Consider the following 53,515-nt stretch of genomic DNA (forward strand, 5'->3'; position numbering starts at 1 on the left):
TGTACCGGGCTTCGTCGGCTTGTGGGTTCGGCCGTGCAGACAGCCACCTGGAGCATGCATCGCTGTTCCCCATCATTGTGTGCACTTGTACTTTGTGTTGACGGTCGCGACTGTGCCGAGCCATGCCGTGCCAAAACCCGCTGTCTCCACTGTTGCCATGGCCGACGAGACCGTTTCCTTCGATTCGCCGTGGTGATAGTACCATGATTCAATTGGTCATGTCCTCAGCTCCGCTAGGTAGCCGGCCACCCAACCGACCCCATCGTGCTGCATGTACCTCCTCACAGTGCCTCAATATGAAATCGCCGCTCCGTCGGGTCCTTAAGACCAGACGGGTGCGCGCCGACGGCAAGCCACCTATTCAAAGCACCCCGTGGTGATTCCTTGCACCACCGGCCTCATCTCCCCCTCCTAAGTACCCTGCGCACCTCGGCCGTAATGCTACCGCAACCCCACTTTCCCTGATGCGGTTGTGCCATCGCCGTGCGCCGCCGTACCACCCCGCGTGCACGTGGCCAGCTCGGCTCAGGCCATCTCCAAATGAATCACCACCTCAAAGGGTTCCGTGGTGAGTCACTAGAGCTCACTAGCTACCTATTTTGCCTCGGCCTTGCTGACATTCACCGAAACGGCACGGCCGTGACTGCAGGACCTCCGCCGCCGTGGTCAGACCGCGCTACTACATCTCGACTAGCGCTTTCTTCGCCCGGCACATTGCGTTCGCTCCTAGGTAAGGGTCAGCTCGGTTGTTGGGAACGAGAAGACCTGATGTGGCCGGCGTATGCCGCCGGTGCCAGCGCCACCGCGTCGGAGCGCGCACGGGTGTCGGGGATGTAGTTGTTGTGAAGATAGAATATTCCAAGGGCATAACCATAAAATCATAGACTAGCGGAATAGTGCCTTAGAGCTCATGGGGAATACAGAGTAGTCCGGGGGCACTTCTACAATTTTATCGACGCGCGTGGATCCTTCCCCACCGCGAGCCGTTGTCCGACTGGGTTGCGCCCGCACGTGGGCCGCGCTGCACGCGCGCGCACATTGCGCCGCTGTGGGCCGAGCCGCGCGAGTTGGGCCATGAGTTAGAAATTGGTTTCTTCAATTTCCAGTAAAGTAGAAATGCTTATTTAATTTAGTTATGAGCTGAACTTTGATAAATTGTAGTAAATTCTGTAGATGTCCAAAAATAGTAAAACCAAGTTTGTTAAGTTCACAAAATTACCATCTACCTGTTAATGCAGTTAGATTACAGTTAGCAGTGATAATGGTAGGTTCATAAATTCAAACTAGATGGCTTAGTATTATGTAGATTAATATTTTTAGGAATATTTGTGGAAGATTGGTGATAGCTATAGATATAAAATTTTACAGTAGGCTCACTAGGTTGGTAGGTACTTGCTATAAATTTTGTAGCCCTAGGGTAGATTAATAAGTAGAGTAGCTATTATCCTTGCTTTATTGTATATAGCGTAAATCAGCATTAGAAGTAAGGATTGTTGTAGTTGCTATAATGATGAATGACATACTTCATACTTGTTGTTGATAGCAATAGATAACTTAATATTGTGGTCGGTAGCACTAGCGTAGTAGTTAGATAGAGGCACTTTATTTTAAGAGCTATTGTTGCTAGATTACTAAGTATTGCATCATCATTTCATACATGTAGATCACAAGCTGGTAGAATTCGTGCCCGTCGACGAACCGAAGTACAACGAGGTCATCGAGGAGTATGAGGAAGAGATCCTCATATAGGAGGGAGCCTCGGAGCCTGTTGGTGCTGACCTTACTGACCCGCCGCCTACCCAAGGCAAGCCCGGTGCATAACCCCTATTTTAATGATCACTGAATATATATATGTGATGTGCATTTAAGTTATAGGTATTTTATGAAAACTACATGCATAAATATATCTACCTAAGAGTCCTACTAGTATAGGTCGAGTAGCTGCTATGCTCAGGATATCGGTAGCGTGAGTAACATGTCGTTACTCGTAAGTAGGTGATAAATATGATCACTCATGATAAAATGGTAAAGGTAAATGGTGACCGAGCAGGGATATGTTTGGGTATTGGTGGGTGTAAGGGGTTGTATCCTACGGCCAACAGGGCATAGCTCGGTTACACTTTTTTCCTGTTTGTGTCGATTAAGGACCAATCATTGCATATGACTCTAGGCAAGTCACAGATTTATTGTCCCAAGTGCATACTTAGGTATGGGTGCATAGAAGACTTGTTGCTCTCTTATTGCGGATCCGGCTCTTTCTGGACCGATTGATTGGAGGTAGAGATGGTGGAGGTCCTTGCACCACACTGAGTCTAGGACTCAAGAGTGGGGGCTTAGGTCCAAGTTTAAATAGGACCTGAACACCCAGGATAGGAGAGTGATGGGTTAGTCCTGCTTGTGCCTAGGGTACACGTGGGGCATGTGTTTTTGGGGCACCCAGCTGGGCACATTGATTCGTGAATCACCGAGAAATCCGGTGTGGCTTATCTGCGGTTTAGCATCGTAGTAAGAACTGAAAGTTGAAAGGAGAAGAAATGGAACTAATTGCTCAACTCTTGCTTGAAAGTAGAACAAGTGCTTATATAGACTAGCTAGATGATAACTTAATCTGGCTAATAATAATACATAAATAAGGACTCACTATTAGTATTGCTTTCTGCCAAATGAAACCAGCAAAACTATAAAGCTTATCATATTCCTTGGAGCTGGGAAATTATTCCCACTAACCGGATAAGTCTTGCGAGTGCATTGTGTACTCAGGGTTTATTTACCCCTGTTGCAGGTGATGCTTGAGAAGTACCTTTGTGTGGAGGATTCTTCTGGTGGGCTCAGACGGAATCCTCGCTCCTATCGCTAGATGTTTATTTAAATTCCGCTGTTTATCATTCCGCACTCTGACATTTGGTAATGTAATAATGTACTTTTAAGAATCTCTGATGTATGAAATAGACTTGTATTATAACTTGTTCTTATTAATGGATCCTTGGGGAAAATGTGGATCTTTCGGGTTCTCCCTTGGGGTGTGCCCGACGGATACCGCTCGCGGTAGCCTGTTTTTAGGGTGCTTAGTGCCTAGTGGGAGACAAGCACCTCCATAAGCGTGCTATTTTGGGTGGTTCTACCACACAGGTATGGCCGCTGCGAGCAACTGTGTGGGAGCCATGAGCCCCACTAGGAACATGGATGCATAGCCACCCCTGACCGCCATGGGAGCGGATGAGCAGGCCCAACGGGTCGTCGCCGTAGGCATGGACGAGCAGCCCTAATAGGCCACTGCCACAGCCACCTCGGCCATCAACGGGGATGCGAGCGTGAGGTGAGCTAGCCCTATAGGCCAGCCGTCACCGTAGTCATCTAGCTACCACCGCCGCAGGCGAGAACGCCTGGTCGCTGCAGCTGGCCGTGGCCATCCTATCGTCCGCTAGAAGCGTGAGTGCGTGGGCACTGGCTCTAAGCCAGCCAGCCACAGCAGGGCGGGCTGGCCTAGATCTAGCCGCCCGGCAGCCGCTGCAGGTGCTTGGGAAGGCATGCATGAGCTAGCCCTGTAGGCCACAACCCGACCGGCCGCTAGCCTTGGCCTTTGGTCATGCGCAAGGCGTGGCTTATGTCAGCAGCCTACTCCATAGGAATGCGAGCGCGTAGATGTCTGACCTTCCTAGCTCACCACCACGGCCATAGAGCGTGAGCGACGTGAGAGGGGCACAAGTGTGGGCCTGCCCCACGGGCGTGAGCGCATGTGGGCGCCTCTGGCCCCGCCGCCATCACTACCGGCCCCGACCACGGGTGTGCGTGAGCCTAGCCAGCCGCCGTAGATGACGCCCCGCCGCCGGCCAGGCGTCGCTGTAGCCATAGGCGCGGCCCTCGCAGGGCACCGCCAGGCGTGAGTGTAGGCGAGCACGAGCCACCCACCAGCCTAGCTGGTCACCCACCGTAGGTGAGGGGCGTCGAAGGCGCGAGCCCACCTAGCTACCTACCTGCCTCTTCCTACTCTTTTCCCTTCTGTGTTTCCTGAAGAAAAGAGCAGGGGAGAGGTAGGAGAGGATAAAGATGCCCGGTCAAATCCCATGTGCTGGCTAGGCAGCTCTCGTATGAAAAAGGCTGTTGTGCTCTCCCAAAGGAGATAAGGATGAGTGCTAGTTGGCCTGAAGCCATTGCCCGTTCAAAGGTGTGCATGCATGCACTGCTACTGCCGTTGGCCCACTTTTGACCGTATTCTCATAGAGAAAGGTCAGGCCAAAAATTTTACCTTCTCACAAGGAGATAAGAACAGGTACAGCTGGGGCTAGAGCGAATGACAACTTTTTTTGTCGTGCGAAAGAAAAATGTGACCTGCAGTCACATACACACGCACGCAAAATAATGGCCTGAAGCTCACTACGTTATGCGGCCCGAAGTCCGTGTAAATAATGGTGGCCCGAAGTTCCACTATATTAAGGAGGACATATGGAGACACTGGGAGGGCTAGGAGGGGTGCGATGAAGCAATGGATGTCACATGCTTATATAGGCAAGAGTTGGAGGAGGAACGGGTGCCTCTACATGCATGGATGCATATGCAAGTATGGTAGCCGTATTAATGGCGACCAACCCCAACCACTGACTACCTCGGTAGCAACGTGCACACAACCCAAGCCATCTCTTAGATGCATGGATGCATGTGTAAGTACAAATATTCCTGCATGGTCGGTGAATTATTTTTATCTGATGGTAAGGAGAGGCATTAAATATGTCCACTTGCCCGACTTGTTTTTATCTGATGGTGGCATGGAGGGGAGGCATTAAATGTGTCCACCTGCTTTCGGCCCACCCTGCGTAGGTGAAGATATTGAGTGCTTTCAAATTTACTGAGTGAATTTTTTGATAGCTTAGGGAGGCACTTGTGCATGCATGAAAATTTACTGTCTATTATCTATTGATAGTAAATTCATTAATGTAAAGGGAGAAGGCACATGTGATGTAAATTCCTCATGTCATAGTAATTTTTTTAATGTAAAGGACACATGAAAGCACAGTGATATAAATTCCCCTATCATAATAACTTTTTGCATGCGAAGTACACCTACAGTATATTGTCCTTGCATGCATGGTCATTCTATTTTTAATCTACTTCATTGAATGCGTCTACTTGCTTCATCTATCCATTGCCGAATGTATGGAGGAAGGCTGGTTGTGACACGCTTCGTCTGAGTCGTAGAATTTCTATCTAACGCATTAACTAAATAGAATATACGTGGACACCTTGGGAGGCCACCTAGACGACGTGCCTTCATATCTCTAATGTCGCCTCTGGCTGCGTCTGGCCAGTGCCTAGCTATGAGAGTACTCTGTGTGTACGTGACACAACTTGCAGAATACTCACTCCGTCCATAAAAAAATGCAATTATGGAATCTATGCCGGTCAAGTTTACTCAAGTTTGACCAAGTGTATAGTAAATATTATTGTCATTTATGTCTCCAAATAAATTTATTATAAAAATATATTCTAATGATACTAATTTTATATCATTAATGCTAATATTTTTTTATATAATCTTAGTCAAAGTACAAACTATTTGATTTCTCAAAAAACAATTTTTTTTATGGAGGGAGTATTACACTAGCACACGCGTAGCCTAGATGCATGGTTGTTTGTCACGTGGCATGCATGTACGGTCTACGGAGCGTTTTTATGGCAGAAGGAAGCAGTAGTAGTTGAAGTCTAGTAAAATCTAAAACACCAAACTACCTAAGGAGCATCACGTTAAGATTTCGATGGGGAGCTAACAATAATCACTTCTCTATTTAGATTATGAGCTGGGAGCTAAAAAAAACCTCGCTCTCTATCGCTTCCCATTACTCCACGTTCAATCAACACTACAATCACTTCAGAATTGATTCTCACTAGCTCCACAATTTGCTCCCCATCAGAATCAGTCCACCGGAGAATCAAGAAGTGAAGTTTAAGAATTAGGAAAGATAGCTCTACCAAACTGACCCTTAATACTTCTGTGCTTAAGAGTTATTGTAGCTGCTGCAAGCAGACCTTAACTTCTATTAGTACAACAAAGAAGAAAGTATTGATTTGACTCAAAAGAAGATTGAATTGGATATGCACGCATGATGATATTTTGCACCAAATTCTACCGAGGATTTGAAACCCTAGTTGCTGCAGCATCTCACCTGGCTCCATTCTGGTAGCCACCGGCCCACAGGCCACAGCCAACCATGTTGTCATCCTTCTCGACGTTGATGCCAATGTATGGCATGGGGGAAGTCATTGATGGAGTCATTTCGGTGCCCGTGGAAATTTTGTACCAACTACCATAGTACTGTATTACTAGTGCAGATCAACATGAGTTCGCCGAGTGAGTCTCATGTGCAGTGAGGAACATGAGTTTGTTGAGTGAGCCGAATGTGCAGTTCGTCACTGTAGCGAGTCACTGGCATAACCAGGCCCACATGCCAATGACTCAACTACAGAGAGGTATACCAGAGAGGAACTGGTTGCGAGTTCGCTATTGTCATCCACTTGTCAGTCAAGTTTGTGTTTATAAATTCGAGGAGCAATAAAGTTTATGCGTAACAATCAAATCATAGAGAACTTTAGTCGTTTATGAATTTGTGACCTATAATATGAATGCGCAGTCGTATCTCGTATTTCCTCCGTCGCAGAATAGCAGGGGTGTTTGGTTGCTCTTCTAAATTTTAGTCGATGTTCCATCAAATGTTTAGACATATGTATGGAATATTAAATATAGATTAATTATGAAACTAATTGCATAATTTATGACTAATTTACGAAATGAATCTTTTAAGCCTAATCAGGCTATGATTTGATAATGGTTGCTACAGTAAATATGTGCTAATGACGGATTAATTAGACTTAAAAAATTTATCTCGTTATTGCTTTTTATTAGTATCTAAATACCTTATACAACATCTTCCCAACGTATCTCCTAAATTTTAGTAGCAGGATCAAAACAACTCCTTAGACGTCCTGTCGCTCAAAATTTGTCCCAGAATGCTTGACGTTATAGCCTAAAACGTAGGCCCCACGCTAGCCCATCAATCATCTGTCGACCATCACTCTACGTCCACAAGCCTGAATGTTAGCCAGTGTTTAGTTGGTGGAAAGTTAGAAATTTGGCTACGGTAGCATTTTCGTTTTTATTTGGTAATTAGTGTTCAATCATGAACTAATTAGGCTTAAAATGTTCGTCTCGCAATTTTCAACCAAACTGTGCAATTAGTTTTTTTCGTCTACATTTAATGCTCCATACACGTATCGTAAGATTTGATAGGATGGATACTGTAGCATTTTTTTGGGAAAACTTTTCGCGAACTAAGGAAAGGCAGCCTGTTCGCTTGCTCGTAAATGATCGTAAATTTCCAGCTGAGAACAGTGTTTTTCTCTCACACCAAACCAGCCAGCAGTAAATAATCCACGATATGATACGGCCTCCCGAACAGCCTGTTAAGCTGGAAAACTTTTCGCGAAAAGGAGCTGTGGCCTGCAACGGAAGCAGAACAATAAATGTGCATGTCATTTCAAATTATCAACGGCTGTGATGATTGTTTTATAGGGATATAAGAGTTTTTTTACCTCCTTGGTAACCGGTTCTAGTCCTTCAAGCATTCTGGACGGAGGGAGTACGTCATCAGTCATCACGACCAAAATCAGCGGCATATAGCAACATACTACTCACTAACCTCTTTTGCAGGCATAGCAAGGCTGGTACGAAAACCAGCTGGATTTCACTGTTTTCGGATGAAAAATACTGTTTACGTTCTCACGCATTCTTTCAGATTTATTTAGATTTTTTCAAGCGAATAGGTCTACTGTTCGTTGGCTAAAAAAGTATAGTTTATAAGCCAAGCGAACATGGTGAAATAATATAGCTTCGGGCAAAGATAAGCCCACTTAGGACCTTTTTAGATGAGCTAATAATTAGCTCGAATTTGCACCATTGCCCAGATAATAGGCTAATGTCTAAAATGTGTGTCGATAAAAAAATTGCCCTGCAATTAGCGCCTCTTTGTAGCCATCCAAACTGGTCTTTATTTTTTTTAGAGAAAAAAAAAAGACAAGCCGAGTTGCCTAGATCCATCGACTCGACCATGATAAGGTCCAACCAAGAGATCAAACACTCCAGAGGTATCATATATAATCATATCGATGTACGTGTACCCCAGCGCGTACCGCTCCATCCATGAGACCATACACACGAGCACGTCCTATAATTGACTTCCCAATTCCCATGCCAAGACTTGCTACATACAGGCATGAGATCACAAGCCATGCACATAAAGTACAAACGGAAGTACTTTTTGCTCTTTTGTCAAATCAGCACAAGTTACTGACTAATTGGAGATGATATGCACATTGGAATAGAAACCTTAAGTTTTCCATTAAACAGTAACATTGGTATCAGGTAGACAGTTTTAGAATACAAGTTACAAGATATGTGCATCCCGTGAGCTCCACAAGTGCCATATTATTGCCACCGTCATCTTTTACAACCAGAAAACTTCCACTTGGAACAAAAGAAAAAGGGATATTTCATAGCTGGAATGAAAATAGTGCAGCTTCTGATGGAGTCCAAGAAAAGGATGCCTGACAAATTAACGAGCATCAAATCAGCAAGCTTTCCTGCAATGTAACCACATACATGGGGGGCAATAATTAGATATGACTTCCACTTCAAGTCTGGAGCTAGTTATAGTTGAAGGCCCAAATCTAAAATGACGAGCATTGAAAAAAATCACAATATATTGCATGAAAGCAAATGAGATAATGCAGTGGCATGAAAAGCATGGCAAACGCCAGAGACCCAAACATTTTGAAAGTGAGGCAGCAAAATCACCAAACAACAGACATAAACATAAAGGCAAAATGCAAACCCACCCATATGTTACTTGGATTTTGAGATACCACCGCATAAAAATATTTATTGTAAATGCCCACCCCAGTACTCTACTCCGTTCAAAACCACCCCACTACACATGGAGCCACCACAAGTCATGCACCAAGTCAAGTTTGTTCCAATACTTGGATTAGGCTTACTTATGATATTGCGGCGGAGAAATTTTGCATATAGCAAAAAATCAGTTTGGCCAGGCTTAAGTTTTTCATGTGTGATTCATTTGGTCTAAGTTTAAAAAATGTTAGGTTTGTACTTTTATAAGTACTCAACTTTCATAGAGACTACATTAATGGCTCCATGTTGAGGATTCAGCATAGAGCATGTGTGGTGGGCTGATTTTTGCAGCAAAACATAGAGGTGGTGGTCGGATCCCAAAACCAAAGTGACTTATGGGGTGTTTTTTTTTTTTTTTTTGTAAAATAATCTGTTAGCTAATGTGAAATGTACAATTTCCAAGCAGAGTGAAACACGGCTATCCACCTAAGCTTCATTGATCTCACTAAACAGCATAAATTCAGTAGCCTCCCTGCAAGCAGCAGGATTCCAGATGGGAGGATTGTGTAAAGTTCATATCCCATTTTTGTCATGCCCACTTCTTGTGCCCACAATCTGCATGGATTCCAAATCCACTTTATCCCATTCCAGTTTACTTAATTTGAAAGATAAATTGCTAAAGTTCTAACATTTGAAACCTGTTATCTAGCTTGTGTATATTAACCAGTCTCAAATCTCAAACCCAAATATAAGTCACAATAATAGAGTTTCTCAGAGAATGACACAGTAAAGTGAAACATTTATGAACAAAATGCCTACTCTATAGTGAAACCCTACACCTGCAGAAATTACATTTTAAGCATTAACCAACTGACATAAAGTCATCACCTAGGCGTCCAGTATAGTTTCGAGGTTGGGCATCGGCCTCGCCACGACCAATCGGGGTATGGCCTCCGCCTTGCGACAAAAGCCATCACCTAGGCTCAATTTGGTGCTGTTTAAGGCACAAGCGGCCTGATGCGGACGCTGCACGAGCTTGGGCGCAGGGGATTAGGTGCGGGCACGAGAGAGGAACTGCGCACACGAAAAAATGGGCGCAGACATGGGAGATTTGCGTGCAAAGGAGACCAACTGGAGTCGTGCGCCCACAGGTTCCACAAGGCCATAACCCATCTTCTCTCCACACGCCAATTGACAGGGACGGGGAAACGGAAGAGGGCGCACACCTGGTTCTTGGCGGTGCGCCACTAGAATCTTGCCGCTCCACCTCTTCTGCTCCATCTTAACGCCTCTCTCTGACAATTCGAGCCTCCCTTCCTCTACTCCACTGATTTGCGACCCTGATTGGTGCCTCCTCTGGTCCTCCCTCTTCTCTGCTGATTGATTCATGGCTCCTTCCCCTTCTCTGCTGGTTCCCGTCTTCTTCAGCCCAGCGTCACAAGGTCGCGAGACAGGTACATATGCATCTCTTCCTCTCTCTTGGGCTTCCCTCCTCTTGGATGTGCGCCTCTGCTCTTTACTTGGATATGCTCTGCCGTCTGCAGTCTGCACTGCTGCTTTTGTTTCTGGGTGGATGCAAACTGCTCTGCCTTCATGTGTTTGACTGCTAGGTGCTCAGAGCTTGTGATTGTGGTCTGTTTTGCACTAGTAGCACTACTCATTAAGTTATATTATGTCATTAGAGACTAATCTATTGCTATTGAGAGATTTCAGATTTGCTATTTTGCTACTTTGTGTTGGGCGCTAGCACTATAGTAGCACTACTTATTATGGTATTATGCTAAGAATTGGCAATATTAAGGTATGATTTGCTTCTCAATTTTAATGGCATTATATATTAAGATGTCTCTATGGCGTTGCCTCACCACGCGCCCTAAACGCCTAGTGTACTCAAATGGGCACGTTGCCGCGGCTTGACTTACCGCCTTAATAAACATGGACATATACCAAATCGCAAACAAGAACACAGAAACATCCCTCCATGAGACAATAATGCAGACTATAAAGATATGATCATCTAATTACTAATGCCTTGGGTATCAGACCTTTAAATGCTTTCTATAAAAGCAGGGTATTACCTCTGTCAAAGAAAAATACTACTGCCTTCGTCATGTCAAATTATGTGGTGTGTTTGATTCTGATGAAATGATATCTTGTCTTACATTGCAAGCCTACTCAATTAGCTAATGCACGTAACATACACGACATAGGCATCAAGCACAGTCAAATTCAACCATGTCCGGATAACTGCTTCAAGTTTTGTGGCAAGCCAGCAATACCTCGTTTTTCAGCCCGAATATATCAAATCGCAAAGTATGAAACCCTAGCTGCGACCTCAGATCTAAGAGGAGAAACCACATCTCACCTGAGCCAATTCTGGTAGCCACCGCCGACCGTGTTGTCGTCCTCCTCGACGGTGGTGTTGACGTATGGCACGGGGAAATCCTTGGTGGGGTCGAACTGCTTGGTGGCCATGTAGCGCTCGAGTTCGGGCTTGCGGAGCAGGGTGCGCCGCACGGGCGGGCGGTTCCGGCGGCGGTCGCGGGTGAAGTACTTGATGTCGTAGACTGTCTCTGGATCGGATGTGGGCACGATGGCCTTGTCGCGGTCGTCGCGCACGGTGGCCGGGCACTTGACGCGGTACTCGAGCGCGTCAGGCAGCGCGCTGCGGTACTCGGGCGAGGCGCAGGGGCCCGTGATCTCCCACGGCTTCTTGAGGAACCTGCGGAGCCCCTGGAACAGCGATTTGCCAGCGCCGGCGGCCGACGAGGCGGCGGAGGCCATCGGGGTCGGTGCGGTGGTGGGGTCCACGAAGAGGGGAGAGGGATGGGGAGATCGGCCGATACAGCGAGACAAGACAAGACGCTGGAAATGGCGATGGGCTCGGGTTTCTGCTGGACGGGCGATGGGCTCGGGTTTCTGTTGGGCGAGAACGTGGGCCGCACCAAACGGCAAAAGCTACGCGACCATTGCCGGGTCGGGGCGTGTCGAGCTGGCCCAGCCCATGCCGATCAAATTCCAGCAGAGAGGCAGGCCGGCACGGGAGCCCAGGAGCCGTCCCCACGCTCGGCAGCGATATACTCCGTAGAGTATTTATTCCCAGAATATTCCGTCAACGGCGCCGGAAACGTCTAAACGTACGCGTCTGCTCCACCTTCGAGGAGTGGCAGACGGGTGGGCCCTATCGGAGCAGCGTGATGTTGTAGCCAGGGTAGGGTGGTTGTAGCTCGTAACCGTACGTCAATCTCATTGGTTGGGGCGGCCATTGATTTGGTTGGATTGTGTCTTCCGTTCCGTCAAGGGGAACGATGATGAAGAAGCGATGGCGTGACCGAAAGAAAAAGCGGGGTTGTGGGAGCGAGGAGAGAGCAGAGGCGCTCAGCACGGAGCCACGGAGCGAGGTGCCGCGCGCCGTTTCGTCTTCTGACCCGCTGAAACCGGAGCATAGCAAGCTCGCTCGCTCGCTCCCATATACAGTGGGGAGACGGGAGGGGGACTCCAGGAGAGTGGAGCAAGAAGAGCGTGGGCGACAGGGGTAAAGACCGAGGGAGCACCGCTGCACCATGCGCCCTTCTCTCTGTAAGTGACCCTCTTCCCCTCGATTCGTCGGCCATCCTGATTTCTGAATGCTCGCTCGGCGCAGTGCCCACCGATCTGATAAACCTAGCGTGTGTATGCAAATTTCAGCAGTTCATTCCGCGTGCTTGTTTTTATCCTTGCGCGATCGCCTTATAATTGTAAGGCGGGGGCTGCATCTGCATTTGCGCTGAGCTAACTGTGGAATGGCCATTTTGTGAATGATCTGGCATGGTTTTTGTTGGTTCGTGATACCGAATAAGGCAGTGAAGGGTACTTTTGCAGGGTGCGAGTGTGATGTGGAATGAGCTTGCTCTGAGTTGCCTATCTGTTGCTATTCCGGTCTGTATCTGGTATGCCTTTCTGAGGTGGATATGTCTGGATGAATTGGGTAAAGCGTGAATTTAGCACCTTCTAGGTTGTTTAATAACGAAATTGCTGGGTTGGTTGTGCTAATTAGATAATGATACTACCTAGTTTCACACTACTGATGAACATATACTCTGATGTGTTCAGACTTGTTCAGTTGTTCTGATTTCATATCCTGCCTATGTAGAAATCCTAGATGAGTTGGCATGTTCCATTTTGAATCAATACTCCAACGATATTTGAAGACTTGATCTTGAGAGTTGTAACTTGTGACCCCTAGTAAACTGTGGATGGAGGAGCATGACAGATACAAAAAGAAAGAAAACTCCAAAATTAATGGAGGGGAGAGGATTTTCTTTCTTTCTTTTTGAACTGCAAAGGAATCTGACATTGACTAAGGTTCCAAAGCACAAACATGCGTATCCTTACATGCACGTGCAGAAGAAGTACAAAACAAAGGCAGTGGCAGCTAGATTTATTCTTTCTTCTGTATTTTATATCGTGGTTCTCTCCATATAATTGACATTCTTGCATATTCTATCCATGTTGCTGCAACATGAATATCTTAAAAGATCTCTATGATAGAATCTTAATGTGCACCTGATGCCACATTTGTCTTAATGTATCTTCATTTGACAGCCTTGATCATATGTTCTAGGGTGGAAATCCTACAACAACAAAAAAAACTAATCCCAAGCCATGGAGATGGCATGTAATCGGGCTGTTTTAATTATTAATACAATGGCATGCAGTTCTACTGCATGTTTGAGAAAAGAAATTGACATCCCTGATGCAATGCGTATTTGAACCATGACTAATGTTTCTGGATTGCATATGGCCTTAATCTATGTTGTAGCTAATAGTATACTTATCTCTAATTTATCTGCATTGATGTCCCTGGCAGATTGTGCACCTCTTTTTCTTCTGCTACTATTACATTTGGCATTTGCTAGGCCTCTCTTTCCTCTACCGAGTAAGACGAAGAATGAAGAGAAGAAACCCATACAGACGTTTCGACCATATAACATTGCTCATCGTGGCTCAAATGGGGAAATTCCCGAGGAAACAGCTGCTGCATACCTGGTACTGCTCAGAAAATTGCGAGCACTATTGATCTGTAGCAGAATTCTATATTTCTATCTTGCCAAGGGAATAAGATGTTTTTGTGAAGCTGATGCACCTAAATGCTAGCTTTCAGATTATCAGATATCGATTAATGCAAAGGACTATTGAATTCACATATCACAAGTTTATAATTTTTCTAGCATGTGGACAATAAGGTATTCTAAATTGGAAAATCACATTTAACCAAAAGAAATCCTATTGTAGAGAGCTATTGAAGAAGGGGCAGATTTTATAGAGTCTGACATCCTTGCTAGCAAAGATGGGGCCTTGATTTGTTTTCATGACGTAACACTGGACGATACAACTGATGTTGCCAGGCGTAAGGAATTTGCAAATCGAAGAAGAACCTATGAAGTGGAGTGGTTTAATGTTACTGGATGGTTTGTAGGTTTGTATCTTACAACCAACCCTGATTTCTTCACTCCTTTTGTTATTACCGTTAATTTACATATCTGCTACATGAAATATAGTTAAGCAACAAGTAAATAACAATGCATCCCTGCTGCGTTTTCTTGACTCTAATTCAGGAATTTATTACATGCTCATGTATACTGGAACACTATTTACATATAATATATTGACAGTTTCAACTTCATGTTATGTGGAGGGGCAAAATGAGAATGACAAACTTGTAAGCTTTTGGAAAGGAAAAAAAAAACTAGATCTCTGGGGAAAGACCGCCCAACAGCTTTGATGTTAGGTAGATGCAAACCACTCCTGCGTCTAGAAAAGATCCTGAAGAGTGAAGGCTGCCTGCCCAGGAGGCACATCCTGCGCCTGCTGCTAAAAATAGTTTGCACAACTAGGGACCTTTTTTTAATGCAGAACCACGGGGAGCGCCCATGGGGGCTCAAACCCGGATCTGTGTGTCCCAAGGGATGCCCCCAGGCACCGCTCTAAGCTTATGTGTTCTTGATTATTTAAACTAATGTCAAAGTGTTGGTTTGCAGTGGACTTCACACTGGAGGAACTTAAAACACTTAAAGTGAAGCAGAGATACTTGTTCAGAGATCAACAATACAATGGTATGGATATCCTTCGCATGGATTTTGTTGTCAACTTGTCATAATTGTTTCATGCCATACTTCCTCTTCTATGACCATGCTGATGTGCTCCAACTCTAAAGAGCCTTGAATTGATTCTTGTCACATGCATGTGCATTTGCTGAAATGACCTGCTGCTGCCAGTTTATTTGCTTCTTACTGTAACTGCTATAAACTTGGCGATTAGCTGGAAATAATTAGTTTCATCACTCGCCAGCCAAAATATTCGGATTTTTCTCCTGAGGGAATATTCTGATAAGTTTCCATGCACTGTAAACAACATACCCTTTGCAGTTATTTATTAGTGCAGCAATATTCTAGGAAATCATAGGAATTTTGTTGTTTTAATTACTCAGAAATGTATAGGATGTGGTTCATTGGTTCTTTTCTCAATAACATTTCTTCCCATTATCTGATACAATCTAGGATTCTTATTTGTTGATTTAACATAGTTATTTCTCTTCACCAAAGCAGGTATTCCGTTTCCTTTACGAAACCTTTGTTTATTTAGAACTAGTACAGCTATATTATTTTGTTTTTTACTTTACTTGGCCTAAGAACACATTTGCATTAACTCGCATGGAAGATTGTGATTGGGGATTAATGATAGCAATCTATTATTTTCTTGTGATCTTGTCATTCAGGTATGTTTTCAATCATCACATTTGAAGAATTCATTTCAATTGCCCTAGATGCAGACAGAACTGTCGGCATATATCCAGAGATTAAAGATCCAGTTTTTATCAACAAGCATGTAGGTCCCCCAGTTCTCCAGACGAAATATGCACTTTATTTTGATTCGTGGTATTCTATAGTTATGTCACTGCCACCAAAAAAACAATCTATTTAGATAGTATATATAAACTTTCTGTACAATGATGATATCAGCAGCTGGCTGCTGAGCTTATGAAAGTAACTGTTGTCTACCAAACGAACAGGACTGAAGATGGTAGTTTATAAAGTTTTCTTTTTGTCACAAATGTAATTAAATTGCTACTATGTTTCCTTCTTCTGGCACATGGGTTGTGACATCAATGCTGCAGATGATATGCTTTTCCTAAAAGTAGTTAGCATTGATACCCTTGACTACGATGAGCTGGATAGTGCCAAACTGTCATTTTTTTTGACAATGTAAGGGGCTAATTTCTCATTTATGATGTGTCAAATGAGTTTGTATTACTTTCACCAGGTCAAGTGGGCTGATGGAAAGAAGTTTGAGGACAAATTTGTGGATACCTTGCTTAAATATGGATACAAAGGTCAATATATGTCAGAGAATTGGCTGAAGCAGCCATTGTTTATACAATCCTTTGCTCCCACCTCCATTGTACATGTATCAGATTTGATTGACTCTCCGAAGGTATTTTTGATTGATGGTATCACAGTGAGAACACAAGACACGAACCAGGTACTAATGTTTTGTAACAATCTGTCACCCATTTGTTCCAATGCTATGAAAGAAAAACAGTCTGGATAACAGAAATCAACCCCTGAGATTTTAGGGCTTGTTTAGTGCAACTCAGTGGAACATGCCTTTGGATATTACTTATTTCATTTCGCATTTGCAGTCATACTGGGAAATCACTTCAGATGATTACCTTGCATACATTAGTAAATATGTTGTCGGCCTTGGTCCGTGGAAAGATACTATTGTTCCAGCTTCAGGAAACTACTTGATGCCACCTAGTGATCTTGTTGCACGGGCACATGCTTATAATCTCCAGGTATGGCATTTGTTTGTATTCATTGTAATTATCTCAATTGTTTGTATTTATTGTAATTATCTAAAGTTCATACTTTACATGGATTATTGTAAAGTAACCTATACTAATTGGACCACCTTCCCTATGTTAACTGCTATCTTCAATGTTTTTTCTGTCTAAATGCATCTGGACACTTCGGATAACCAGAACTCCAGAAGGATCCTATAAAACATCATGGCTCTCTTGTAATTTTGGTGTCACGTGCATAAGTGCATCGACTAAAACTATGGCCAATCACTGAGTGCATTGGGTTGGAACTCTACCACCTAGCTGACAACACCTGCATTGACAACTCACATCTCTACTTTCTTTTGGGGAGACTACTTACAGCTGTGTCCTGATCCTCACCGTGTCCTATGCGTTGAACTGGAAGGGCCTTCCTTTCTTCAAAAAATGGATAAGAGCTCCCTGATAATAAGCAGTCTGCTTCAGTAACACTTTGGTTGAATTACTCAAATTAGCTCATTAAGCTTGTGTTTGGTTATGCATTATGGTGCAAACTTTTTGTTGCAAAAAGAACATGTGGATCAAATTGTCACACTGCTACAGGCCACATTTTTTACGCTTGTTTTATCTCACTGTTCACTTGTTCCACCGAAGCATGTTAAACTGCATTCTGTTGTTGTGCAGGTACATCCATACACGTACAGGAATGAGAACCAGTTCCTGCACTTCAACTTTCATCAAGATCCCTACAGTGAATACGATTTTTGGATAAACACTGTAGGGGTTGACGGACTGTTTACAGATTTCACTGGAACCCTTCACCGGTACCAAGAATTGACGTCCCCGCACCCAAAGGATGAAACTGCAAATAGCCTCCTAGTAAAAATTAGTCAAATGATCTCAGCATATGAAGCTCTCTGACCACTACAATGTTGCTGAAAATGGTTTGTACTTTTGTTAATGCAAGACTAAACGATCCATTCATCTCGGTGCACCGTGACTGTGACCTTGCAAGGTTGAATAAACGAGTTGTTTTTGGTAGCGATTTGTTAGCACGAGTCATACTCTCCATTAAAGCCCCTAATCCATGGGACAAATTTCTAGAGTGGGAATAATAGTTTTTGGGAAGGTATTGTGATGGCTAGCTCACGATAGAAACCTTAGCATGGTTCCCAGGATGGGCAAGCTGGTGTGTGCTCGTATCATATCATTATATTTGATACAAGTTGAAATGTTGAATTGGTCTTGGAACTGGATATTAGTGATTGCACAGTTGACCTACAATTGTACTTGCCATTGCCAGAGTGTTGAAATGCGACTGGAAATTAGTGGTTCGACCTTCAGCGGTACCGTGGCAATTCGGCAACGTGGCATGTCCCTATCTGTCCTCACTGAGAAGGAACCAGTCGTCCCTCTAGATAAACGCTCTTGTCACCAATCGCAGTGTAGAGGAGGATATAACCCACAGGAGGGCTCTGAAAAGCTTCAGGTGTGGGAGCCATTGAAGGGATAACGAAGATTTTAAGGCCACACAACGCCATTGAAGGGATAAGAAGAATTTTAAGGCGACACAACCTAGAGAAGGCAGAATGGAAACGGCGGCGGCGGCTGTAGCCCGGGAGTGCGGCTCCACCGGTGGACTGCTCATCAGTGGTAATGTCAGTTTTCCGATCACTCTTATCCTCTGTTATGGTGCACACCATGGCTCTGTTTGTTGGTTCATCAGTCCCAGGGCCAAGTGCCCAACATGCCAATTGCCATAGCACACTAGTTTAACTAACAGACTGGAGACAGCAATGAAGGATTCTCAAAGGAATTTTAGAGGAATACAGTATATGATTCCAGCGTTTCGATGACGTCACTTGTCGTTTGACTTACCGTTCCTTCGGACTTTCTGGCTCATCGTGATACAGTGTTTTTCTCTCGTAACAAGTTAGCGAACAGTACTCGTCAGCCTGGCTTTTCAGCCAAGCGAACAGGCCGTGTTGCTTCACAAAATGCAGCAACCAGAACATTTTCGCAGAAGCTCGAGTAACGTGTGTGCGAGAGAGATAAAATGGTGGTGAGATCAAGGCACGATAGGCTGGAAGATACAATTGGAACTAACCCGTCGGCACTCAAGCCCCCATGCTCTCGATATACACCGCCGCTGCTGAGACGACTCACCCTCTCGTCGCCTTCTGGCCGAAGACCTGTCACCTGTGGTCTGTGGAGGAGAACATGATGCCGTGCAGCACCTTGATGCAGAAAGAAGAACATGTGCTGAAGGAAGACACCGGCCACGACAGAGTCCTCCAAGAACGGCGGAGAGGGTGTGCCGCGATGGAGTTTTGGAAGAACGAGAGAGGGAAGGGTGAGCAGTGAATGGATAACAATAGGAGAGAAGGCAGAGGTGCGGATAAGAAGAAACGGATGGGTTGAATTTGTTTTTTTGTTTGATTGATATTAGGTAACCATAGTTCCGAACACCACTCTCTCTGGCTTTCCTATATTTTTCATTTTCTCCGCCCATCCCTGTTTTATTCATGGTTTCATATCATTCCCTTGTTTTCTATTCTTTCGTTCTAAATATGGCCTAAGATTGTGACGGCTTTGGTAAGAGATTTTGCAGAGTTTTTTTAACCGGCATCTTGAACAAGTCATATAGTCAGCGTGATCATAATTATTCATATTTGCGTAACTAAACACACTGCTAGAAGTCTTAGATGATTTTCAAGGAATATGTATATTGTAGCATGGCAAGAGCCGGCTACGATTTCATCATCATCGAATAGTTTCTTTCGAATTTGACTGAATGACTGATTGCGTGCGCAACCTTTTTGACAAGGACTTACAAACTTGGCAAGAAAGAACCCCAGTCTCGCCCTGCAGTTGTTAACCGGAGTAGGTAATCTATGACTTGCATTCACTAGACGCGGACTGCAGCTTAAGTCCCATGATCCCACAATGGAAAAGGGGTTTTGCCATGATCCCCAACGAAATCCACACCTGGCACTCCAAACGGATTTCCACTTTTGAATTGGACAAACCCTTGATGAGGGAGAAAAAACCGAGCAACTTTCTAGATCACATGGTGGGAAAGTCCTGCATATGGAAGGAACGCTTTTCCACCAGTAGTCAAACAGTGCTTACCGCTTCAACGTTTCTCAGTAACCGCACCTGACTTGTCTCCTCAAATGCAGGCAGGAGGGCGTCAGTGCTGCTGCCCCGCCGCCGGCGCTCGCAGAAGAAGGCGTTCGTGGGTGGTGCCGCGAGCTTTTACGCGGCCTCGTTGAAGCGACCACCGAGAATTCAAGGCCACGGAAACCAGGTCCAAGTCTTGCCACGGAAATAGAAAGGAAGGCGTTTAGTTCGCGGTTTGGAATCAAGATTTGGCACTATTTTCGTTTGTATTTGATAATTATTGTCCAATCATGGCTTAACTAGGCTCAAAAGATTCGTCTCGTAATTTATAATCAAACTGTGTAATTAGTTATTTATTTTTATCTACATTTAATACTTCATGCATGTGTCCAAAGATTTGATATGATGGAGAGAGAGTGAAAAAACTTGCAATCTAAACGAGGCCGAAGTATTTTGTCATACTCCCGTGTTACTTCTGTACCTAATAATAACCAACCGGACACGATCATCATTTTGTTGGGAAGGTCTGTGCTGCACGGAGGAGACGAGCGGACATCCAGTCGGACACGTACGTGCTGATGGAGCCCGGCATGGACGAGGAGTTCGTGTCCAGGGAGGAGCTGGAGGAAAGGCTCAAGGCCTGGCTGGAGAACTGGCCTGGGGACGCTCTGCCCCCGGACCTCGCCAAGTTCGACACGGTCGACGCCGCCGTCTCGTACCTCGTTAGGTCCGTGTGCGTGCTCGAGATCGACGGAGAGGTTGGATCCGTGGAGTGGTACCAGGTCGAGCTGGACTAGTTGGCGCCCCTGGATAATGCATGGCTTATCACCCAAAATTTTACCGAACAACAAAATCAACCTTGGCATAGAGGCTTATTTGAAATGACTTATTTGCTGATTTTGCATTGACTAGCAAAACATCTCTTACAACAGGAGAATAATTTATTGCGTTGTCGGTGGCATGAGTGTGGCTGCACGGGTGAAGCTATGTGTGGGCACAATGACCACAACAACACGTGCGCTAGTGTCGCAAACCTAGGGCCACGGTGCGCCAGCCACCGACATGACATGGGCAAGCACTGTGCAACGAGGTGTGGCTCCGGTGGTGGCTAAGTGGACACGGGTGCCTACGATGGCAACATAGGCATGGCATGGCGGCCGTGGTTGAGCGAGTGCGCAACTCTTAGAGTGCCCTTAACGATCGAGAAGAATAATGTGCATGGGAGACCTATATGTGGCATCGGTGCATGCAAGGATGCAACAGTTGATGAAGGTCAGCCTGGAAAGAATCAGAGTAGTTGGATCACGTGAGGGTCAGACGATTGCTCCATTATCAGTCTTCCCAACAGTAAGTCCTCGTAATTTCAATATAATTTATCTATCTTCTACCTTCCCTCATCGTTATTGTTGTCCTGCGCCCTCTCGAGGACTCATTCTTATAGGGCCATAGATCTATGACAATCCATTAGGCACATGCTGTATACAAATTCTTTAATTGGTATAGAGTATAATTCAGTTTTTTTTTATAATTAAAAGGACAACTCATAAATGATACGAAGTAATTTTTTTTCTATAACCAAACAATGATAAAATTACATACCAAACAACAACAGAAAAAATCAGACACTTGAGATATAGAAAAAATGGTTATTTAGGTTAGGACTAAGTCAAACTTTTTAGATTTTGACTCGATTTATAAAAAAATATTATCATCATTTGTATTTCTAGATGAGGTATTATGAAGATATATTTTGTGATTCGTTCTATACATTATATAAGTATTAAAATATTTTTATATGTATCTAGTTATTTGAGATTTATAATGACACCTAAAAGGAAATTTTTTTTTTTGAACCGAGTGAGTAATTTGCTCACCACATTGGAGAGCTGGTGGCGGGTAGTCGAGTCGACTAGTCAGTCGGCCGTACGGTCACACAGCTGCGCAAGCCAACTCCCCCAAGTGCGAAAGTCGCCCTTCTCTCCGTTCCCGCGGAACGGTCGCGTTTCCCGTTGGATCGGAATGCCGCGGCCTGTCGTCCTTGACTCCTTCCGTCCTCAGACGAGAGGGAGGGAGGGAGGGAGGGACGGACGGACGGCAACAGGGACGAGCGAGCGAGAGGCCCGGCACCACGGCATCCCGTTCCAATTGCGTCCGCTGACCATCCCCATCCTCCCCTCCGCAGTCCGCAGAGCCCCCATCCCTCCCGTCGCCGTCGCTTCCCTCGGGTAGATTTGACTCGTACTGTTCCACATAGCTCCACTGACCTGACCACCACACCCCAAATCGTACTCCGTTCTCTTTCTCTCTCTCTTTTGTACTTTGCGCCTCTCTTTCTCTCTTCGCCCGCGAGCCTCTCTTCCTCGCTCTCGCCTCCTGGACGAGTTCTGAATCTGGGATTGCGGCGGTCCCGTGGGCGAAGAGCAGCAGCTCTTCGGTGCCGGTGGTGAGTCTCATCTTCCTGCTCTGTAAAGGTTTCTTGCTTTTCAGTGCCATTTAGCTTTGGCCTCCAGTTTGGTTTCGCTTTAATGAAGATATTTATGGTGAAATTATTTGAGTTTTTTTTCCTTGTTCGTGGGAACTCCCCCCCCGCCCCCCCCCCCCCCCCCCCCCCCAACAAGTGTTTTTAGACTCTAGCTAGTAGCTACTATGACAATTTTCTCCTAATAATTGACTAATATAAGAACCAATAAGTTCATCTGCTAGTATAACCCACATATCGAGATCATCAGCTGTTTTTAGAAATAAGAGGACCTGCCCTGTTCCTGCTGCTCAATAAGAGCAAATTAGATTATTAAGCCATCGGGCTGGTCGAATCTTATATGATCAAGTTTCTCCACTGTTTTTTCTTAAGGGAAAAAAAGGAAGGGAGGTAACTAGTCTGTATTTGCTATAACTGTGATGTTACCGTTATCTAGTTTTTTTTTTTCTTTCCAATTTCTGTTTACCTTTGCTATTTATATGGCTGTGCTTACAAGTTTCAAAGGTTTGCTGCTTGAGCATCATATGCTTGATTTTCGCAAATCAATGCTTAATTGTCTATTTCCATCTATTTGGCATGATAGGATTTTCATTATCTTTACTTCTTTGTGTCACTAGCTTTCCCAAATTCAAGTCTCCACTTTGAAATATTGGAGTTAGACCTGATATTTGTGTTAAACATATGATGCAGGGAAGGTTCATAATATGATGGCTGCAGAGATAGTTAAGCAGTTCTCAAACATTACTCTGGGAGAAGATAATGAGACATGCGATGTTAAACAAGCGCTTAAGGTCTTGAGAAAGAAGATTCTTAGTTTGGATTTTGACAACTCCATGCATGTCCATGATCCACAGGACTCATTTGAGTACTTGGAAGTGCTGCGCAAAATCAAACAACTCTCTGAAAAGTTAAGGACCTTAGACCCTGGTGGAGAAGCCAAACAGCTGGATGAACTCACTGTGTATGCATATGACCTTTCTGAAATGGCAATGGCAAGACTCGAAGAGGAATTTGTTTATCTTCTTGCAAATTACAAACAGCCATTAGAACAGGAGGTTCTCTCTTTTCGCTCTACAGAGGATGGTAGTGTGGAAGACTTTTCAAGCAGCTCATTTAGTGAGGAACAATCGGAAGGGAAGGAAACACCAAATGATATCAGTGGAGGAACAGAATATTTTGTGCCTGATTTAATTCAACCTGGTGCACTCTCTGCTGTCAAGTCCATTGCTAAATTCATGTTCCTGAATGGCTATGATAAGGAGTGTTGCCAGGCTTATATAAACTCACGGCAGAGTGCGATAGATGAGTACTTTGGGTCTCTTCGTCTGGAAAAGCTCAGTATAGAGGACCTTATGAACACTAGTTGGAACAAGTTGAATTCATTAATAAAGAGATGGAACCGGGCAATGAGGGTTTTTATTCAAGTATATCTTGTTAGTGAGAAACGTCTTAGCAAACATGTCTTTGGTGAACTTACAGATTCAACTGCAGACTTGTGCTTCTCTGAGATTTCATTTAACTCAGTTATACAACTTCTGAGCTTTTATGTATCTGTAGCAATTGGTCCCCCAAAAACAGAAAAGCTTTTTCGATTGCTTGATATGTATGATGTCCTGGAAGATCTTCTCCCTGAAGCTGAATCCTTGTTTGAATCAGGATACGATGATATGATCCTGAATGAGTATCATGAAGCACTACTGCAACTGGGAGAATCTGCAAGGAAGACATTCGCAGAATTCAAGTATGCCATCCAATCATACACTTCATCCAGTGCAGTAGCTCGTGGAGAAGTGCATCCACTTACAAAGTATGTTATGAACTACATAAGAGCTCTCACAGCATACAGCAAAACTCTTGATTCACTTCTCAAGGACACGGATCAAAGATGCCTGGCTTCTGACATTCAGTCGATGGCAAACTCATATCCTAATTTCATGGCAACAGCTTTGCATCTACAGTCTGTTACTGCAGTTTTGGAGGCAAATCTTGAAGCTGGGTCTAGATTGTACAGAGATGATCGATTGCAGAACATCTTCATGATGAACAACATCCACTACATGGTTCAGAAAGTGAAGAACTCAGATCTCAAAAGCTTTCTTGGTGATAACTGGATCCGGATTCATAACAGGAAATTTCAGCAGCAAGCTATGAGATATGAGAGGGCATCATGGAATAATGTTCTCTCTTACCTCAGTGATGATGGCTTGTGTGCTGCTGGTGATGCTGCTTCTCGCAAAACCATCAGGGAGAAGATAAAGAATTTCAATCTGTCCTTTGAAGAGGTTTACCGAGTTCAGACAGCATGGTCTGTCCCAGATGACCAACTCCGTGATGATGTCCGGATATCAATATCACTGAAAGTTATACAGGCCTATAGGACGTTCGTGGGAAGATATTCAGGCTTTCTTGATGGCACAAGGCATCGAGATCGTTACATAAAGTACAGGCCAGAGGATTTGGAGACACTTTTGCTAGATCTTTTTGAAGGAACTCAAAAGACACTGCAGTATTCTCTTCGAGTGTAAAGCTTGAACCAATTCTTGAAGAAGAGATGCCTCAGTCCCCTCCACCTGATTTTTGGTTTCCTTCTTTGGTTTGTAATGGTACTGTTGAATGAGTATATAGTGATGTCCTGTTGTGCCAAACTAGCATGATTTTGCCTTTTCTTGTGGCCTGTCTTGCTGCCTAGCATTCCTTTCCTCATGACATTGTAGAAGTACATATGATGTTAGAGATAGCATTCTACTGTTCCCGAAACTTTGGTGACGGAGTGTAAAGTTTCTGAATGTTTTGGTAGTGATACAGTAATTCTTCATTCCTGATCCATTTAATAATTTGCCTCCATTAAAATGAAGGATATGTGTTGGTCTGAAAGGAGCTCTTCACAGCTGAAGGGTTCGGTGAAGAATGAACCCTTTTTTTTTTTTGAAAGGTCAGAATGAAACCAATTTGTCACACTATAGATGTTTGATAGAAAGTCTCAACCAAAATTAAAGAAATTAATCAAGCTCCCCATTCCCCATATCTATTGTACTCTCTACATGAGTTAACCATGTAGTCCCCTGCAGTTTAAATCAGAAAAAGAAAACGAGAGAAATGAAAGAACACATAGAACTGCCGCCACCCCTATAATTAAAAAAAAACGTCCCTGGATGAATGAATTTCTATGTCCTCCAATTAATAAGTGGAATCAAACGCTAGCCCATCACTTATTCTGATCTTCGACGTCCTTCTTGAGGTCGGCCGGCGGCAGGAAGTAGTCCGTGGTGAGGCCGTGCACATTGAAATCGGCCTCCTCCACCGTCCACGTCTCCTCCAGCTTCCGCTTGTGGTTGACGGATCCCTCGCCGTAACGGAAAAGCGTGACGTTGGTGTGGCCGCCGTGCGCGATGTTGATGCCGTCGATGTAGCGGTAGTCGGAGATGACGGACTCCATGCTGGTCTCCCAGAAGATGTTCTCGCTGCGGCGGTGGCCCTTGCCGGACTTCATGCGGAGCAGGTGCGAGTCCTCGAGCTGGATGAGCAGCCCCGTGCGCTGGCTGAAGTAGCCCCACACCGTGTGGTGGATGATATCGAACGCCGGAGCGCTCCGCGCCCGCAGCGTCGCGGCGCCAGCCTCCAGCTTCAGGATGAAGCACTCCTCGTTGTTGAGGACCTTCTCGCCTATGCACACCGCGTCCGAGAAGAGGTTCGCAATGGAGCGTGGATCCAGCCCCTGCAAATAAAAGGAGCACGATCGAAGATGCATCTGGCTGAACGCTATCCGATCCTCTGCATGCCATCCCGTGCCGCCTTTGGTGCTTAATTTACCTGGAGAGAGCGGCGGAGGGGCCGGGGCGGGCCGCGCGAGACGTGGGAGTGCTCGGCGGCGGACTGCCGCCACGCGATCTTGCCGTCGCTGCCGGCGCTCATCTTGTGGCCGGCCATTATAAGCTCGAAGAACCAGACCTCGGGTGTCTTCTGCCAGAGCACGAAGCCGCCGACCTCGGCGCGGCCCTGCGCGGCGGCGGTGGTGACCGTCTGGTCGCCGAGGTGGAACTCGGACGCGCACATCCGCACCTTCCCCACGGCGTACATGCTCCGCACCCCCTGCAGCGCAGCCTGCCCGCCCGTCGCCGCGATGTACTGCTGGATTATGTACTTGGCCGTCGACGCTTGCTTCAATCGATCATTCATCAAGCAACCGAGTCACGATTTCCGTGCGCGCGTAAAAAACGTAGCATGCATGCCAGGGACGCGCGATCATTCATTCCGCTCCCGTGCATGGCAAGACGATGATGGGTGGGTGGCTTACGATAGAGGAGTCGCGGATGGAGCGGCTGAAAGCGCGATCGTGCGGGACGGGGCAGGGGATGAGCGGCGACCCGACGACGTTGAGGAACAGCTGGAGCTCCGCGGTGGCGGAGGCAGCTCCGTCGACGGTGGCGCGATCGAAGGCCTGGTTCTTGAGCCAGGCGCGCATGTTGGCGCCCCCGGCGCCGCGGCGCTTGTCGGCGCCGGGGGCGTTGATGAGCATCTCATCGGGGATGGGCACCTCCAGCACGGTGTCCAGGGAGTCGTCGCGGTCCAGGTTCGGGCACAGCTTCCTCATGACACGGCCGCTGCGTCGTCGCGCCGCGCATCAATGCCGCCGATCCGTGGAGAATAAGCTGACGGAGAAGCGCCTGGGTGCAGCAGGGCGCTAAGCTAGCGCCGCGTGCTTGCCGGAGACACGGACACGGGATTGATGAGAAGACAGAGAGAGAAACAGGTTGGAGAAGGAACCGGCCGGAACATGTAGATGGTGGCAAGGCATGCATTGGAAGCGAGGAATAAGTGGATCGCGCAACCGACGGGGGCGCGGTATTGTGAGGAGCTAGTGCTCGAGCCTAGAGGTGCGTGGGAACTACAGCTTTGGTGCTGGACGCGTTGACACTTACCACTACTACACTAAGCATTTGTAGGGACAGCTAACCATAATTTGATAGATGATTTTGTTGGTCGTCCCTACCACATCGTCTTTATAAGGATTTATAGGAGCGGTTCTCAAGCCACCTATACAAACAGCAGCCACCCCTATAATTTTATTTATAAGGACGGTTAGTAACACCAGCCATCTCTACAAAAATAATTTATAGGGACGGCTGTAACACCATTTGCTCCTATAATTTTCATTTGTAGGGGCGGTCCTCTCTAGAACCGCCCCTACAGTATATTTTTTCTAAAAAAATTGAAATTCAAAAATTAAAATCTGACTAGAATATATATATATATATATATATATATATATATATATATATATATATATAAAATTCAGAAGGACATTATATTAACAACCAATTGACAAGAAGATATATACATTATAGACCCAAAATAATTTAGATTACTTCATTACAAACCCATTCATTACAAACACATAATAATTTAAATTTGCTCATTACAAACCATAATAATTTAGATCAGTTTATTATTACAACCAACAAGAATTTAAATTCCTAGAACTTCCCGACGTTGTGCCACGTACTTGGAGAAGTGAAGATCATTGATTTTATATGCCAAAATATCACTAATGTAGCGCAATGTATTTACTAGTGCACTCTCCCTTGCTTCACAATATTGTTCACAAGGTCTACTGACGACGATTAGAATTGATGGAGAACTTTCTCTCCTCGTCACAAGAATTTTTTTTCTGGATTCCCTCTGAAGTGAGAACAGGGCCACCATATTCCCATCTATAACGACCCAATTAATGCATGGCTTGGTTTATAATGGTTTCAAAGCTACAACTTGCGTATGTTACACCATTCTCCTCAATCTGCCTCTGTTGGAAAAAATATGGTTATCAGAACCATGCATATATATAGACATAACAATTAATCTGGTTATAAGTTATGAGACTGACCACATCATTTATGTTGTTCTCAGCAAGCTGTGCACAATAATGCCCAATATCGTGGTGGAGGCCCATATCCAAAGCTCCAATCTTCATGGAGGAGTATGTAGGAATATTATACCCAATTCTTTGAAGTACCCTTAAATATTCTTGCACAACATATTTTTGCACACTAATATCGTGATATTGTGCGCTGCTCGTCCTCTCGATGTATAAAACTAGAACTTGTTGGTTACCCGCCCTAGTTAGAATAGAAAACCCAATTCGACATTGCTTGAGTCCACCATCTACAAGGAATGTACCAACATTGAGGTGATCAACCCTGAAATTTGAGAGTGTCTGTCTGAGCCATGGTATAGGTTGAATTGCCTATATTTAAGAATTATATGTATCAGAACAAAATATCTATAGAGGTGTCTTTAAAACATGTTACTTACTATGTTTGATATGGGTGTTTGCCCTCCCCAATGTTGGTTGGAAGCCCAGATCAAATACACAATTATCTGGCAGATCCGGTGAAGGGAGTTCGACCATGTCTTATCCTAAATTTATGTCAAGGAAAACAATTATAGTAGAGGAGGACAGGAGAGGAGAGGAGTAGAAGAAGTAGGAGCAGAGGATAGGATAGGAGAGGAGTTGAAGTTGTATGGCAGGAGAGGAGGGTCTACAAAGCATCAGTTGCCTACCAATAGAGAGGTGGTAGTAGTAGTAGGACAACAACAATAGTATTAATAATACGATAGCTGGAGCATTAGTATTAATAGATGGAGTTGCATTACAACCAAAATATAGCTGTCAACATACAATTAGTGTTATCCAAACTAAACCATAATAAAATCATCATACAATTGTGTTTTCCAGCTACATCGACCATCTAATTGTGTCATCACAGGCCTAAGTATTGCAGTTGCATTGGCAGCTCATGGAAAGCCTCATCCAAAGTCCAAACATCATCACCAACAGACTGATAATCACCATATTCTTACAAAAACCACTCTTACCACCCTGGGGGGGGATGATTTACCACAATCAACTGGGGCCAGTTTAGGGGAGGTAGTTGCTGCTCTAATATAGGCATTGAAATCTCTAAGTGCATGGTCATAGTTGTTGTACTTCTTGTGTATAGCATTTTTGAACCCAAGCACATATTTACTAGCCTCATGTCAAGACATATAAATCACAGGTTTCTTCCCGTAGAAAACAACATAGTAAGAGCCAATTTTTTAGTGGAAGTGAAGAAAATAGCCATTAATTAGGTTCAAACTAACTCACAAAACGAGTAGTAATAGTAGTAGTAGAGATAGAGGCCTCAGAAACATGTCAATCATCATTTGATCAAGAACTTAGAGCATAAAGGCATCATAAACACAGTGAACATATATAAAAATAGTGAGCATATAGAAAAAGACAGTAGGGACAGCTGGTAATAATGCCAAGTTCCTCACAAGTTCATGATCATCAGCTCATATTCCAGATAATTTCTAGAGTTGGACAATTTCATCATTGGCAAAAGAGAGAGTAGAGGAGGGGAGAGTTGGCAAAAAAATAGCTGCTGCTTCCCAAACATAGAGTAGAGGAAGAGGTGACCAAAAAAGCAGTTGTTGCTTCTGAAACATAGAGGATAGGAAAGGTGGTCAAGAAAAGCATATATATGCTCACTGTTTTTATATATGCAGACAGTAGCTGCTGCCATATATCACAAAATGAGTACTAAGAGTAGTAGTAGTGGTAGAGGCCTCAGAAACATGTCAAACATCATTTGATCAAGAACATAGAGCATAAGGGTAGCATAAATACAGTGAGCATTTAGAAAAAGACAGTAGGGGCGGCCGGTAATGATGCCAAGTTTCTCACAAGTTCATGATCATTAGCTCATAATTTAGATAATATTTGGAGTTAGACAATTTCATCATAGGCCAAAGAGGAGAGAGGAGATGAGAGTTTGCCCAAAAAAATAGTTGCTGGTTCCCAAAAAGAAATAGCAGCTGCTACCAAACATAAAGGAGTAGGAGAACTAGAAGTTATAATAGAGGAGAGGAGAGGAGAGGAGAGGGGTAGTAGAAGTAGGAGAGGAGGCTCTACAAAGCAGTTGCTTCCTATCAAAAGAAGCATATATAAACACAGTGGGCATATATAATCTCAGTGAGCATATATAATCACAGAGATCATATATAAAACAATGAGCATATCTAAAAAACAGTGAGCATATATAAACACAGTGGGCATATCGACAAAAGATGCTCGGTAGTCCACCGAGGGGTATCCCATGATGGTAGATTTGTCGTAGAGGTGAGCGAGATCAGGAGCGAGATGGTAATACAAGACACAAGATTTAGACAGGTTCAGCCGTCAGTATGACATAATACCTACATCATGTGTTCTAATGTATTGCATTGAGATGTATGGATCATGGTGTAGATGTATGTATCGATATGTCCACTAGGGGATCCCTGCCTCTCCTTATATACTCTGGAGGGGCATGTTACAAGGAAAGTATCCTATTTGGTACTATACAATAGCTTGCGGTGCACGCCGAGCAGCGCCGTACATGCCTTGATCTTGTGGGCTAGGCCACCTCCGATGGTGTGGCCCATGTTTTGTCTTGTGGATACCAAGGGCTATACCCCCACAGCTAGTCCCCGAGCCTAATAGTAGGTGACGTAGTCATATGGTGCCAGGGTCAGAAAGTAGAAGACCAGCCGAGCAGGCAGCCAGTCCTCAAGCATAGCCTCGAGATGAGAACAAGCACATTCACCGCAAGGTGAAGTGTGCCCACTTAGTCCCCGAGCCCGCTGGAAGATGAAGAATGAATCTTGTAGCAGGCTCGAAGAAAAAGAAGTCTGAAAGCTTTGTCGACGTCATCCGACATGCGCGTATCAAGACCCAGATGTGCTGCCCAAGATCAGCACCCTGATCCGAACAACATGGAGCAGCTTGATAGCACATCGATGAGACGTAGCAAGATTTGACCAGCAAGGGAGTCCTCGGTGTCACTAGCGTTGTCCGAGCACCGATGAGTGAGGAGTCCCCAGCGTCGCTGGCGATGACCGAGCACCAAAGAGCGAGCAGTCCTCGGCATCGCTGGTGATGACCGAACACCAAGGAGTGAGGAGTCCTGATGTCGCTAGCGATGACCGTGCATCGAGGAGCGAGGAGTCCCTGGCGTCACTGGCGACGACCGAGCATCGAGGAGCGAGGAGTCCCTGGCGATGACCGAGCACCGAGGAGCGAGGAGTCCCCGACGTCGCTAGCGATGTTCAAGCACCGAGGAGCGAGGAGTCCCCGGCATCGCTGGCGATGATCGAGCACCGAGGAGTCCCTGATGTAGCTAGCGATGTCCGAGCACCGAGGAGTTCCTAGCGAAGCTGGCGAGGTCCAAGCACCAAAAAGTGAGGAGCCCCCCAGCATCGCTGGCGATGACCGAGCACCGAGGAGCGAGGAGTCCCGACGTCGCTGGTGATGACCGAGCATCGAAGAGCGAGGAGTCCCTGCCATCGCTAGCGATGACCAAGCACCGAGGAGTAAGGAGTTCCTGACATCGCTGGTGATGTCCTTGCACCGAGGAGAGAGGAGTCCCGATGTTGCTTGCGATGACTAAGTACCGAGGAGCGAGGAGTCCCCGGCGTCGCTGGCGATGACCGAGCACCGAGGAGTCAACTGTGGATTGAACCAAGCCCTACTTAGCGTGCCAACTGTCGACAAAAGATACTCGGCAGTCCACCGAGGGGTATCCCACGATGGTAGATTTGTCATAGAGGTGAGTGAGATCAGGAGCGAGATGATAATACAAGCACCAAGACACAAGATTTAGACAGGTTCGGCCGTTAGTATGACGTAATACCTACATCCTGTGTTCTGATGTATTGCATTGAGATGTATGGATCGTGGTGTAGATGTATGTATCGATCTGTCCACTAGGGGACCCCTGCCTCTCCTTATATACTCTGAAGGGGCAGGGTTACAAGGAAAGTATCATATTTGGTACTATATAATAGCTTGCGGTGCACACCGAGCAGCGTCGTGCATGCCTTGATCTTGTGGGCTAGGCCACCTCTGATGGTGTGGCCCATGTCTTGTCTTGTGGATACCGTGGGCTATACCCCCACAGGGCATATATAAAAACAGAGAGCATATATAAACATAGTGGGCATACACAATCACAGTGAGCATATATAAAAACATTAGGCATATATAAAAATAGTGACATATATATAAATACAGTGAGTATATATAAATATAGTGGACATATATAAAAATAGAGAGTATATATAAAGACAGTGGGCATATCTAAAAATAGTGAGCATATATAATCAGAGTGAGCATATATAAACATAGTTTTAGTAGCTCAAGACTAATAATACCATGATGACAACATTGTTTAGCTCAAGACTAATACCATGATGACAACACAAAAAGGTATTTCAAATAGAAATGCTAGAGAAGAGGTCATTTTCAGCACACATTAGGACAACATGGTACTCTAATCTAAATTGAGCACGACATATTCAAGTCTCACAACCCATTTCAGCAACATATCCAAGTCTCAATGAAATAGAGCATGGCGTGAACTCAGCGCAACAGGAATGGAGGAAAAGGGGTCGAGGGAAGGGGTTGGGGCATACCTGCAGAAGGACGCTGGGGAGGGGGCGTGGATGTCAAAGGACATGACAATAGGTGCAGCCTCACCAGGGGAGCATGCGTAGACACCAGGGCCACCAGGGGAGCGCGCGTGGACGCCAAACACATGGGGCGGGGGAGAGCGCGTGCGGACGCTGAACGCACGACCACCGGGGCAATCCCACTAGAGGAGGGGGCATGGACGCCAGAGCTACAAGGGATGGTGGTGGTGGCGCAATGGGCTAGGGTCCTAAAACCTTAGCCATAGGGGGGCGGTGGAGCTCAAGGTCAGAGACGAGCCGACGACGGAGGAATGCCCAGATCTCGTTCTTGGGGACGATGGCCATAGCTTGCGCTCCGCTGGAGCTCAAGGTTGGAGATAGGGAGGTCGAGGCCTGGATCTCGCGGTTGGGGATGATGGCCATAGCGGGGGAGGTCGAGGTTGGAGATGGGGCGGCGGTGGTCGTCGAGGTCGGTGGCAGAAACCCTAGCCGCCATGTGCACGGGGAACGGTGGCGCGTGTAGGGCAGGAAGGTAGACCAGGGAAAGTTGGGAACGGCGGTGGTCGTCCAGGTCGCTGGTGGAAACCCTAGCCGCCGCGTGTGCACGGGGAACGGCGTGTGGCGCATGCACAGGCCACTAAGCAGACCTTGGGGGTTGGAGGCAGACCGGGAGAGGTAGGGCACAGAGGTGGTGCCCGTGGCGGCACCAAGTTTTGGTAGCCTGTCGGCGTCAAAGAGGGAGCGAGCGACCAAGACTTTAGCCAAATCGAAGCCCCCGTGTCCTCCTGCTTATATATCGAAGAGCATTTGTTGGAGTGGCTTAAAACACCAGCCTCGAAGAGCATTTGTTGGGGTGGCTTAAAACACCAGCCGCCCCTACAAATGGATTTTTAGGGGCGGTTCCTGAGGAAGCCGTCCCTATAAATATTTTCATAATTTTTAATTAATAATTATGTATTCTATATAATAATTTTATAATTATTCTATATATGTATATATATATTAACAATCTGTTGATATATATATATATGTATATATATATAATTTCATATTTTCTTCTTTACATAAAATTAAAAACATATTTTGAAATTTCAAATACAACTTTAGGACACTAAATGACCTCAAATAAACTCATCAAGATTTATAACTTTTATTTTGGTCATCTTGTCATGTGATTTTTTTTTGAATGATTCAAAATTTGAATTTTTAAAATTGACAACTTAAAACAATATTTTGGAATAGTATATGATTTCAAATGTAAAAGTCATGAATATAAAAGTTTTTGAACTCATCAAGATCTATAACTTTTATTTTTGTCATTTCTTCATTTAACAAAGTGTTTGCAAACATTGTTCACAAATTGACATATCTCTCATCTAGTTTCATAAACTTTGTGTGACATTCATGAACTTGTGACCAATGTTTTCTAAAACTTTGTCAAATGAAGAATTGATCAAAATAAAAGTTGTAGATCTTGATGAATTCTACAACTTTTATATTGATGACTTTTTTAGGTGAGAAAATTTAGTGTTTCAAAATCTAGTTTGAAGTTATAGTTATTTGAAATTCAAAATTTGAATTGTTCAAACAAAATCACATGAAAATATGAACAAACTAATAGCAGTAAGAACACAACAAATGGTTAGAGCATGATTTTAGAAAATTTTAGGAAAAACCCCACCCCATTTAGAGTTAGTATGAGGGAGAAAGACCGGTTACAAGTTTTAGCCAGGGATTAAAAAGAGAAACCTTCTTTTTTTAATCTTAGCTAAAACTTGTAACCAGTCTTTCTCCCTTGTACTAACTCTAAATGGGGTGTTTTTTTCTAAAATTTTCTAAAATTATGCTCTATCATTTTAGTTTGGTCTTATATTCATGTGACACATTTTGGAGTATTCAAATTTTGAATTTCAAAAAACTGCAACTTAAAACTATATTTTGATACCCTAAATGATTTAAACTGAATAAGTCATGAATATAAAAGTTGTAGAAATCATCAATATCTAGAACTTTTATTTTGGTCAATTCTTCATTTGACAAAGTGGTAGTCACACACATACATAAATATAGTCTCACACATATATATAAATATAGTCTCACACACATACATAAATGTAGTCTCATAGATATACACACTTACACAAACAAGCACCCAAGGGTCATCTTGGTAGCCTAGATTCTTGAGGTCCACGACCGTCAACCCAATCTCATTCACTTAGTGTTGTTTGATCTAGCGGCATTGAAATAGGGCCACCATTATATTCATTCCATAGTCAAGTTCTCATATATCTTCAAGGGTGCCAAAGAATTGGATCTTTTGTCCCACTCCGTCGAGAGCTTCTATTCGAGCGATGTTGTTTTGGTTCACACATGTACTATCCTTTGTGTGGGTATAGTATGTGTACCCATTGATCTCGTTAGCTTTCCAAGATGTCACTTGTCTTGATGGCCCTATCGCCAACCTACTGATTGTAATATCATCAGTGGTTTCTCCAGTCGGTATGTTTTGGTCCTTCAACCATGTTGTTAATCATTGCTTGTGTTGTTTCATAACCCACTCATCTGTATGGCCATTTCTCTTCTCATTAATGATAGCCAAGTGTTCATAAATGTATGGTTGCATTAGTTCTATACTCTGCAAGACACTATAATATGCCTGATTCACTTCTTTGTAATCATTGTCAATGAATACTTTTCTCCCATTGGTGTCCTTCCTAGCCAACCTACCCTTGTGATGAGAATCAAGTTTACCAATCTCTCTCTATACTTTTAGGTACTCTTGACAACACTCGATGACTTCTTTAGTACTGTAACCCTCTATCATGGAACCCTCTAGGTATGCTCGATTATGCACGTATCATCTTAGAACCGACATGAACCGCTCATAGGACCACATTTCATATAAGTAGCAAGGGCCTAAGGCCTCTATCTGATGAACCATGTAAATCATGAGATGTGGCATTATATAAAAACAGGAGGTAAACACATCTCTAGTTGGTTTTGGGTTTCCACCACAAAATCATGTAGGTCACTCAGCTCTTTCTTGCCAATCGTCTTCTATGAGATCTTCGTAAAAAAGTAGCACATGCAGGTGATGGCCAATTTCAAGAACTCTGGCTTTATAGCCCTGATTGCAATGGGTAGAAATACTATTAGCATCACATGACAATCGTGAGCCTTGAAGTTTTTTTATTAACAGGTCCTTCATCGACACTAGCCTCTTTACGTTTGATGAAAATCTAGTTGGAACTTTGATCCCTCTAAGGAAAGTGCATATCATCCTCCTCTCTTCTAGGGTTAGGTTGTAGCTAGCCATGGGCAGAGTGTATTTTCCATTACCCTCAGATACCGAGTGAAGCTCTACCTTCACATTTAGTTGCACCATGTCTTTTTGTGATTTTAGACCATTCTTTGTTTTTCCTGTGTCCATCAAGGTAGCAATGAGACTCTCAAAGACATTCTTCTACACGTGCATAGCATCAATGGCATGGGGGACCTCCAAGTCTGGCCAATAAGACAGATACTGAAAGAAGATCGACTGTTTTTTGAAAGGTACATCGACGACAGGAGGTGTGCTTCTATCTTTCTTCGTCCCATCTAGATTCTTCTTTCCAAGGATGACACATACATTTTTCACCATTTTGAACGTGTGTTGCCCGTTTTTTTGTCTCTTCGGAGGGGGTTCATTCTCTGGCTTGTTGTCATAATATCTTAAGTTTATCTTGGTGTGGTATTTGTGATTTGTCTTTAAGAAGCGTCGGTACCTTAGGTACACTGTCTTCTTGGATGCATCTAGGTACACCCATGTAGTACCATCCAAGCAGAATAAACATCCCGTCTTCCCTTTGATCTATCCAGACAAAACAAATAGCGTGGGGTAATCATTAGTAGTAACAAAGATTACGACTCTACATATGAAGTCATCCTTTTAGAATGCATCATACATCAGCTCCCCATACCTCCATAGCCTCTCCATTTCTTGCATCAAAGGCTAGAGGAACACATCTATATCAATGCCTGCTTGTTTCAGACCCAAAATGAGAATAGTGAGGAGAAGGTACTTTCTCTTCTAACATAGCCATGTTGGGATGTTGTACATGGTCAAGATCACTGGCCATGTGCTATGGTCATTGGTCCTCTCATTGAAGGTCATTCCATCGGTGCTCAAGCCAAACCGTACATTCCTTGGGTCAGCGCTGAAATCTTTATGCTTGTCATCGAAGCGTTGCCACTGAGTACCTGGAAGGTCCTTGTTTGGTATTGGTAATTGAGTGACAACCTAAGTGGACTAATTGTGTTTATGTGAGATACACAGATGATTAGTCCATATGTATATGTGTGTGAGCAACATATGCCATGGAGGTAAAAATGGCTTGAAGATGTTGCAAAGCTCACACATGTGATGATAAAGGAGCTCATTACACATGAGACATGACATTGAGTCATGTGATCAAGGTGGAGAAGATCAAGATATGACTTGGCTAGATGGACCATTTGCAAGTGTGAAGGGAAAGTTGAGTGATGACTTGGCGCTGATGGACCGAAGTAACAGTGAAAAGCAAGTGAAGTCAAGATCGATGAACCAATACAATCACGTGATGATATGAAGTGGATCATATCATTGTTGATCATGTTGGTGCATGTGTTGCATCAACATTGGAGGAGGTGGAATGGAATACGCAAGGCAAAGGTATAACCTAGGGCATTTCATTTCATCGGTCATAGCGTGTAGAGAACTTGATGACTAGGTTTAGGATAGATGGCCGTACTATTAAGAGGGGCAAATTTGTTTGCATATCGGTCATCTAGTGCCACTTGAGTGATCTAACTTTGCATACATGTTAGCATCGAATGGCATGGTTAATTGAGTGTTAATCCTTTGGAAAATGTTTGTGAAAAGCTAACATACGTGCACAAGGTGGTGATCATGTCGACATAGAATTTCGTCCCGTGCCGAGGGCACATGAGCAAGCCGAAAGGGTTCGCTCGATGGAGCTAGAGATCTGCCTAGCTTCAGCGTAGGGGTGATTGATCCTGCGCACTCCTCCCAAGACATGCTAGTCAATTTGACCCTGCAATTGACAAGAAGAGAAAGTTTATCAGTAATTAAGGACGGAACATGTCGGTGTTGCCAGATAGTCCCGAATGTGTGGCTCTGAGAGCCGATGTGAAATGAGATCGACTAAATAGTCAATTTTAGCATATTCATAAGAATAAATCGGTTAAAGCTCATGGGGTTGTGTAAGAAGAATCGGTTATCATTCAGAATGAATATCATTCTTTAAACAAATATTGATCAATGGCAATAAGATATTAACAATAACTAGTTCATGCTAAGCCAATGACTGCAAGTAACCAAACTCCTTTATAAAAGAAACATTTCATCATCATTCAACCATTTAATAGAGATAAATATAATGAACATATTAGATCTCATCTATCGCTATAACCAGTGGGGCATGAGGCAGAATCATGCAGTCCGTAGAAACAACAATAGACTTGACGACCCTAACTTATTACTAATATCAGTGGGGCATGAGGTAGAATCATGCAGGCTGTAATAAAATAATAAGATCATGGGGCTAACACATCTTTCAACCTATCGCTACTTCAATGATCTCGTGATACGAACTATTCATGAAAGTGCTTGATATCGGCTAAAACAGCCGATTCAGGCATAGTGCATAGTTAAGGTCATATCCTATTAGGAACAGATCTACCAAATAACGATCCCCACTCTATGATGTTAACAATGGGGTGTGAGGCAAAATCACACAGGCTGTGATAACGGGCCATGGAATAGTTTTCGCTAGTCAATAGACCTACTCAAGATCAAACATGCCTTAACCGCATGCTATGCATGATCAAGATTGATGTAAAACAGCCGATAAAACATAACTCATCATTTAAAGTGTAGATTAGATCTGTTTAGATTAACAAATGATGGGTTAAAAAAGATATAAGGTTGATCTAGATCAATCCCAATCGGACAAAGTGATATTGCTGTAATTAAATAAATAATGGAAGCAACAAGCAATATTGGTAACTTAATGAATCTAACTGAAGGAACACCACCCTTAGATAGAGCCGATAACTTGACCTTAATCTAGTTTGAGCAGTGGAGGTCAACTAGATTGATGCAGCCATACTTGAACTAGACAAGAGTCGATAACTAACTTATACCAGAGTCACAATGGAGGTCGACCGAATCGATGTAATCGTACGAACTGAGGTATAAGCCATGACGGTACTTAGAGACAAGCAGTGGATGTCGACCGGATCAATGCAGTCATACTTGCTGAAGAACTCACCGAGATCTACTCTACTCCTACTCCTAAGGGGTGGCCAGAGCTAAAAAAAGTAAATAACTTGTATTGGATTGATTATGTGTTTTTTTATAATAGCCTGGGTTTGATATTTATACCCGGAGTCTAAATATGAATCCTACTCGATCACGATTCGTTACAATCTTTGGCATAAAGGAAAACATTCATAATTTAAGATAACTTGGACCATAATCTTTCCTTTTTTGTAGAGTCCGCTATGTAGTTTTCTAGCACCAACCGTAGCTCCTCATCGCTATCCGCTGACGTCATCCAAGAGATCCGATTCTAGAGTCATATCCGAATCACCTGATATCGATCTTCATGCAATCGATTCCTTGTTTGGCACAACTTTGGAAGCCTGTGAGTTTCCACGTTCTTCTCCCAAATTTTGGTGTAAACACATGCCCCCCAATTTTGGGATAATGATTTTATTCCAAAATTTTAGTTTATTGGTTTACCACGCCGCAACCGTTCTATTCCGAGATATACGTGTAACTTCTGACTTCTCGGTCCGAGTCTCATATAACATCCCAATAGTATTTCTTCTAATTCACTCAGCCCTTTCGGTTTCTCCTCCTTTCTTGAGCCAACTCCAACAGCTGATGCCGTCATCACCATGGCCCCAAACCCTAGCAAATCCTCTGTTCTATCGAGCTATCATCCAAGCTATCTTCGTCAGATCCGAACCTATTCCAACTGTAATGGCGACCAATGACCATGTTCCTAAGGTATGCTCCCAAGTTTCTATTCTCCAAGTATTGGCCGCTACCCCATATTTTTCTTCTTGAATTAATTTCACCCGATTTCTAGGAAATGAGGAACGAAATCTTGATTCCATCAGCTGTTGTTCCTAATGTCTATTTCCTTAGGCCTATGAGTGATCCTGATCCATCCAATTTTATCCATCAAGAAACCAACTAGATCCCCTTCAAACAGTCTGCAGTGGATTCATCTTTCTAGAATAAAACTTCCTTCAGAAACTGGCCTAAAGCGCCTAAGGGATGGAGAAATTGGTTTCATAGAATCTTTGAGAAAAAGGGTGGAGATTGGGAGCTTTATGATTTGAATCAATGCTTGTCGCTCTCGTTGTCCGAAATGGAGAGTAACGATTCACTCCTAATCTCTGCTTCTTATATTTGGTCCAATGCTCTGAATGCTTTTATTTTTGGTCATGGTCCAATGACTATCACCCTGGCCGACGTTTACATGTTGACCAGTCTCAGAATCATCGGATCATCGGATCAGTGCAGCCATATGAGTATTTGAGTGCTAGTTCTAAGAGATTAGCCAAAATATCAGATGGTACAGGATGGGCCAGCTATATTCTGAACCACATTGGAGATGGTTCAGTTGTCAGCGAAAGGGAATACGTGGCCTTCCTGAACATGTGGCTGGAAAGATTCATTTTCTACAGGTCATCTTGTGGTCCAACCTATAATCATAAACTCATGGCGGAGCACCTAGCATTAGGCAAGGATATCTCTCTTGGAAAGTATCTGCTAGGAGCTACTTAGCATCTGATGTACTAGGTGGTTGCCCAACTACTAAAGAATAAACCAGTGCATACTATCAGCGGCCCTTGGTGGCTGATACAACTATGGCTCAATTTGTATATGCACAAGCTAGTAAGGCCTGATCTTAGAGACCTGAGCTTTCCTTCCTCTAATTTTGATGAGGAATATAAGGGCGAAGGAGGAAGAACCCGTTAGTGCATGAGCTATGGTGAAGCTGCATCGGCCATAATAATTAACGTCGATGTTGGCCATCTCTTCAAAAGGTTTTACAAAGGGCTTGATGCAGACGTCTTGACTTGGCTACCTTATGATGAAGATGAAAATAGTGAACTATCTTTCCCATTCAAATTTTGATTTGAATCCGGCTATTTGGACGAGACAGCAGCTGTGATATTCAATTCTTTTATCAAGCCCTGTATTCTTCCAGCCGAATTTTGCCACGGTCGTGGCAAAATGGTTACAGGTTCCTTCATTCTAGGCAATCTCCCAACTTATGAGTTTTACAACCCTTCGTTTGTAGCTCATCAGTTTGGTCTCGGCCAATTGCCCCCCAACTTTTCTTCAAGGATATACTGAGGCCAAGAGAAGATATCAGTGAAATATTGGAAGCCTCTAGAGTTTTTCGACTAGGATCAGATCTCCCTTCCCTTTTCTTGCATGACTGGGCCAAAGTTAGCTTTTCTTCTAATCTCTTTGACTCCTGGTGGCAAGAATGGCACTCTCACCTCTTCTACGGGTTGGTTCATCCTATGTGCATGGCTCTGGATGGGGAATTTGCCTCTAATAGAGAGGTAACTTGCCATTTCTTTTAGGAACATTGTTCAAAGAATTCTTCTGCATCCGTTCTAACCGATCCTTTTTTTAGGACATTGAATTTGATCCCCTGAGCTTGGATAGGAAGGGGCGTCTATAGACTATCGACCATCATGTTCGGTTGCAAGATTAGGATCGGCTACACCTTCGTTGAAGAAATTGGTGCAAACTCATGCTTCTCCCATGATTGTGACATGTCAATCTCCAAAGTGCAAGGAAGTTCAAGGGGCAACTCAGAAAGCCACTACTAGAAAAAAGACATCATGGGACAAGACCATCAACTGCTCAGGTGAATGATTCATATTTTCCTCGAACTGATGTTCAACTTTCTGATCCCATTTTTTCACAGTTATCGAGCATTATGTTCCAGTCTGCTTTGGGTGTGGGACTGCTATCCCAGGCGCTTGATTCAACACCAACTGAACCCCCATCGACTGTTCCACGAAAGGAGCCGATCTTGGTTGAAATAACTGATACTTTCACAACAGTAGAAAATGTGAGTTTCCACCCTTGATATTTCGTTAGAGTATTTTCTTTAACTTTTTGATTCACTCAGCTTTCCACCCTTTATTTGATTATTTATCATGACAGATACCCTCTGAGGAAACACCCATGCAAGAACAAGAGTCTAGCAGTTTACCTATTAACAACGATCATGTTGACATTGGGAATAATCCTGTTGTTGATACTCATACTGCCGATTCCCCAATCTAGCACACACCTGATGGTAAGGAAGCCATATGCCCCTTGTTATTGCAATAATCATGAATTAAAATTTTCCTTGCCATTGCAGATACCAACATTGGAAGCTTAGAGCTGATTCAACCAGATGTTATGGGTGCATTATCAGTTGTTCCTCCTCTTCAGATAGAGGCTACAACAGAGAAGATATTATATCCTCTTTGCCATCCGCTTTGTGATAAACTGATTCAAACCCCTTAATTAAGATTTCCCTTATGCATAGGCACTCGATCTTCTAGCTCGGAGTTACTCTTTCAACCTTGAGGAATATGTTGGTGAAGATGAAATCAGATCATCAGCTATTTCCTCTAGTGAAGCTCTGTCGGAGGAGACCAGAAATCAGCTGAGAAATACACTATCAATATTCGAGAAGAATATAGCCGATCTAGTCCAAGATACTGATTCAATGCAGAGAGTCTTCTTGGCCATTAAGGGCAATCCATCTCTAGCTCTCTCTAGAGTCTTGTCATCTTTGTCCACTCTCGAAGATCAGGCTTTGAAGGTGAAAAAGACTCAGAGAAATTTGTCCAATCATGAAGCCCTGCTGGCTAGGGGGAGCTCCAATAGGCAAGAGGCTAAAGAGCTGGCGCAGTTGATTGATGACTTGAAGAACTCCTCCCTCAAGACCGATCCAGAGTTGTCCCAATTGGAAATCAAGCGTGCAAAACTTGAGAAGGAGCTAGAAAATGTGAAGGCTGCCATTGATCATCGCAAGTCTACTCTGGCCCAAATACCTGATGCTATCAAATAGAAGAAACAAGAATTGTTGGCCAAGGTGAAAGAAGGCTGAGCCATCCAAAGCAGCCTTGAGAACACTCCTGGGATAGCCGAAGAATACGAGCAAAAGATTATAGAAGCTGATGCTATCTGGCTAGAAGTACTAAAAGTCATCCAAGATGTCCTAAACTTGTAATCTGTATGTTAACACGTGTCTTATGTAGGATCAATGATAACCATGTTTCCGTTGTCTTGTTGTTTTTCTCATTTCGGCTAAAGAGCCGACTTGAAAATAGCCGACTCCATACTTCCAATCTTAATCTAATTAAGTCTAAAAACATGGCTTTTATTAAGAAAACTCTTTGATTTCCTGCCCTTAGTTGCCCAATGCCGTATTTTCATCGGCATTAGTGAAGTGGCGCTTCGCCTTCCATTAATTGCGGTTGCCTTTTGCGCGCCCCGATGCATCCACCTCTTCGCTTCATGTCTTCAAATACTAGTCGATGGCTCTGGCCTCGAACACATCTCCACTCGCAACTATTCCTTTGCTCTTCTTCGCCTGCCAAAACCTGGTAGCGATTTTCTTTCTACCTTTCGTAGATCCTATCATTTTTCATGGTCGACGAGGACAACCGAGGCAAGCATGCAGCGGAGGAAATCCCAGAGGAGAACATGCCGATGAACCAGCATCTCCGATGCATGAGGTGAGATTGACATTTTCTATTTATGATGATGAACTGTTCTGACTCGCCTATAGGTTTGTTGTGAATGACAGTCTTCATCCTCTCCCTAGAGATAGTGGGCCCTCTGACGCTACATCTTCTATGCCGACCTTGTCATCGGATTCTTCTGACTCCTACAATGGCAATGACACCTGACGCTACCTTCTTGAGTGGAGGATGGCTTAGAATTGTTATTCCGAGGTGACTGGGAAGAATGACCAACTTGAGATTCATCTCAGGGTCTCTCAGGCTGCCCTTCACGCAGCTGAGGAGGAGGCCAGCTTTGTCCGAGCATGGCTGGCTGAGTCTGACACCATGGTGGCGGGTAAGATGAATTCTAGGAACATTTCATTCTGATTTCTATTGTCTTTTTATGTTGACAACTCTCCTGTCTCTACGATTGTTAGCCCTAACAGCATAGTTGGAGTCTCTCCAACTGGTGGTGAACACGGCTGTAGACATCATCAATGCCTAGGGCTCCCTCATCAATGTTCATCTTCACGATGTTCTGGCCCACATTCAGGGGATTGCCCTTCACGGCATTTGTCATGGTGCAGTAGTGGCACTGACCACGATGGAAGTTCAGACTGGGTATGATCTCCATGCTATGGAGACGGGTTTCCCAATGGGCAATGGCCCCAAGGACCATGAGGATCTGCTCAAAGAGTTTGTCGTCGCGGCCGAGGCCATTGTGGACAACACACCTGCTCAGGATGTGGTGAACAAGGTCTTTGATTAGTTTGTACTAAGGGCAAATAAAAGAACAAAGTCTCTTGCTTTTCCATGAATGTATCTTCGTGTAATGTCCTTGTGTATGACTACCTTTGTTTTTGTTTTTGCTCTAGAGACGATACGTATCGTATTGGCTTCTATGTCTTTGAAGATCTTTCATTTTTTGAACTAGAGGCGATACCTTTCTGGTACCAGCTATTAGAGCCGATGGTTAATCAGCTATCAAGTGTTAATCAAATGCTAGGATGACATTCCCCTAAATATTTTGCTATAAGACTTTTCATACCAAAGGTCAATTGATTAATCAACCCTGGTCAAGCATTTCATTAAGTGCAACAAAACTTTGTTTAAGAAATCCATCAATTCTGATCCGCGCTTAGGATTCCATTTAGCATTCATACGCTGGCCTAAACCCATCTCTAGGACTAATGCTTATTTTTCCTTAATCTAATGGCTGACGTGAATCTGTGACTATTCACTAAAACAAACTCTCAAAGTCGATCGCTTGCATCGGCTGTTGGCTTTCATTACTAATTTTAATGAAGCCTCCTTCCCATAACTTGCCAGAAAAGCATTCGAAGTCTCCTAGTTCCGAAAAGACTGGATCAGCTATTGCGTTGCTTATAGATTCATCAACGTGAACCACCTCAACATCATCTGTCCTAGCCGCACCTTCCTAAGGGGCCGTGGGCCAGGCCTAGCAGGCCACCCAGAAGGAGGCGGTAGACGCCCGGAAGAAGAAAAGAACCAAGGAGATTCAATGGAGGGAAGAGAAGAAGAAGAAGGTCGCCCGACGCGTGAAGGCCGGGGAATGTAGGAGCGACGTCGAGTTGGAACTCGCGTCGGATGATCCTACGAATTTGGACGACATGGTCTTCTCCGACGAGAAGGAGAGTCGGGAGGTCATTGCGACCTCAGCGGTGCATCACGACCCTGGGGCGACGTCCGCTGGTGAGGAGCAGGAGGCCACACGGCGTGTGGAGGTTCCTGCGTTGAGGAAGCATGCGGCGAGCATGGACGCTGTTGGCGAGCGAGCGGTGAAGCAGACGTGGTCACCGCACCCCTCGGCGGTGTCACTGGTCCCATTGTCACATATGGCAGACGTGATTGGGGGAGCCAGGAGGTCCGAGGAGCGGGCCAGCACTTGTGCAGTGATAGAGCCGGTGCCAGTGCTGGACTTGCGGCCGAAGGAGGCCCCACCTACCGTGGGTGAGCAGTCTAGGTGGTCTAAGGGGTAGACTGGCACCCGGTCGACGCATGACTCACAGTCGGGGGATGTCCCGCCCACTGCTCCGGTCAGGGAGCCCCGAGTCGGAGGTCGTAGCGACCCGATGGCCAGGCAGGAGCCGGTTGGGATGACTTCGACCCCGTCTGAAGTGAGGGGGCGTGGGTCGCAGTCCGGGAGCGGTCCTCGTCCTATGGGCCGGTTGTCATCGGAGCCTGCCTTCAGAGTAGTGCCGCTCGCCACCTGGTATGTTTCCTTTTGTTGCTTCTTTGACTTTCGATGGTTGAGTCTTTTTTGGAGTGTGGCTTACCCATGATTTTTGTCAGTGGCCGGGGGATGCCGGGGTTGAGCATCGCCCCAACCCTAGTGCGGGAGGTTTGGAGGCCACTCTACAGCGTGTTTCGGCAAGCAAAGGGGGCAGCAGGGTGGCAGCGGTGAAGCCTTCCCTCTCGGGGGTGGTGCCCCCTGGGGCGGCTACTGACAACATGGCAACGGCGGCGAAGCTGTTGGTGGTGATCCTGGTGCCGATGGTGGAGGTGGCGTCGGAGGTAACTCTTGCGGCCCCTCCTCCACCGGTCGTGGTGGAGAAGACAAGGGGGGTGAGCTCCCTACCTAGCCGGGTGGAGGGCTGCATGACCTATCCTTGCCATCAGAGCTAAAGGCGCTGGAGGGAAGCATGGCTGGGATGGAGTTGGGACGCTCGGTGGCGTCCCATGCGAATGTGGTGGTGGAGATCCCATTTGATGATGAGGCGAATACCATGGTGGAACCGGTGGTGTCGCTGCTCAAGCTAGTGGTGGTCCGGTCGGAGGCTGTGCCCTCCGGTAGTTCATTGGAGGGTGACCTAGAGTGGCCCTTCCCCGAGGAGCCATCGAAGGCGAGGTTCATCCTCTAGGATTCCTAGGAGTGCTAGCTCTGGGAGATTTTTGGGGGGCAAGGGCATGCCGCGATGTCCGAACTCACCAAGCTATCCATGAAGCTTGATAGTGCTTGGAAGCAGGCTCAGTTTGCTCGGCAGCTGGTTGAGGTTGACCTATAGCTCGCCACGGAGGTGAGTTTTTGGTACTTATCCTTGCCCTTTGAATCTTTCATCGGTTGTTTTTAGCATGCCTTTTTCTCACAGGAAATAAGGAAGGTGTCGTCCCACAAGTCTTACTTCCTCCAGGCGGAACACGCCCAGATGGCCAAGCTTGAGTGCCAGGTGGAGTCTACTTGCCGCAAGTCCTAGGTCCAGGCGGCCGAGGCGGCCACGGCATGGATGGAGGGGCAGCGTGCGGTAGAGCGGGTGACTGCTACCGAGCTAGGGCTCAAGGCGATGAAAGCCCGCCTGGCGGAGACTAAGGTAGGGCTGCAAATGTCCCTAGTGAACACCGAGGTAGTGTTTTAAGAGGCCTTGGCAGCCCTTGAGCCAGAGTGGGCTGCCCTAGAGTCAGCACAAAAGGCCCTAGGGGCAGAGCAGAGGGCCCGGTCAAAAACGGATCAGGAGGTGCTTGCGCTCCGGGACTAGGTGATGGGGATGGAAGACGCGAATGCCCGGCTGCGCGAGTAGGTGGCTCGGCAGGTAGAGGATTTCTCCACCCTTGAGGCCTCTCGCATCGGTGCATACCTTTTTGTTTTCTCATGGTGTTGATTTTTTCCCCCAACCTGTTTCTGAGCTTGTCGCCCTTCTTGTAGAGCTAGGTGAAAAGGTGAAGGCGCTGGAGCGATACCTGGAGATGACCAAGGTGAACTTCAGCTAGAATGTCGAGGAGCTGGCCAAGTCCCATGAAGAGCGACATGCTCTCAAAGGGGAGCTCGGCCAAATTCACAACGCTGCCCAGCTCATCGTCTCGGAAGTCTTCGGGTCAGCGCCAAGTACCAACGCGCCCGTAGTTCAGCTGGCGGAGGTCCCGTACGTGGTCAAGGACCTTGTTAGGAGTAGGCTATTTTATGGAGCATTGGGGGTGCTAACCTCGGTGGTGATGTACCACCCGAATCTGGACTTTGCCACTATCTGTAGCGGGTATGCTGAAGGCCTGAGCATGGAGGACATCCAATCAATCGGGGAGTGCTTGTTGCCGCACACGCGGTTGGTGTCAGAGCAAGTCTCCACCGAGTGGGTGATGGATGTTCATCATCAAGATATGGCCTAAAGCATGCATGGAGAGGATGCCTCCGAGCCTACAGATAGCACAGAGCCTAGTTCGGGGGGGGGGAACGTCACCTCGGCCCTGATCGAGCCGAGCGTCGTGCTACCGGGGAGCGAGCAGCCTGCGCCTTCATCGGTCGCGCCATCAGCAGATGCTGCCGGGCCGGTTTAATACCTTGATGAATATAAGTAGTTAGTAAATGTAACAAGTTTAGGTTCATGGGGGGGACCCCTGTGTAAAATGTTCGTGTGTGTTTTAATGACTGTAATCGATTTTTGTTTTTGTGATGGAGTTGCTCCGTTTAGGGAAGCTTGTTCCCTTTCATTCCTTAGTTTTCCCTTACCATAATTTTGTTTTAAATTTCTTTCTTTCTTATACCTACCTGTTTGTTCTGTAGGCTGCAACTTTATGAGCCCGGGGCATGGCCCGTGAGGCTCGGCCGGTCATAACCATAGGAAAAGGCGGGGTGCAATCAGTCGGAATGTTTCAAAGCAAAGCTACGGAAGGTAAAACAAAGGAACGAACTACCCTTTTGTTCAGGTAGGAAGGAGTTTCTCCATATGAAAGTAAAAGAGTACTTAAGGTAAAAAACAAAAATAGAGGGGTAGCAGAGCCCCCTAGTGGAGCCCCCGAGCGCCCCGAGCCTAAAATTGTTTGGGTCGGGGTGCTCTTATAGGAGCGTTCGCCAAGTAAACAAAGGTAAGATTGAAACTTAGGAAAAGAAAGAAAGACATAGTTGTTCCAAGGTGCTCGGAGAGAGCGTCGTTGTTGTTGTCCTTCAGTCGGTAGGCGTCCGGTCGGATCACTTCAGTCGTCTAGATCCTTGCCCGCTACACCCCCTTCTTCGGTTGCTGCTTCCTTGCCTTCTTCTTCCTTTGGCCTACCAGCCTACCTCTATAGGTGCTTGAGGAGCTGGCAGTCCTTGTAGAGGTGTTTGACGGGGTAGTCATGGTTGGTGCACGGGCTCTCGATGAGATCATGGAAGTGGCTCGGAGGGTCTTGCTAGGGCTGCGTGCCCACGTGATCGGCTGCGGCGACCAACATGAAGTTGGCTGGTTGGTGGTGATCCTTTCTATTCTTTTCCCCCTTTGCATGGAGGGGCCCTCGTCTTGATCCTGGCCCTTGGCCTTAGCTTTGTCGTGGCCTCCGTTGAAGCGTAGTTGGAACGACGCTTACTGGAACGGTTGGACAAAGGTCCATGGTCCTAGGTGGTCGGGGCTAGGACTCCGGTCGATGCTGCGCGTATCTTGGTTTGGCCTGAGCTACGTGTGGATAGGTGGTCGGTACGGAGCAGTCGTCAAGGCGAGGTGAGGTGCCATTGCGGCTGCCTATGCCACACTGTATGGTTATTGTGGTGATAGGGTGTAGTGCTCCATCTGCTGCGTCCCTATTCCTCGGACGAGAAGCGAGGTCACGGGTCGGCATCGCGATACGGAGCACTCCACTTGTTGAATGACGGTGGTCTCCAACAGTGCCCAAAGGTTCTGGTGGATCGCCCGTTCATGCGGGTCGTTCGGCTCGGATAGGTCGCGCTGGAGCATTGCCACGACGGCAATGTTCTGACTGGCCCGAGCAAACTACGGGGGATTGGTCCCCCAAACTAGGGTGTTGTGCTGGGGCTAACGGGCGCGACCCCGAGCACCGTTCGCCGGTCTATGCGTGCGGGGCGCAGTGTGGTGCGCCGAGCGCGCTGGTGCAGTTGGTGGCTGATGCGGCCACTATTGTCGTAGATCCTCCCCGTGCTCATGTGTGAGCTCAGGGGTCTCCGCATGAGGGCCCAGTGGGGTGTGGGCCCAAAAGGACTCCATTACCCCTAGCGGCTATTTCGGAGCATTCGCCACAGCGTACTCCCAGGACCGATGGTGGCTAGGCGCCATGTTGCCGATGCTGGAGCCGTCACTCCTGATGTCGTCATCCATGATGTCGAGGAAACAGGTGGGAGCATAGCTCACCATTCCCACGAATTCAGATGTGAGAGGGGGCAGCACGAGCATCCTTTGGAGCCCCCAGGCGTATGCATCCGTGGAAGATGCGAGGCCATAGGGGAACTGGCCGTACGGTGGTTGCGTTAGGGACAACGGGGTTCTGCCGGGTAATCGGTGGAAGATAGAGAATAGTGAGTACATAACAGCATGTATATTACTCACAGTGGGGTTTGAGTAGAGAGTTTGCTCGGAATAAAGCGCAGATGCCACGTCGTCGAAGTCGCACGTCTCGGAGTCGATGGAGGACGTCCCTCCGACAAGTGCCGGGTCGCGAGCCTTCTCACGGAGGTGGAGTACGCTGAGTTGGTCAGCGACGAAGTCCAGGCTTCCGAAGAGGAAGGCCTAGGATGGCTCAAAGACGGGTGGAACCCACACTTCGGCGTGTGAGAGTGCGGGAAATTCCAACGAGCCGAAGCGAATCGTATCGCCTGAGCCAGCCACGGCGGGGGTGGCGGAAAAATGGGCCATTCGATGACCAAAAAGTGTTGAACATACAGCGTCTTCCCCACGAACGGCGCCAACTATCAGTGCAGAAAGTGACCAACTAGTGAATATTTGTAGTTTTGTTGTACGTTGTGATCAGAGGTGGCCTAGCACTCAATGACATAGGATCTATACTAGTTCGGGCAACATGCCCTACGTCCAGTCGGGGTCGGTTGGCAACTTTATTCCTGAGCCTAGGTGCTCAAAGTTTGCAGTGGGGTTACAAACAAGAGGGAGAAAGATAGGGTATACAAGAGGTCCGGTCGGCTCCAACCGGAAGGGCCGAGAGTGATAGGAACTTTGCTACGAGCTAGGTATTCGAGCGTGTGCTTGAGGGTTGGTGAGCTATCGATCTAGTGAGTCTGAACTTGAAGAAGTCGACCTCCCCTTGTTGGAGGGAGCGCATCCCCTTTTATAGATAAAGGGGATGGCTTTACAGGTGAGAGGGAGAGAGTACGGATGTTTCTAAGCCTTGTTGCCCACGCTGATGAAGATTGGATAATGGTAGGCGCTCCCAACACTGTTGATGTCGCTGTAGAATGTTAGATGCGCACGGGCGGTCATGTTATCTTTTTTAGGAAGGATGGACGCCGGTACCTATAAATACTATCTGATGCCTAGTGGCATGTGACGAGTCATGCTATGTTCACCTGGTACGGCAAATCCTAGTGCCCATACTGTGATCGATGTCCAGAGACATACGGAGGGCTTACTGTATGGGAGTTTTTAGTGGCCCCTACAATGCTATAGGGGGAGATGTCGGCGCCTACAATACTATTTGTGTTAGAGTGGCTGCAGAGTACTGTTTCATGTAGGGTATGGTCCCTGGTACAATGGTTTTGACTTGTGAGCCTTGCCTTGCCTTTCTCCGCACGTCTTCTAGTGCCTACCGAATGGGGTGCCCTAGTTGGATGGCTCCAGTCGACTCTGAGTGTGCCAGTCGGAGAAGAGCGGTGAGCAGGGTTCCCACGAGCCCTAGTCGCAGGGTTAGAGTAGGAAGCAATGTTTTGGGCCAGACCTTCCGATTAGAGAGACCGCTCGGAGGCGGCTGGTGCCCGAAGTGAGTGCTCCGGGCGGAGAGGTGGGCCAAAGAAGTTGATGAGTGGGCGCTTGTTCTTTTTGGGTAGACCTTCCGGTCAGCGACTGGACTGCCCTTCTGGCCCATTATGTTTTAGGCTCTTGGGCCAGCCCATGAGCTACATGTTGTTTTCCTAGGCCGAGCCCGGGCGTGAAAGCCGGTCCCCAAGGGACCCCAGGTTTATGAACCCAACACTACATATGAACCACCCTTCTTCTTCTTCTTGAAGGTCATCTTGTCCTTCTCTTTCTTTACCTTCTTGTCCTTTTTCTTGTTCTTCTTGTTGTCATCACTATTGTCGCTATTGTATGGGCATTGAGCAATAAGATGATCTTTGCTTCTATAATTGAAGTACCTTCTTGAGTCTTCCTTGTTCTTGGATGAAGACTTCTTTCTTCTAGCATGGTACCCCTTCTTCATCATGAACTTGCCAAATCTCTTGACAAAGAGAGCCATCTTCTCTTCATCCATCTCATCAAAGCTCAAGTTTTCATCTTCACTTGATGATTCTTGCTTTGCCTTGCCCTTGGATGATGTGGCCTTGAACGCTACACTCTTATTCTTGTCATCCTTCTTGTCATATTTCTTCTCCCTCTTTTCTTCCCTCTTATTATCATCTCTATATGTATCATCGGTCATTATATCTCCCAACACTTGGTTTGGTGTCATGGTGTCTAAACCACTCCTCACTAGAATAGTGACCAATGTGCCAAATCTTGAGGGTAAACATCTTAAGAACTTATGGGAGAAGTCCTTGTCCTCCACCTTATCACCAAATGCTTTGAGATCATTGATAAGCACTTGTAACCTATGGAACATCTCCGGCACACTCTCATCATCCTTCTCCTTGAGGATATATGTCTTGGCACCTTTCATGGCTTGAGTGCCCTCAAATGATTCCTCCAACTTCTTCCATGCTTCATGTGCCATCTCAATATTTTTTATTTGCTCAAATGTTCTCTCATCAATAGCATCATGAATGGCGCTAAGAGCAATGTCATTGTTTTGGAAAAGCACTTCTTTGGTGGCAGTGGGGTTCTCTGGATCCTCTATCTCAATCTTGGTCTCCACCACCTTCCAAACTTTCCTATTGATTGACAATATATGTTGTCATCTTAGCCTTCCAATAGGGATAGTTTGAGCCATCAAATTGGGGTGGCTTCTTGGTGTTGTTGATTTGAGCCATTTTTACACCGAAGATTGTTAAGTCTAAAATCATGGTGACCATGGCTCTGATACCACTTGAAAGATCCTAATGGCTAGAGGGGGGTGAATAGCCTATTAAAAAATTCTACAACAACACTTAGTAAACCGGTTAGACAAATATGAGGCGAAGCGAGTATTGCGCCAGCCTACTAAAAATGCAAACCACCTACCACAATTCTAGTTTCTATAGTCTCTATCCACACAATGGCTATGTCACTATACTAAGTTAGTGTGCTCTCAAAGGCTAACTAAAGAGACACACTAACCAAACTAACAAACTCTCATGACTTGCTGCACTAAAGAGCTTAACAACTAGTTTGCGGTAATGTAAAGAGAGAGAGCAAGATGGTTATACCGCCTAGTTGAGGAATGAACCAATCAATCATAAGAATGAATACCAATGAAGACCAATCACCTCGGAATCAAATGATGACACAATGATTTTTTTTACCAAGGTTCACTTGCTTGCCGTCAAGCTAGTCCTCGTTGTGGCGATTCACTCACTTGGAGGTTCATGCGTTAATTGTCATCACACGCCAAACCCTTAATAGGGTGCCGCACAACCAACACAAGATGTGGATCACATAAGTCATAAGCAATCCACTAGAGTACCTTTTGGCTCTCCACCTGGGAAAGGTCAAGAACCCCTCACAATCACCATGATCGGAGCCAAAGACAATCACCAACCTCTGCTCGACGATCCTTACTACTCCAAGTCGTCTAGGTGGCAGCAACCACCAAGAGTAATAAGTGAATCCCACAGCAAAACACAAACACCAAGTGCCTCTAGATGCAAACACTCAAGCAATGCACTTGGATTCATTCCCAATCTCACAAAGATGATGAATCAATGATGGAGATGGGTGGAAGGGCTTTGGCTAAGCACACAAGGTTGTTATGTCAATGCAAATGGCCAAGAGAGTGAGCTAGAGCCTACCACATGCCTTAAATAGAGCCCCCAATGAAATAGAGCCATTGGTCTCACAGAGCACCCAACTATGCACCAATTGGACGTGTAGGTCAGGGCGACCGG

The 53,515-nt window shown here is 45.5% G+C and overlaps 5 protein-coding genes across 9 annotated transcripts; 3 read left to right on the forward strand and 2 right to left on the reverse strand.

Annotated features, from left to right (window-relative positions):
* Nucleotides 1-8,361: 8,361 nt before the first annotated feature.
* Nucleotides 8,362-11,774, reverse strand: LOC136453035 (uncharacterized). 2 transcript variants are annotated; one of them, XM_066453610.1, is made up of 2 exons: nt 11,262-11,774; nt 8,362-8,592 (listed from the first exon to the last, which is right to left on the reverse strand). In XM_066453610.1, exons 1-2 carry the CDS (start codon nt 11,678-11,680, stop codon nt 8,493-8,495), a joined length of 519 nt encoding a protein of 172 aa, XP_066309707.1. In that variant the 5' UTR covers nt 11,681-11,774; the 3' UTR covers nt 8,362-8,492. The 2 variants fall into 2 exon arrangements, with proteins under 2 accessions (XP_066309707.1, XP_066309708.1); XM_066453611.1 differs by having other exon boundaries at nt 8,368-8,628; nt 11,262-11,772.
* A 370-nt stretch (nt 11,775-12,144) lies between these two features.
* On the forward strand, nt 12,145-17,765 carry LOC136450478 (glycerophosphodiester phosphodiesterase GDPD6-like). Of its 3 annotated transcripts, none has more exons than XM_066450929.1 (8): nt 12,145-12,475; nt 13,746-13,924; nt 14,284-14,354; nt 14,917-14,991; nt 15,654-15,763; nt 16,199-16,417; nt 16,578-16,733; nt 17,403-17,765. In XM_066450929.1, exons 2-8 carry the CDS (start codon nt 13,827-13,829, stop codon nt 17,637-17,639), a joined length of 966 nt encoding a protein of 321 aa, XP_066307026.1. In that variant the 5' UTR covers nt 12,145-12,475; nt 13,746-13,826; the 3' UTR covers nt 17,640-17,765. The 3 variants fall into 3 exon arrangements, with proteins under 3 accessions (XP_066307026.1, XP_066307025.1, XP_066307024.1); XM_066450928.1 differs by having other exon boundaries at nt 12,148-12,475; nt 14,171-14,354; XM_066450927.1 differs by lacking the exon at nt 12,145-12,475 and having other exon boundaries at nt 12,489-13,924; nt 14,171-14,354.
* A 146-nt stretch (nt 17,766-17,911) lies between these two features.
* LOC136450480 (protein CHLORORESPIRATORY REDUCTION 7, chloroplastic-like) lies at nt 17,912-20,745 on the forward strand. Its single transcript, XM_066450931.1, has 3 exons — nt 17,912-18,371; nt 19,901-20,028; nt 20,366-20,745. The coding sequence occupies exons 1-3, from the start codon at nt 18,308-18,310 to the stop codon at nt 20,636-20,638; spliced, it is 465 nt and encodes a 154-aa protein (XP_066307028.1). The 5' UTR covers nt 17,912-18,307; the 3' UTR covers nt 20,639-20,745.
* Nucleotides 20,746-20,860: 115 nt separating this feature from the next.
* On the forward strand, nt 20,861-25,077 carry LOC136450477 (exocyst complex component EXO70E2-like). Of its 2 annotated transcripts, none has more exons than XM_066450926.1 (2): nt 20,861-21,188; nt 23,011-25,077. In XM_066450926.1, exon 2 carries the CDS (start codon nt 23,025-23,027, stop codon nt 24,843-24,845), a length of 1,821 nt encoding a protein of 606 aa, XP_066307023.1. In that variant the 5' UTR covers nt 20,861-21,188; nt 23,011-23,024; the 3' UTR covers nt 24,846-25,077. The 2 variants fall into 2 exon arrangements, with proteins under 2 accessions (XP_066307023.1, XP_066307022.1); XM_066450925.1 differs by lacking the exon at nt 20,861-21,188 and adding an exon at nt 21,942-22,284.
* Nucleotides 25,078-25,256: 179 nt separating this feature from the next.
* On the reverse strand, nt 25,257-27,110 carry LOC136450479 (uncharacterized). Its single transcript, XM_066450930.1, has 3 exons — nt 26,615-27,110; nt 26,131-26,478; nt 25,257-26,035 (listed from the first exon to the last, which is right to left on the reverse strand). Exons 1-3 carry the CDS (start codon nt 26,909-26,911, stop codon nt 25,526-25,528), a joined length of 1,155 nt encoding a protein of 384 aa, XP_066307027.1. The 5' UTR covers nt 26,912-27,110; the 3' UTR covers nt 25,257-25,525.
* Between the last annotated feature and the right edge of the window lie 26,405 nt (nt 27,111-53,515).

The sequence above is a fragment of the Miscanthus floridulus genome, chromosome 5 (genome assembly GCF_019320115.1).
Source record: "Miscanthus floridulus cultivar M001 chromosome 5, ASM1932011v1, whole genome shotgun sequence".
NCBI lineage: Eukaryota > Viridiplantae > Streptophyta > Magnoliopsida > Poales > Poaceae > Miscanthus > Miscanthus floridulus.

Bases quoted from the DNA above. Each gene is read 5' to 3' on its own strand.
- LOC136453035 (XM_066453610.1), bottom strand. From the start codon at position 11,680: ATGGCCTCCGCCGCCTCGTCGGCCGCCGGCGCTGGCAAATCGCTGTTC. The intron at 8,593-11,261 runs GTGAGATGTGGT...TTAATTTGTCAG, and splicing joins GGCTACCAGAATTGGCTCAG to GCATCCTTTTCTTGGACTCC.
- LOC136450477 (XM_066450926.1), top strand. From the start codon at position 23,025: ATGATGGCTGCAGAGATAGTTAAGCAGTTCTCAAACATTACTCTGGGA.
- LOC136450479 (XM_066450930.1), bottom strand. From the start codon at position 26,911: ATGAGGAAGCTGTGCCCGAACCTGGACCGCGACGACTCCCTGGACACC. The intron at 26,479-26,614 runs GTAAGCCACCCA...GATCGATTGAAG, and splicing joins CCATCCGCGACTCCTCTATC to CAAGCGTCGACGGCCAAGTA. The intron at 26,036-26,130 runs GTAAATTAAGCA...TTTTATTTGCAG, and splicing joins CCCTCCGCCGCTCTCTCCAG to GGGCTGGATCCACGCTCCAT.
- LOC136450478 (XM_066450927.1), top strand. From the start codon at position 13,652: ATGACTAATGTTTCTGGATTGCATATGGCCTTAATCTATGTTGTAGCT. The intron at 16,418-16,577 runs GTACTAATGTTT...TCGCATTTGCAG, and splicing joins GAACACAAGACACGAACCAG to TCATACTGGGAAATCACTTC. The intron at 16,734-17,402 runs GTATGGCATTTG...GTTGTTGTGCAG, and splicing joins CACATGCTTATAATCTCCAG to GTACATCCATACACGTACAG.
- LOC136450480 (XM_066450931.1), top strand. From the start codon at position 18,308: ATGGAAACGGCGGCGGCGGCTGTAGCCCGGGAGTGCGGCTCCACCGGT. The intron at 18,372-19,900 runs GTAATGTCAGTT...CCTCAAATGCAG, and splicing joins CGGTGGACTGCTCATCAGTG to GCAGGAGGGCGTCAGTGCTG. The intron at 20,029-20,365 runs GTCCAAGTCTTG...TTTGTTGGGAAG, and splicing joins TTCAAGGCCACGGAAACCAG to GTCTGTGCTGCACGGAGGAG.